Source organism: Hemitrygon akajei, chromosome 6 (genome assembly GCF_048418815.1).
Source record: "Hemitrygon akajei chromosome 6, sHemAka1.3, whole genome shotgun sequence".
Lineage (NCBI taxonomy): Eukaryota > Metazoa > Chordata > Chondrichthyes > Myliobatiformes > Dasyatidae > Hemitrygon > Hemitrygon akajei.
Genome location: NC_133129.1, coordinates 94,325,426 through 94,397,514, shown reverse-complemented (window position 1 = coordinate 94,397,514; position 72,089 = coordinate 94,325,426). Strand labels below are relative to the sequence as shown.

The 72,089-nt window shown below is 45.8% G+C and overlaps 1 protein-coding gene across 1 annotated transcript; it reads left to right on the top strand.

Annotated features, from left to right (window-relative positions):
- Window positions 1–16,534: 16,534 nt before the first annotated feature.
- pelp1 (proline, glutamate and leucine rich protein 1) lies at window positions 16,535–62,484 on the top strand. Its single transcript, XM_073048899.1, has 17 exons — window positions 16,535–16,738; window positions 17,340–17,404; window positions 21,547–21,652; window positions 21,782–21,931; window positions 26,233–26,304; window positions 27,378–27,437; window positions 30,417–30,567; window positions 36,333–36,462; window positions 39,309–39,396; window positions 42,838–42,926; window positions 46,459–46,575; window positions 49,824–49,974; window positions 50,954–51,119; window positions 51,632–51,687; window positions 57,053–57,256; window positions 58,785–60,230; window positions 62,083–62,484. Exons 1-17 carry the CDS (start codon window positions 16,535–16,537, stop codon window positions 62,176–62,178), a joined length of 3,351 nt encoding a protein of 1,116 aa, XP_072905000.1. The 3' UTR covers window positions 62,179–62,484.
- Window positions 62,485–72,089: the final 9,605 nt, after the last annotated feature.

The following is a 72,089-nucleotide window of genomic DNA, read 5'->3' as shown; positions in this document are numbered from 1 at the left end:
TAACTGTTTTGCAAGGCCTCTTAGTGCAAAGAAGTGCCTGAGAGCATTAATGCAGCTGGATGTATCCAAAGATTCAATGACTTCAATGTGTACCGCTCTTGAACTCATGCAGCTGAACATGATGGCCCACCGCTTGCTCTCTGCTTGTCCTCCTCTTGTACGTCTAGTGGTGATAGTCCACGGACCAAATACATCGAGCCCCACATACATAAAAGGAGGGCAGGCTTCAAGGCGTTCTGGTGGGAGGTCCGCCATATGTTGAGCTTCCATCTTCCCTCGCAGTTTCCTTCGTGGGATATGAAGCTGTTTTAGATCTTGAAGTGAATCTCTCCAAGCCTCCCGTCTGTTTAGCTTGTCTTCTGGTAGGGAAGTATCCCAGTCGGAGAGCTCAGAGGTAAGTTCCCTGAGAAGGGCTCTTCCTTGGATCCTAACTGGTGCCAGTAGACCCAAAGGATCAAAAACACTGTTGACAGTGGAGAGAACTCCACGGGGGTGAATGGCTTGATCATGGAGAATGTGAATGTGTCAGTTGTAATCTCCCAAAGGAGGCCCAAACTCCTTTGTGTGGGTATGGTTTCTCCATCTAAATCTAGGTCTTTGATTGCCAGAGCACAGTCATCGTGTGGAAAGGCCTCCATTACTGTTTGACAGTTTGATGCAAACTTTAGCAAGCGGAGGTTTGACTCAGCGAGCGAGCAGATCAATTGCTTCGTCTTCTTTCTGTAGCGATATCAAGCCGTCATCGACATAGAAGTGCCTTTCTACAAACTTAACGGTGTCATCGCCATGCTCCTGTGTGCCCTCTCTGATGGCTCTTCGCAGCCAATAGATGGCCACGGCAGGTGATGGACTATTGCCAAAAATTTGGACTTTCATCCGGTACTCAATGACTTCCTTGTTAATGTCATTGTCCTTGTACCATAAGAAACGGAGGAAATTGCGATGGTCTTCCTGTACTAAGAAGCAATGGAACATCTGCTGGATGTCTGCTAGGATTGTGACCTTCTCCTTCCGGAGGTGCAGCAGGACCCCGAGAAGGGTATTGTTGAGGTCGGGGCCTGTGAGGAGCACGTCATTAAGGGAGATACCAGCACACTGAGCACTGGAGTCGAAGACCACCCTGATCTGATTGGGCTTTTGTGGGTGGTAAACCCCAAACGTTGGGAGGTACCAGCACTCCTCACCTTCTCTCAGTGGTGGTGCTACTTCAGCATGTCCATTAGCGAAGATCTTCTCCATGAATGCTATGCATTGTTGCTGCATCTCAGGTTTCCTTTTCAGGGTTTTTTGCAAGGACGCGAACCGCTTGACTGCCTGCTCTTTTTTGTTTTGCAAGCGCTGACGTGGTTCTCTGAAAGGTAGTGGGTAGACCCAGTTATTTGCTTCGTCTCTGAAGACCTTGGTGTCCATTATTTTTAAGAAGATGGCGTCTTGTGCTGATGGAGCAAGTTTATTATCATGCTCAGTTTGAGCGAAGACTGACTGTCCCAGTGTCTTGTCAGTTACTTTACTACACTTGTTAAAGCCCTGTTGTGCTTCCTTGATATACATGTAGCTTGTTTAAAAATTGAATGGCGGCCACTCTCTAGCACATTGGTCTTGAGTGTGTTAACTGTCGGTTTGTGTACATTGCCAAGGCACACCTCTCCTATCACCACCCAGCCCAGATCCAGGCATTGGGCAAAGGGGGCGTCGTGTGGTCCATTGACCTGCTGCCTTGTGCACCTGGAGAACGTCTCTTCCTAGTAGCAGGAGTATTTCTGCTTTTGGGTCCAGTTCTGGGATGTGCTTGGCGATGTGGTGGAGATGCGGCTGGTGTCGCACAGCGCTTGGCGTCAGGATCTCGGTGCGGTTATTCAAAATTTCATTGCACTCTAAGAGTGGAGGGAGACAGATAACAACTGTACCATCCAGCGACTCAAGCTGGAAGCCTTCTGCCTTCCTCCCATATGTTTCTACGCTGCCTGAGCAAGTTCTAAGGTAGTATGGGAACTGATTACTCTCTACATTGAACAAATCAAAGAACTCTGGTCTGACTAGTGAGCGATTGCCCTGGTCGTCCAGAATTACATAGGCTTTGATGGCCTTGTCTTTGGCTCCCTTAGGGTACACCTTAGTGAGGCAGATCTTTGAACAAGAATGGCTTGACTCACCTTGACCGCAAACTTCTGTGCAGCTTGAGCTGACAACAGTTGTCTTGGAGTGATCCTCTCCCTCCCCGCCGTCCTGTTGTGAGGGTGAAGGAGCTTTGTCAGTTTGCGGTAACGGGCCGGAGTGCATGGCCCCATCGTGATTAGTGCTATTACATTCCGGGCACTTCATGGGGATTGTACACTCTCTAGCAAGGTGAGAGGTAGAGGAGCAGCATTTAAAACATATTATTTTCTCCTTGAGAAGGGCCATTCTCTCGTCAAAGGGATTTTCCTAAACGTTCTGTATTTTTTGAGGGGGTGGGGTTTGTTGTGCAATGGACAATTCTTGCTAGAGTCATTGTTAGTTGTAGAGACTTCAGTTTTACACACTGAGACAGGTTTATTGATGTTAAAATTATTTGAAGTGGATTTGACTGGCTTGGTCTGAATTGTACTGCTACCTTGACTCATGAAGCTAGGGTCGTTTCGATTCTTTGCCTCCTTGCACACAAACCTAGTGAAATACTTAAAGGGAGGAAATCGACCATCGTTCTCTTCCTTGTACTCTGAGCCAGCAGACACCCACCTTTCCTGCAGCACAAATGGAAATTTGTCCACGATTGGTCTCATTCCGTATGAAGTATCTAAATATGACAGGCCAGTTAAATAACCATCTTCTTTAGCGCCTTCAATCTCCATAAGTAGATCTCCGAGCTCTCTTAGCTTAGTGTGGTCTTTGGCTGACACCTTAGGAATATTTTCCAGGCGTCGAAATAGTGCCGTTTCAATAATTTCAGGGGCCGCATAGCACTCCCGAAGTCTCTCCCATGCTTTGTGTAAGGGGTTGTTGATGTACACTGAACGTATACGTCTCACCTGTTCGCATGATTCTTTTCCCAGCCATTTCGTCATAACATCCAACTCTTGGGTTGCTCCGAGCTGGACTCCGTGGATAGCTTATCATCAAACTGGTATAGACCTGAAGTGACAAGATCTCGTCGTGCTAAATACTGTGCCATGGGTTCAACTGCAAGTGGCATGCTGGCTGGGGGAATATGTCGGCGGGTATATGACTGAGGGTGTACATTTGTTATGGGATTTGCTGTTCTGAATTCAGCCTTTGCCTCTCCTCTCGCCAAATCCAGTAAGTTTGGTGTCGAGAAATATCAGCCCTTTCATTCTTGAATTCGTCGCGAAGTTGCAAGGGTAAATTGTCTTCCTCAGATGGATGTGATGCAATTGGACTTCTCTTTGACTCCTCGTGAAATGGGATGTTAGCGTATAAGTATGGAGAGGAAGAACGACTCTTCAAGTCCATTTGAGATCAGACGTAGTCGCTTGTGCGTTCCAATCTGGTCCTTTCTGAAGTAGATTTTACATCATCCAGACATGCATTTCTTCAGCATTTTCTAATATCTCTGCTTCCACCCTGGCAGCTTCGGCTTCTCGGTGTAGCATCAGCACTTCTAACTCTGCTTCTATCCTTACCCTTTCCAACTGGTTTTTGGCTTCTCTGGCAGCTGCTTCCTTTTGGTTTTCGGCTTCTCTAGCAGCCTTTTCCATTTGGTTTTTGGCTTCTCTGGCAGCCTTTTCCATTTTCAATTTTGCTTCCTGTTCAGCGTATGACGCTCGCACCTTAGCGGTTTCTGCTTTAGCTCTTGCGTGGGCAGTCTTATTTGTTGATGCCCTACTGCTCCTGGTGCTGGATGGCAACGACTTGATGCTGGATCGCGATGCCATCGTAGCACTTGAAACACCCGGTAATGCCGCCTTTACACTGTAGTGTTCTCGCACAGGTGTAAAAACTCTGAACTAAACACCAAGTATAAACCAGTCAATGAGGCGGTCCCAGTAAGATTAACCATTTACTGTTCACTCTTCCACATTAATGTATGGTGAAAACTGTTGATAAAACAATACAAAATATATACAGTATTTGTTTCCTTCTTGGCATCACATTTACATCATAAATACTTGCAAAAATAAAACGACAACAAACTATATTACATTAAAGTATAACATACAGTCAGAATCTACCTACGCCATCGACTGGCTTTAAGTACTTCAACACAAACTATCCACAACTCTTTAAATAACAAAGAACATAAACTTTATCAACCGTCATTACTTTTAACAGAATCAGCGTTAACATTTTTACTTCAACATATCGATTATCTTATGAACTTATGGTGTTGCTTCTATGATGTTTCTAGTGCGTAGAAAGAAAACTTTTCTCGCACTGATCCTGCACACACAAGCTCCCTCCTTCCCGTTTCTCCAAACTGGTATTTTCCCCACAGGACGCAGTGAAACTGGGTGTGATGTCATCGCATGCCGCGATATATCACAGACAACAAATTTACTTTCAACAACCTTAACTTTAACTAGAAAACGATTACAAACAAATTACTAAAGCGAAAATATAATAAACTAAACAAATGCCTTAAGGGCAACACACCCACAAAAGCTGTTGCTTAACCTCTACAGAAGCACAATTGAAACCATCCTGACCAACAGCGCCACAGTGTGGTATGCCAGCTGCACAGCCGCTGAGCAACAAGACCTGCATCGCATGGTGAAGGCTGCCCAGTGAATTGTCAGGATGGAGCTCCCAGGACTGGACACCATCTATTCCAGCAGACTCAGGAGGAAAGCAATCAGCATAACCAGAGACACCACACACCCCAGCCACTCCCTGTTTGACATGCGGCTGTCCAACAAAAGGTTCAGGACACTAAAAGCCAGAACAAATAGACTGAGGAACAGCTTCTACCCCAGAGCTGTGGCGTCCATCACACCACTCCCACAGAACAATGACTGAAACTGTGAGCACACACAAGGACTCAAATACTTGCACTAACGGCACTTTGTGCTTTACTGTGATATTCTGGTGCTGCTGCAACTTATTTTCTGCTACTTATCTATTTAATACTGTTTTTCTAATGCAGTCTTGTTTTTATCTACCACTTTGTTTGATTGTCTGAGAGGAAGACAAACAGAATTTTATTGTACCTATGTATAACGATGATAACGATCATTCAATTCAATCAATTCAATTAAGAGTCTTTCTCTCAGACCATTATCCAGAATGCCGCAAGCAATTCTGTCTTTAATGAGAGAGTCTGTCAGATCTGCAAACTCGCAAGTTTTACTGCAGTTTCTCAACTCGGTAACAAATTAATCAATCATTTGACCAGCTTTCTGCTTGCGTGTAAAGAATTCGTACCGTTCATATGTCACATTGCACTTCAGTATACAAAATGCTTCAAACTTGTTGATTATCGCTTTAGATTCAAACTATTTCCATTCTCTAAATGGTTATATACCTCAATTGCGTCCTCCCCTATTACATGGAGTAGGATCGCTGCTTTTATTTTTTCCCATTTACTTTCTGTTCTGATCGCTGATAAATAAAATTCAAAACGCTGTTTAAATTTTTTCCAATTTTCAGCTACGTTTCCAGTCAGCTGAAGTGTTTTCAGAGGTTGCAACCTTTCCATTTGTAAAGCTGTTAGCATACACTAAAAAAGTTTGCGCTCTCTTTTTTTCGAATATCTTTCCTTCTCCCATGTTTAGCGAACGTATTATTCTTCCAGACCTACTTCTGACACCATGTTGTGTTCTTTATACATGCCATGGGTTTCTAATAACGAAACATATTCTGGAACAACTACACGTGTGTCTTACAGCGCCATGCTTCTTGATGATTCTGTCATTTCTGTGCATGCTCCGAACTCTGTCCAATCACGTTCTTATGCATGACACGTGATATCACCACAGAATTAACAAATTTCACGACACATGCCGGTGATAATAAACCTGATTCTGATACTCATTGTGATTCAGAGAGACATACTATATTGATCAATAAACCAATTGTTTGGAATCGCCTGCTGTCTGAGGGTGTCGTGGTTACTTGAAATGACCAGGAGACGCAAACAATTCTTCGAGAAGTTTAAACCTTTATTTGCAAACAAAGGCTGAGGCAATCGATGAGCTTGTCACCGAAAGCCCCCCGAGCTCCGGTGTACAGCATTCTTTATAGTAATTTCTTATCTCAGTTACATTTTGGTTTTATCAGCATACCCAATCAATTTTTAATTGCATATCATCTATACATTAACTAATCAAATGCTCTTGCCCAGCTCTCGGTGCGCCACCATTATTTCTCTCCAGTTCACATCTTGGGCCTCATTCCTGGCCACGGTTGTTTCTCAGTCAGCCTCCCTTAACCTCCCTCACATTACAGTTCCTGTTCATACCATCCTGTCTGCCACCGTTATCTCTTCATAAGCCATTCTATTGTATAATATATGGAGTACATTTCAGCTAATTAGTGCTGCTAAGGATAAACAGATGTTCTTTAACTGCCATAGTATGTAGCTAAGAGAATACAAGGTATCTAGTAAAACAATACATAGCAAAATGTGTCTAGTAAAATAATACATAGTAATATTCAGTACATTACATAGTGATTACATAGTATAGTAAATAGCTAGTACATAGTGATTATATTTCAGGTACATATAGTGATTATGTCAGGTATATTTCTCAATATAATCCCACCTTTGAGACCCACAGGGTATCACACAGAAACAGAACACTCAGAGGCCATGCACCAAAGCCAAACTAAAGTCCAGTATTTAATCCCAAATCTGGGTCAACTACAATTTCCGTACTCGGAGCTCAAAATTATCTCTCTCTGTTACCCTAGGCTGCTGAGCCAAAAACCTGTCCCTCCGTAGCTGAGACAGGAAAAAGACTCAAACACCTTTACAGACTAGTGTCCGCATCATTAGCACCCTCTAGTCCACTTGATGCATCGCGCAGACTGTAGCAGTACATCATTGGTTTTTCTCCTTGTCCGGGGTCAGATTCGACAATTTCCAGGAGCATCGGGAATCATTTTGCTGTCGCACGCACTATCAAAGTCTTGGCACAACACCTGCAGCTATCGCCATTTTGGTCAGCCACACACCCCATCCCCCTAGTCTGCTTTCTAACCAGTCAAACCACTGATGCCCAAATCCTGCATTCTGTTTGACCTCCTTCCGCAAATTCTTTAACTTATTCATTGCTCTGGTGAAAGACCCTTCTGGGCTAGTATTGTTCAGTATGAAAGTGCAGCATTGTTCTCCAAACATTACACACACACACCCTTTTTCTGCCAAAAGCCAATCCAATACCTGTCTGTTTTGCCATGCCATTCTGCTAGTTGCATCCAGCTGTTGCCCTAAGGCCTCCAGTGCATCGTCGGTGTAGTTGATGAATCTCTGTTGATTGTAGTATATATAATTTATCCATTCAACATTTTTGCTTACCCCTATCACAGGTATGAGTGCTTCCCGGCCCGCAGCAATCTCATTCCGTGCCTTGAATTCGTTAGATATACCTCTCGGCTGTCCTATACTATCAATCCGGATTGTCGGGTCAGGTTCATATTTTCTCTTCTGCTGTAGCAGTGTCCGATGTCAACGTTGGACTGTACTTCAGGGGACATGATAACTTCCTGAAGCAGCATGACATGCGTGCATGTTCCCGCCCAATCGAGGGGGAGCGTAGATCTCAGACCTCTCTCCTGTCCACACAGCCACCAGGTGTCTGCTAATGGGATAGTCTGAGTGTCCAATGCACCCTCAGGAGGAGGGGTACCCGTTATGTGTTTTTTACCTGGGGTTACATCCCACGTCTGAGTGCAGTTGCCTTGGAAGTGGCCAACCGGGCGAGTGCCCACCCGCATGAAGCATTCATAACTCAGATGACCCTGCATCATAAATTGTTCCTGCATAGGTGTTTGGCTCCTTTTATTTATAGTCCAGGGTCTGCTATAATTACAGTGATAGGCAAGCTTGTTTTGGTCAAACTGCGAGGACGCCTGATATAGCATACACCAATATGGGCACATGGGTGCATTGTTCAGACAGTTTCGATAACAGGGATCAGTGTTAACACAAATCCTCATGCAACAACCCCTGGCACTGACTGGACCAGGACATCGTTGCCCACATCGCTCCCTGTGTTCCCTACGCCACTGCGCACAAGTGGAAGAATTATAAGGCATGGGGACTACATGCTGCGCAGGGTTTGCCCTTGAGCACAGGTAGCAATTCTGTCTTTCCATCGTGCTTGCTGTATACATTGCCCATTGGTACCATGTGTTCTCTTGTCGTGGCAAAACAGTGTGTGTGTTACTTCTCTTACTGCGTGCTCCCGAGCTTCCCAGGGTTATATCATTCCCATGCCATATCCTCCACGTTAATGGTTTCCAAATCTGCGCTAAAGTAGGCAGGTGTGTTATCCTGTGGGGCAGAACTGGTTGTACCCAAGCCGTCCCCACTATCTGAAGAAGTACTACTATCCACAACTTCATTCTCAGAGTCATCAGAATTACCAAAGACTTCCCTTAACACCTGGTCAAATTCCTGTGCTGCAGTGTCGGCTTCTTGTTTCTCCCAGCTGGCCTCTACAATCTGCTCCTCCTCACCACTTACCTCAGGTTCCGCCTCTGACTGTACCTGTGGAACTGCCCTAGTGCAGTGGTTGAGAAGATACCAAGTGGAGCGTCCTTCCACTTGAACCGCAGTGGGTGATGCCTTTATTACTGTGAAAGGCCCTTCCCTTCTTGGCTTGTTCCACTTCTTTCGAAACGCTCGCACGTAGACCTGATCTCCCGGTCGGATTGGTCCTTCCCCTTGGACGGTCTCCGGCTCTTTCTGTTTTTCCTGTGTATAGATAGACTTATGTATCATAGTTAGTTGCCGCATGTATTGTCTTAGTTCAAGTTCCAATTGCTCTAAACTGGGTCCCTTATATGGTCCTCTCCATTGGGGCACTGGCATGGGCCTTCCAGTTAGCATTTCACGTGGTGTCAAGCATGTTACTCGATTAGCCTGCATACGGTAACTCATTAATGCTAATGGTAATGCATCAACCCAATTCAGTCTAGTCTCTGCACAAATTTTGTTCAGCTTGGCCTTCAGAGTGCCATTGATTCTTTCCACCATGCCCTGTGATTGTGGGTGGTACACACATCCAAACCTTTTCTTTATTTTCAGTACCTGTAATACCAATTTGACCACCTTTTGGATGAAGGCCGAACCGTTGTCCGAGCTAATCTCCGTAGGTATTCCAAATCTAGGGATCACTTCGTTTGTCAGGAACTTTACCACTGTTCCTGCCCCTTGATCCTTCCAGGGCACTGCCTCTACCCACCTGCTGAACCTGTCAATTACCACCAGAATGTATCTTTTCCCTCTTACCGTCTTTATCATATCTACGTAGTCGATCACCAGATGTCGAAATGGTCCTTCAGGCATGGGTATGTGACCTATTGGGGTTGTAATCCCCTTTCGAACATTATTCTGTGCGCAAACCTCGCATTGTGCTAAAACATAGTCTACCGAAGCCTGTAAGTAAGGTGACCAGAAACCATCCTGTTTTATTTTCCTTACTACTTCCCCCCTTGCACAATGGTCCACTCCATGTGGTTCTGAGATTAAGGTAGTCAACAAAGGAGTAGGTGCTACCCACAAACCATCCTCCGTGCTCCACAGGCCTTCTGGGTTCTGCTTGGCCCCCCCTTCGCCTCCACATCGTCTGTTCTGCCAACGTTGCCCTACCTTGCATTTCAACCAGGTCCTCTATCATGGGTTCCGACTCTAGGCTTACCTGGGGGGCAATAACAGCCGATGTACACCCAGACGCTTTCCTGGCCGCTTCATCTGCAGCTTGATTTTCTTTGGTTATCACATCATTCCCTTTCTTATGTGCCTGGCATTTCACTATAGCCAGTGCTTGGGGTTTCATAAGCACTTTTATTAAGTCTGAAATTTGCTGACAATGTTGTATGGGGTCTCCATTACTCTTCCTAAAACCTCTCTGTTTCCACACTGCCCCAAACAGATGACATACCCCATGGGCATATGCCGAATCAGTGTAAATGTCTACTTTCTCACCTTCCATCATCTCACATGCTGCTGTCAAAGCCTTGAGTTCTGCTAATTGAGCGGAGCACGGTTGTGGACAAGCTTCCACTCTGATGGTCTTGATGCTTGACTGATCCTGCTGTACTACTGAGAATCCTGCATGATTTCCATCATAATCCTTATAGCAAGAACCATCTACAAACAAAACCTTTTTATCCGAATCCTCTAGTGGCTCTGACTGTAAATCTGCTCTCAGCTTGGCAAATGTCATTGGTTTCCCTACACAATCATGGGGTTCTCCTTCGCAGCTCAGAGGGACATAATTGGCTACGTTGCTGGTGGTACATCTTTGTATGGTTACATCCAGAAATGTCAACAGCATCTGATACGCTGCTATCCTGGCTGGTGTTAGCACAAACTTCCCTCTATCCAGCAATTCTGCTACCTTGTGGTGTGTGTACAGAATCACAGGATAACCCATAGTTAAAGATGATGCCTTCTCATACGCATAGTACAGGGCTGCCAATCCTTGATAACAGGGTGGATACCCCTGGGCCACCTCGTCCAGTTTTGCACTGTAGTACGCTATTGGCTGCTTCGCTTTCCCTGTACCTGTTTCTTGTGTCAGCACTGCTGCGACATAGCCTTCCAGTCGATTAAATACATACAGATGGAAAGCCTTTTCATAGTCAGCAAAGCTAATGCCGGGGCTGACTGCAATTCCTGTTTAATAGTGTTGAAGGCTATCTCCACCTCCTCATTCCACTGCAGGCTAGTTCTCAAATTGGTATGGTCTGCTTCCTTCATTATCTTCCTCAGTGGTGCTACAATCTCAGCATATTCTCCAATCCAGTCTGAGCTATATCCTGTCATTCCCAAGAACGTCATCATCTGCCCTACTGTCTGGGGCTTTGGAGCTTTAGTTATCACCTCAATCTGACTTGGCACTATTGCCGTCACACCTCTAGATACCATTCTCCCTAAGTATTCCACCTGCTGCTTGTAAAACTGCAGCTTTTTCTTAGACACGTTATGTCCTCCATACGCCAGTTTCTCTAAAAGTGTCATAGTATCCTGTTCACACTGCTCCTCACTTTCAGAGCAGATCAACAAATCATCCACATACTGTATCAGTGTACTTTCCAGTGGAATGCCATCCAAATCTGCCTTCAATACTTGGTTAAAAACATGTGGCGAATGCTTAAATCCTTGTGGCATTCTAGTGTAGGTGTACAGGTTGCCTCTGTATGTAACTGCAAACAAATACTGACACTGTTCGGCTAGGGGAATGCTGAAGAAAGCCGAACACAAATCAATCACTGAAAAGTAGCTCGCTTCTGGTGGAACATTAGTCAGCAGCGTGTGTGGATTTGGGACCACTGCTGCCAAATCCTCCACTACCTCATTCACTGCTTGTAAGTCATGCATTTTGGGACAGGCAACAGTGGAGTATTGCAGGGGCTGTTTACCCTCTTAAGTACTCCTGCCTCTAACAGTCCCTGTATTGTCAGCGCTATACCTTCTTCTGCTTCCGGTCTTAAGGGATATTGTGGTCTCCTAGGTGGAACTGCTCCTTTCCCCATGTCCGTGTCATGTTGCGACCACAGAATAGATGGCAACTTGTCCAACCTTTTATCTTTCTGTTGGCCCTCTACCTTCCCCAACAATGGCATGTGTGGTTGAGGAATTACTTCGACCTCCTTCATAGTTCCTGTCACATCTATGTTTACCCCTATCTTAATGTAGTTGTTGTCTCCGGATATCCATCCTCAGGCATAATCTTTCTCCAAACCACTACGGTGCTTACCTGCTTTACTAGGGGTCCTAGGTCTTTAGACTGGTATCCCTCATTTACCAGCAGTGTTATGTGGGGTACAGCTTCCGGTATCTTGTACCATTCCTTCAAAAAGGTATTCCACCTGACTTGCAGGGCCGCCCCCTGCTTCCAAATTACTATAGCTTCCCCTTTCAGGTGTTGTCGAATATCTGTCCTCATGTTCCATCTCTTTTCTATCTTCTTATTCTGAGTCTCATCGAAAATTATAATACAATGTAACTCAGATTTGGGCGCTACAGCCTCAGGCAATATGGTCTGCACGCCCTGTTTCCATTTTTCCCAGGTATCCCAGATCTGATCTTCTATGTCCCCTATCCAAAAAACATTGGCTCTCTTATCTTCTCGCACTATCAATTGAGCCCCTGCTCTTTCCACACTTAACCCATTTCTGGTGCATTCTAATTTTAATTCCAATTTCAATAGAGCATCTCTGCCTAACAAATTAATCGGAGTTCCTTTAGATACTAGTACTGGTAAAACAATTCCTTTATTTCCCATACTCAAATGCACTGGAGCCGTGCACTGTGTCAACTGTGTTTTCCCCGAGAACCCTACCGTCTTAATAAACTTTCCTGACGTGGGAAGGTGAAGGGCATACTGTGGCTGTACGCAAGTGTACGTGGCTCCAGTATCTATCATCATTGGTGTCAGTTGCCCTTCTAACATAACCTGAACCATAGGTTCCTCCTCTGCCTCCCTCATTATCATTGGGTAATGTCCCTTCCTACTTGAGTTCTTGGGGCACCCCTAATACTTTGTATAGGGGTTTACAGGTCCGCTCGGACCCCCAGGAGCTGGCATGTGGCCAAACTGTGGCTCCCTTGCCATTGGTTCCTGCCGGTACGAGACGGCCCTAGTTTAAATGGGCAGTCTCTCTTCATGTGCCCAGGCTGGCTGCATCCCCAGCACAATCTTTCTAGCTCTCTTTCCCCCTGTCTCCTCACTAATCCTCTCTGCCCATAACTCCTCTGCCCCCCTCCTTGGGAGTTCCAGTCCTGTCTGGGCTGTTGATTAAATCTACTCTGTCCCTGACAGGGCATCTGTGGAAATGTTCCTCCGAAGACATTCATTATTGGTATGGGGTTTTCTGGCCCCTGACTGACAGAATGACCGGTTCCTCCATCTAGCGGTGCTTCATTCACTTTAATGGCTGTACTCACACTGGTGGTGGCTGGCAGCATCTTTTTGCTTTTCTCTTTTTCAGTTCTTCAAGCTGCATTTGCAATAGCTTTCGTTGCACCTCTTCTTGCTGCTCAGCCAGCTTTCGTTTGTCTCTCCGATATTTCCCCACCACGTGGACTATATGATCGCTGAATGCTTGTGGGGTCAGCGACGACAGCCCAACCACTTCCTCCAATTTAGATTTGACTTGCGGAGGCATTGCATCCAGAATGCTTTGTCGGAACAGAGAGTTCAGAAACAAGCTATTTTCCACCTCTTGCTCAGTCTCCAGTCTCCACCTTTTCAACTGGTTTTCTACATAGGCTGCTGGGTTTTCAGTGTCTCCCAGTGGTTCCCCCTTTAAGGCTTTGGGGTCCACTCTGGGTGGATAAAGCTTCCTGAGGGCCTGCCATAGCCTCTGCCTCAGTGGATCAAAACTGACTCCGTTAGTCTTTGGGTTGTCCACATTCTGTAAGCCAGCCATTTCCATCAGTTCTTTTAGCTTGGAAGTTCCCATCAACCTCATCAGCAGTGCCTTCAAATCTCCCATAGCCAACAATCGTCCCGTTGTTTCCTCCTCGAAGGCCCTAATCCACTTTCCTGCCCCCTCGTGCAGACTAGGCAGAGTATTTTTCAGCCCTTCCAGGTCCTGGGATCCCCAAGGGATATACTGTACTTGTCCTGATCCTTTTACCAGCAGTGGCAGCATTTCCTTCTCCCCGTTCCATGTAATCAAGCTTCCTTCCTCACCTGATTCTTCATCTATTGCTGGCCCTATTTCTACTGGCTGCCACTCATACCTCCCTGGGGTATACCTTCTCCCTTGCTCCTTCTCTCCTCTGGTCCCCTCTTCCATCTCCAATATCTGCCTCTCCGTTCTCTCTCGAGCTTCTTCCAAACTCTTGTCTCCTACCTTCCTCCAACTTCCTCTCAACTCACTCTGTTCTTGCCTTCTAGATGATTCCCGTTCCCTTCTAGTCTGTCCATCTCTATAGTATAACCGATACTCCTCATAATCCCTCTTCTCTATCAGTTGCTGTAGCCTTTCCACTTCTCTTACCATCTCCCTTCTTTCCTGTTCCAACCTCATCTTTTCTTCCTCTATCTCGTTCCTCAGCACCTCTCTCACCCTCTCATATTTCCTTCTTTCCTCCTCATGGTCCCAGACCTCTACTTCCCCCTGCAGGCTTACTGTTCCTGATATCATGGGGCACTGCCTGGGTGTTCCCTGCTCATAATAGGGAGGGGGTCTTTCTACTTCTTCCAGATCTGGGTATGGAGCTGAAGCTGGGTTCCTGTCAGGCTTTTCCTCTCCCCCACCCGACTGTTTTTCCTGTTCCCTTGCGTCTTTTTCGTTTATTATCAATATCCTGCCTGTCTTTCTCAATCTCTCTCCCTCCATCCTAATAAGTTTCAATACTTCCATCTCCTGCTCTCTCCTTTCCTCCCTTGTCTTGGACTTATCATTTGGTTTATGGTTTTTAATTAGTGCTTCCATCTCTTCACACAAGCTTACATCGAATGTCCCTTCTTTTGGCCATTTCGTGCGCAGATTTTTGGTTCTTTTTCCCCATTTCTCTGAAATTGCAGTGATCTCACCTCTACTTACCGGAAATTTCTTGCACAGTATGTCTACTGCTGTTCCTTTTTCTTCCGCCATGTTATTTTCTTCTTCTCTTAGGTATTATTTCTTAAAAAGTCTCACAGTTCAAATACTTCCCTGATCCTATCTCTACGCCTAGCCCTACAGTTTATTCTACCAGTGTTCAAGCAATTTATCAAATTCTTCTTACCTTCTATTCCGTTCTGCCTGAGCAGCCCTCAACCTAGGGCGGTATTCACAGAACTTTCTCTTCACTTTTCCTGCCCGTTCAGCCCTTCATTTTGTATGAAGCGGTATCCACAGGGACTTACCAACACCACGTGGAATTTTCTCTACTCAACTATTTATTACCTTATTCGTACTTACCCCCACTGCAATGTTCTCGATCAATCTTCTGAGCCTCCTGTCAAACCCTCAATTCTGCCAGATTCTTTGGATCGGAGAGATCCTTTGGCAGTTGCTACACACTTCTGAGACCCCGAGACCCCCAAAACCAACAGAATTTTAGTCCAAATTGTCGCAAAAAGTGCTTACCTTTTTTCTGGGTGCACCCATAATTCTGTTAGCTCTGTGAGGGCTCCCAAGGGACCGGGAAGCGGCCTCAACCTGCCAAATCCTTTTCGCGGGTCTCTTTCCAATCCTGTTCATGACGCCAATTTTGTCATGGTTACTTGAAATGACCAGGAGACGCAAACAATTCTTCGAGAAGTTTAAACCTTTATTTGCAAACAAAGGCTGAGGCAATCGATGAACTTGTCACCGAAAGCCCACCAAGCTCCGGTGTACAGCATTCTTTATAGTAATTTCTTATCTTGATTATATTTCGGTTTTATCAGTATACCCAATCAATTTTTAGTTGCATATCATCTATACATTAACTAATCAAATGCTCTTGCCCAGCTCTCGGTGTGCCACCAGTATTTCTTTCCAGTTCACATCTTGGGCCTCATTCCTGGCCACGGTTGTTTCTCAGTCAGCCTCCCTTAACCTCCCTCACATTACAGTTCCTGTTCATACCATCCTGTCTGCCACCGTTATCTCTTCATAAGCCATTCTATTGTGTAATATATGGAGTACATTTCAGCTAATTAGTGCTGCTAAGGATAAACAGATGTTCTTTAACTGCCATAGTATGTAGCTAAGAGAATACAAGGTATCTAGTAAAACAATACATAGCAAAATGTGTCTAGTAAAATAATACATAGTAATATTCAGTACATAGGAGTGATTACATAGTATAGTAAATAGCTAGTACATAGTGATTACGTCAGGTATATTTCTCAATAAGGGCTGGGTGTGTCTGCACTCGTGCCACCCAACCCTGGCACAACTTCTCTGCCACCTGTCCCACATCCCTCCAGCGGTGCCCCACCCTCGCCATTCCCAACATCCTTTTCAGACAGCGGTGGGAATTGAATCCCCAGCGCTGGCGCTCTAATAGCATTATGATCATCGGTACTTGCCATCCACCAATTTTCCTGTCATCTGCAAACTGCATGGGGATCCAAATCATTAATCCATACTCCTGATGAAGGGTTTCGGCCCGTAACGTCGTCACTACCTCCTCCCATAGATGCTGTCTGGCCGGCTGAGTTCTGCCAGCATTGTGTCTTTTATGCATACTTATTTCTCGTGTTTTAATGTATTTAAGTGATGCCATTGAATTTAAAGAGCTCTGAGTCTATGAAGGGTGGCAGTCAATGGGAAGGCGAGCTCCTTGTCCGATCCAGTATACCTTTAATCTCTGTTGTATATGCAACTTGCATTTAATTATTGCCCGCACTCTGATTATTTTTGCTCGGCGCTAGGCCTCGTTGCCGTGGTGACGGTTCCGCGGTCGCGGAACTGATGACGCTGATGCTGGTGGCGCGGACAGATGAGGTGTGAAGCAGGGGGGCCCGTAGTGAGGGAGATGGCGGCGGCAGTAGCTCCCGGGCGAGGTTGGCGACTGTTGGACCGCGTGTGTGTGTTGCTGCGGCGCGGCAGCAGTTCGGAGAGCGGGGAAGAGGCGGTGCTCGAGGGGCAGCACTTGGCCGACATCGTCCGGCAGCTGAAGGGGCAGCGGCTGCTACAGACCGAGGTGTTGATATGCATGTGTCCCCTTCCCCCTTCCTCAAGCCGTGCTCGTTCCTCTCGGGGGCGCGCTTGACTTCCCCTGCCCAATGCGCGTTTGTACTTCTTATTCCACCTTTGTACTCCCCCTCCCGACACTCTCCCAAGGGTACGCTCACTGCCCCCGGGGAGGGACTTCCTCCCCCCCCCCCCCCACCGTGCCATTACCCCGGGCAGATGCACTCTTTCCCCTCGCCACTGCCCCTTAAGGTGTGTTCAATCACCCCTGTGCCATGTTTACCTCCTACTCAGGCTGTGCTTGCCCCCCTCAACCAATAAGTATACATCCTTCAGGGGAGGGGGTAAACTTGCTCAACTCCCCCTATCGCTGCGCCAGTGCCATGTTTGCCCCATGCTTGCCCCATGCTTTCCACTCTGAAACGATCTTTCTGATAGGCATACCCACACTTACTTGTGCTTCCACGTGACGCTGAACCTCCCCACAGTAGTGTACTCGTTCTGTCGACATGCCTGCATACCCCCCCCCCACCGTCCCGCAAACCCCAACCCAGCCCCGCACATGCATCCACCCCCGAACCCGTTTGTTTAACCTTTTTTTTAACCCGCAGAACCTGTCTGATGTGGGAGCTCTGATTGGCATCAGCAACACCCGGCTTGCCTCCATCAGGACCAGGTGAGAGGCAAGCTCGAAATCACTATCCTCGGGATCCTCAGCAAGCCAGGCAGTGCTTGAGAGGAGCAGGCTGGGCTGTTCCAGGGCTTTTAAATATGAGAATAAAAGACCATACCATAAGATATAGCAGCAGAATTGGGTCATTTGATCTATTGAGGCTGCTCCACCATTTCATCATGGCTGATCCATTTTTCCTCTCAGCCCCCATCTCCTGCCTTCTTCCCTTATTTCTTCATTCCCTGACTAATCAAAAATCTGTCAACCTCTGTCTTAAATATACACACAGACTTGGCCTCCACAGCCTCCTGTGGCAACAAATGCCAGTTTCACCACGCTCTGGCTAAAGAAATTCCTCATCTCTGTTCTGAAAGGGTGCCCCTCTATTCTGAAACTGTGTCCTCTGGTTCTGGACACCCCCACCATAGGAAACATTGTCTCCACATCCACTCTATCAAGGCCTCCTCACTGGTGACACATGGAAAGTGAACTCCTTTCGGACTCAGGCTGACCTACAGAGGATGGGGAGGAGGTCTGGCCCCTGCATGTGTAGCACACATGCCCACCAGTCTGTGTCCTGATGCTTGTGAACCAAAACCCCACCTAGGGTAAATAGCCCCACTGTCTTGTGGGCAGCCATGGGAGAGATGAAGGCTACGGGAGTAAATCCAGATAGAAAATCTGGAGTGGAGCCTCTTAGGCAGCTGGATGTCACTGAACACCCTGCTGGCAGCTCCTGCAGCCAAGCTGGTGCCAAACATTTTGCTTCGCTTTCCTTTGGACTACACTGGTGAGGCCAAGGGGGGTCATTCCATGTCCTTAATGACTGGGTAGCCCTAGATCTCCATACCTTCTGCCTAGGTGTGCCCTGGAGAGGTCACTCCACTGCTGCTATTTCCATTGTCCTTCGAAACAGTCGATGCTATCACTGCAAATGTTTGCAAGAAAATTTAACATTTTAACATCCTTGTAAATGTCCTCTGCACTCATTCCAGCGAAGTAATTCCATAACCCTAGAATTTGTTCCCTTTCAAGTGTTTATCCATCTCCCTTTTGATCACTCTGATTTTGTTTCCTTCTATTGAAAAGCAATTTCAGATGCTATTTCCAAACCCTCAGGAAAGAAATGGCTTCTCGTTTTATGTCCTCCTGTTTGATATTTCCATGGTATTCTCAGTGTACTGATCTGGTTCCTTATGGTTGTTATACCCCCGGGGGGGGTGGGGGGGGGGGGTTGTAATGGGAACAAGCTCCCACATGCTCCCAATGGTGTGCGTCTCAAATAGCCTCTGATAACCAAGTAGCTCCTGGCCTCCATGTGTGGCTTAGCTACAGAGCCTGGTAGAACCGTTTCTACTGACAGGAGAAGGGGAAACAACAGGTCACTGGCACCTTAAACCAGTCACTTTGGGTAGATCAGGGTGCTCAACTCGTGGTCTCCCAATTTACAGCAGGTCTCACCATTGTAGAGGAGGCTACATCAGGCGACGACCTCGGCAGATTTGCAGGTGAAATGTTGCTTAGAATTAAGGAACTGAGCTATGGAGAGAGGTTGAGCAGGTTCTTCATCATTACGTGCCGTGTTGTATACATAGGCGATCGTGGTCTTTCCATGACCTTGATTATTCTTGACAAATTGTTCTATGGAATCTGCCATTGCTGCCTTCTTGGCAGTGTCTACAAGATGGATGACCCCAGCCATTATCAATACACCTCAGAGGTTGTCTGTCTGGTGTCAGTGGTCACATAACCAGGACTTGGGATATACACCAGCTCCTCATACAACCATCCACCTCCTGCACCCATGGCTTCACGTGACCATGATCGGGTGGGAAGGGGCACTAAGCAGGTGCTACACCTTGCCCAAGGGTGACCTGCTGGCTAGTGGAGGGAAGGAGTGCTTTACACCTCCTTTGGTAGAGATGTATCTCCACCCTGCCACCCCAAGCAGGTTGGGACTTTATTTATTGGAGTCTAAGAGACTGAGCAGTGATGTTATAGAGACACGGTGGTGCTAGAAAGTTTGTGAACCTTGTAGAACCTTCTCTGTTTCTACATGAATATGACCTAAAATGTGATCAGAACTTCACAAAGTCCTAAAACTAGATAAAGAGAACCCAATTAAATAAATAACGCAAAAACATACCATTTATTCATTGAGGTAAAAGATCCAATTTTGCATGCATTTGTTGGAAAAAGTATGTGAATCTTTGGGGTAGTGCCTTCTGCAAAAGCTATTTTGGAGTCGGGTGTTCCAGTCATTGAGATGAGATTGGAGGTGTAGGTTGTCAGGTTACTGACAGAGCCTGTTCTTCTCGAGAAAGATCTATTTATGTGCATTATGCCTCGATCAAAACAACTTTCAGAGGACTTTAGAAGAAGAATTGTAGAGATACATGAAGCTGGAAAAGACTACAGAAGCATTTCTAAAGACCTGAGTGTGCATCAGTCCACAGTAAGAGTAATTGTCTACAAATGGAGGCAATTCAGTACAATCACACAGAAAGCACAACATGCAATGCTAAAGGAGGTGAAAAATAATCCAAGGGTAACAGCAAAAGACCTGCATAAATCTATAGAACTTGCTAAAATCTCTGTTTATGTGTCCGCTATAAGAAAAACGTTGAATAAGAATGGTGCTCATGGAGGGACACCACAGAGGAAACCACTATTCTCCAAAAACACATTGCTGCACATTGTAAGTTGGCAAAATGCCACTTGGATGTTCCACAGTGCTTCTGGGACAATGCTCTGTGGACAGATGAGATAAAAGTTGAACTTTTTGGCAGAAGTGCACACTGCTATGTTTGGAGGAAAAAGGGCACTGCACACCAGCACTAAAACCTCATCCCAATTGTGAAGCATGGTAGAAGGAGCATCATGATTTGAAGCTGTTTTACTGCCTCAAGGCCTGGACATCTTGCAATCGTTGAGGTAACAATGAATTCGAAATTGTATCGAGATATTTTACAAGAGAATGTCATGCTAGCAGTCTGACATCTGAAGCTTAATAGAAGTTGGATAATGCAAAATGACAATGATCCGAAAGATGAGTAAATCAACAACAGAATGGTTTAAAAAGAAGAAAATTTGTATTTTGGAATGGCCAAGTCAAAGTCCTGACCTTAATCTTATAGAAATGTTGTGGAAGGACCTGAAGCAAGCAGTTCATGCTATGAAGCCCACCAACATCCCAGAGCTGAAGCAGTTTTGTAAGGAGGAATGGCCTGAAATTCCTCCGAGCCGATGTGCAGGACTGATCAACGGTTACCGGAAATGTTTGGTTGAGGTTATTGCTGCACAAGGTCACACCAGTTACTGAGAGCATAGGTTCACTTACTTTTTCCAACAAATACATGTAATATTGGATCATTTTTCTCAATAAATAAATGAACAAGTATAATGTTTTATGTGTTACTTATTTAATTAGGTTCTCTTTATTTAGTTTTAGGACTTGCGTGAAGATCTGATCACATTTTAGGTCATGTTAATGCAGAAATAGAGAAAATTTTGCAGGTTTCACAAACTTTCTAGCATCACTGTACATAAATTCATGACTGGCTTAGGTAGAGTAATGTGCATTGTATTTTTCCCAGCATTCAGGGAAACCAGAAACTAGAGGTCATGGGTGTATGGTGAAAGCAAGAGACTGAGAACATGTTTAATAGGAACATGAGGGGTAAGTTTTACCCTCAGAGAGTCATCCATATAGAATGAGCCGTCAGAAGAAGTTGGTGAGGGAGGTACATTAAAAGACACTTGGACAGGTACAGATGAACAGGAAAGGTATGGTTAAATCAAGGCCCAACTTTATTCGCCATTTACATCTATTAAGATGGCAGTGGTGAATCTCAGCGACTTCTGGCTGGTGGCTGATGAAACAAGGAAAGCAACTGAATACTTTGTTTGATCATCGCAAACAATAATCTGTAACTCCCCTGAATTGGCTGATGGCAGTGTAGAATTGCATCAGTATGTTCTGGGGAAGGATGACATTTTACAAAGAAGCTGGAATAAATGTGGGCCAATGGGACTAGCTTAGATGCGCATCTTGGTTGGAGTGGACCTTTCCCTAGAGGCCAGTCCCACAAGACGTCCTGTTTTCAGTCGGTGCTGATTATTTCCTGTGTCTTTCATCCTCACAGATTTGAAGGTATTTGCCTGCTGGCACTGTTGGTGGCTGACAGCCCCACTGACGTATTCCAGGACCAATGCATCTCCTGGCTTCGGGCAGTGCAGCACATCATCCAGGTAAGCAGCGGACTGCATGCTACTCATTTGCATCTGCCTGCCTCCGGATGGGGTGGGGGGGGGGGGGGGGGAGAGCGCAAGAAGAAAGTCCAGTTACTAGCTTTCTATTAACCTCTGCTTCTCTTGCAGTCCCAGGATCCTCAGACAACAGTGGAGCTGGCGGTCTGGGTACTGCACGACCTGCTGAGGTATTCATCCCAGCTTCCCGAGCTGGCCCGGGAGGTGTCCATGAACCACATCCCCAGCCTGGTAACCTCACTGCTGGCGCTGAAGCCCGAGGTGAGTAACAGCGTCATTGCATCACACAACATGGAAACGGGCCTTTTGGCCCAACTTGTTGATGCCAGCCAAGGTGCCCACCAAAGTTGGTTTCGTGTTGGAATCAGATTTATTATCTATAAAGATTAGCATACATCAAAACATCCAGTGAAATATGTCATTTTGCGTCAAATGAAATCAGCAAAGATTTTGCTGGGTTGTCATGCTTTTGGTGCCAACATAGCATGCCCACAATTCACTAGCCCTAGCTATATGTCTGTGGAGTGTGTGAGGAAACCTACGTGATCATGGGGAGAATGTATAAACTCCTTGAAGAGGAGTTTGAGTCCGGAGCAGGAGTTGAATTCCGGACTGCTGTAAAATGTTGCTCTAACTGGTATACTGCCACGCCATAGGATGTGAAATTTGTTGTCCTGTGGCTGCAGTACGGTCCAAAGAAAACCATAGTTTATAGCAATGAAGTAGAACTCCTACATTCTGAACTGAACATTTATTTACTTAGATTTATTTATCGCATGTACATCAAAACCCACAGTGATATACACCGTTTGTGTTAATACCCAGCATGACCGAAGGATGTGCGAGGGCAGCCTGCAAAAGTCACTAGATATTCCGGTGCCACAGCATTCAGCAAAACAACATAAGCAGCAGCAACAAAAACAACATAAGCAAGTCAGTGACAGCACAACAAACACGAGGAAATCTGCAGATGCTGGAAATTCAAGCAACACACACACAAAATGCTGGTGGAACGCAGCAGGCCAGGCAGCATCTATAAGGAGAAGCACTGTTGACGTTTCGGGCTGAGACCCTTCATCAGGACTAACTGAAAGGAAAGATACTAAGAGATTTGAAAGTAGTTGGGGTAGGGGAAAATGCGAAATGATAGGAGAAGACCGGAGGGGGTGGGATGAAGCTAAGAGCTGGAAAGGATCCAACAGGATCCCACTACCCAGCATATCTTTCCCTCACCCCCTCTTTCTGCTTTCTGCAGGGATCTCTCCCTACACGACTCCCTTGTCCACTCGTCCCCCCCATCCCTTCCCACCAATCTCCCTCCTGGCACTTATCCTTGTAAACGGAACCAGTGCTACACCTGCCCTTACACTTACTCCCTCACCACCATTCAGGGCCCCAGACAGTCCTTCTAGGTGACACTTCACCTGTGAGTCGACTGGTGTGGTATACTGCGTCCGGTGCTCCTGGTGTGGTCTTTTATATATTGGTGAGACCCAACGCAGACTGGGAGACCGTTTCGCTGAACACCTATGCTTGGTCCGCCAGAGAAAGCAGGATCTCCCAGTGGCCACACATTTTAATTCCACGTCCCATTCCCATTCTGATATGTCTATCCATGGCCTCCTCTACTGTCAAAATGAATCCAAACGTAGGTTGGAGGAACAACACCTTATATACCGGCTGGGTAGCCTCCAACCTGATGGCATGAACGTTGACTTCTCTCATTTCCATTAATGCCGCTCCTCCCCTTGTTACCCCATCCCTGACATACTTAATTGTTTTTTTTTTCTCTCTCTGCCCATCACTCTGCCTGTTCTCCATCTCCCTCTGGTGCTTCCCCCCCCCCCCCCCTTCTTTCTCCCGAGGCCTCCTGTCCCATGATCCTTTCCCTTCTCCACCTCTGTATGACTTTCGCCAATCACCTTTCCAGCTCTTAGCTTCATCCCACCCCCTCCGGTCTTCTCCTATCATTTCGCATTTCCCCCTCCCCCCCACTACTTTCAAATCTCTTAGTATCTCTCCTTTCAGTTAGTCCTGATGAAGGGTCTCGGCCCGAAACATCGACAGTGCTTCTGCTTATAGATGCTGCCTGGCCTGCTGCGTTCCACCAGCATTTTGTGTGTGTTGACAGCACAACAAGTCCCTTTTCCAGCCCTCCTCTTCCCCCCACCTCCCAGACAGGCCTCCATTGCCCTGACCCCTTGGCTAGGCCACCTCCAGTCTGTGTCTTGGATTCTTAGACTTGCAGATATCAGCCTTCCAGCTTAATTCCAGGAAACCAATGATGGGTTTGACTTCTGAAATGCGTAAGTGCAGTACTGTCATTGCAAATTGGTCGGTGGGTGGGGGGGGGGGGGGTGGGTGGTGGTGGTCATACAACCAGAGGTGGCTTGGGTTGCAGAAACATAAGTTGCATCGGAAGCCATTCAGCCCATCAGAAAGTGCTCTTTGAAAGAACTGTATAAACGAATGCCACTCTTAAGGTCAGCCTGTTCCGAGCAGATTTTAAATGCACTGCGAGCTCCTTTCACCCCCGCTTTCAGGAAGTGTTCCAGAGTCCTGTTGTGACAGAACGAAGTCTCCAGAGAGACATTGAAGCTGGTGGAGATACAATCTTTATTCAGCAAAACAAGCAGGCATCGTCCTGGGGACACTCTTGGAAGAAGAGGCCTCCTAACAAAATATTACATTTTACATGCTAAAGATTAAGGATTGTGGCAGGACAATTCTATGGTTACAATGTATCCACAAAGTTTCCTTTCAATTACATATAATTTTCAATACATGAATGCAGCCAAAGGAGATAGCATTACTCTGGGACCAATGTGCAAAGCACACAGCACAAAGCATACATAGATGAAAGATACAGACACTCAAGAGTCCAAACTCAAGCCATCCATCCAATGGCACAGAAATCCACAGCCAACCACAAAACAGCTTGCCTTCTGCCGAGCGAACACTGGGGGTCAGCACTGACTCCAGCCTGCAGTGCTACTGTAGCTTAAGGCCCTGAATCCATTTCAAGTACCTAGATCTTCACACCAACAGTCCAGGCACCCAAAATGAATTTTAGGCTAAGTCCACACTACACCTGATAAATCCGCAACTGAAGCTTTTTCTCTTCGTTTTTACCCTCCGTCCACACTAAAACGGCGTTTTCGTCCCCCGAAAATGGAGCATTTCAGAAACGTCCTCCAGAGTGTGTAAATTTGAAAACACTGGATTGGCCAGAGCAGTGTGAACGGGGTAACCGGGGAAATCTAAAAACACTGTCCTGACCTGCCGGAACAGATGGTGATGGCAGCGCGCCATTTCATTGTTTTCTTGAATGCAACCTAACAATTTCAGAACAGACGGCAACGAGACTGAAGCCAGAAGAGTTAGAAATGTACTCACCAAAAACTTTGACCCATAACTTACTGAATGAATAAGTATACTCACTTTGCCCTGTTTTCTGTCCTTGCTCGTATGAAGGTGGTTTACCTATTTATGCAAGTACTTCTCTGACTATAGATGTGTAACAGCCTAATGTAACATTGTATGGAAATACAAGATAGTACTGATACGGACATGTTTTATACATTTAACAAGGTGCTTTATTAATACAACAGAGTTTGTCAGTTTTTCAATGTTCGTTGTCAGCTGGGTCATACTGTCTGTGAACTCCCTGTCGGTTGCCTCCACACGCTCCAGCATTTGTTTTTTTTTAGTTTCAAGTCCTCCTGCGCGAGAGCCACCATTTTCAAGTCCTCCTGCGCGAGAGCCAACAGTTGTTTGTCATTTAAGTTTTTCTAGTCTGTAACTGGACAAACGTGCACCCAACTTTTTCACGGCGAGATTCGGCACCAAACATGTCGCTTGTTTTCGGTAGATGTGTCCTGCGCATGCACAGGAGGAGATTCGCCGAAATATCCGTTTCAGAGTGGACAGAGATATTTTCAAAAATGCTTAGTGTGGACGCCTATCGTTTTTATGCGAAACCGGCATTTTCAAAATTATCCAGTCTACTGTGGATGTAGCCTTAATCTCCCCTGCCTCTGAGCTACATTCATGCATATGCAGACATCACGGGTTAATGGCATGATCCTGTTTTGCAGTCAACCCCAGCCTGCAGCTACATTGTTCTGAGCTGCATTTTAAATTAAATCTGCAGTCTGAGTTCAGATCTGAGGACTGGTTGCTGTTGAAATTACTATTTGTTATATTCCAAAACGGCAGAAGACGCTGTTTAACAAGTCCCACAGTTGAGCTGTCAAGTCATGAAGCGCACAAGCTTTCCATCACAGACTCATTTACATTCTCCTCGGGTTGTGGAAGATGTATTTGGAGCTGTGTTGGTGCATGGTAGTGTTCCAGATTCTGTGTTTTTTGGAAACGTTTTGTGAACTCCAGCTCCAGTTTTTGGACGTTACCCGCTCTGCCATCCAGTGGGAATTGTTTAACCACTCCATAAGTGTCCTGACCTTTTGTAAGTGGCCAGGATGCTGTAAGTGTGATATCTGTTTGTGCCTCTGTTAAGTGTAACTGTTCTGTTTGTGCCTAACCCTCTGTGTCCTCGCTAGTGCCATGTTGCTGCCATGGACGGGATAAAGACCTGCATGACCTTCTACTCCCGGGCCTGTGGATCGCTGAGGGTAAGGAACATCCTGATCTGTTGGTGCTGGAGTCGGTTGTCAGATGGTTTTGTTTGAAGGTGAAATGCATCTCTGTTTAGTTTTACAAGGTCTTCGCTGGGTCAGAATCTTTGAACTCTTCCCATCTAACGCTTTTTTCAGGTGTACCCACACCACAAAGACGGTAGCAGTTCAAGGTGGCAGCTTGCCACCAGCTTCTCAAAGGCAACTAAGAGTAGGCAATAAAACCTTGGCTCCGCCTGTAAAGTTTGAATGAATATTCAAAACAAAAAAAAATTAACAGCACATTTATAACTTCATTCCCTTGGGTAGTGTCTTTTGGGAGGTATTTGGGATTAAATCTCTGTACAAAGTTGAAATTTGCCCCACAGGCTGAATGGAGAAGTTTTGAGTAGTATGACGTATGGGTACAGGACACGTGATGTTTAAAATGGTCACAGTATGATACTGGGTTACAGAACTGGTGAGGATGCGCGTCACTGCATAACACCGGATACAGTAGTGGTAGCGATTGGCCTGTCAGTTAATAACACTGGTGCAGGACTGGTGGGAATGGGTCTGTCACTAATACCGGGGTACTGTACTGGTGGGGATGGGTCTGTTACTAATACTGGGGTACCTTACCGCTGGAGACAGATTTGTCAATGCGTAACACTGGGGTACAGTACTGGTGAGGATGGGTCTGTCACTGTATAACACTGGGGCACAGTACCAGTGGGGATGGGTTTATCACTGTTTAACACTGGGCTGGGGTAGAGTACTGCTGGTGTCTGGTCTATCACTGTAACTTGATGGTATAGTACTGGTGGGGACGGGTTTGTAACCAACGTCGGTACAGTACTGGTAGGGACAGGTCTATTATTATAATACTGGGGTATAGTACTACAGGATGCTGGTCTGACACTAACTTAAGTGCAGTACTAGTGGGGACGGGTTTGTGACTGTAATATGGGTACAGTACTGGTAGGGATGAGTCTGTCACTGTAACACTGGGGTACAGTACCGAGAGGGACAGGACTGTCACTAACACAATGATGTTCAGTCTGTAATCCTGTGCATCCCTTTTCTCACAGGGCAAGTTGGCTGCTTATTTTCTCAGTAAGCTGGATTCTGCAAGTCCACACGTACAAGAGGTGAGTGAGCACATCTCTGAGTGAGTTTTGGCCTGCATTTCACTGGAATGATGTACTAAACATTATTTATCTGGTTGGATGTGAGTGAATGATTTTCTCATGCTCTTTTCAGCCTGCCCCTGCATAACTTCTTCCCTTAAACTGCTGACCAGTTTAATTTAGTTTGGAAACAAGATTCTGCAGATGCTAGGAATCTTGAGCAGCACACATAAGATGCCGTAGGAACTCAGCAAGTCAGGCCTCATCCGTGGAGAGAAATATTCAGTTGACGTTTTGGGCTGAGACCCTTGATCAGGTCTGTGAAGGAGGGGGCAGAAGCCAGAATAAGAAACAAAGAGGAGGAGTGCAAGCCGGTAGTTGATGGGTGAGACCAGATGAGGGGGAAGGTAGATGGGTGGGAGAGGGCGGATGAAGCGAGAAACTATGAGGTGATAGGCTGAAAAGATAAAGGACTGAAGAAAAAGGAATCTGATAGCAGGGGAGAGTGGACCATGGACAAAAATTGAGGTGGGAAAGGGAAAAAAGCTGTTGGGCAGGTCATAAGGCCAGCAGGAGGAAAAGAGAAAGGATGAGAGATGGGGAATAGAGCGGGATGGGGGAGAGACTAAAAAGAGGAGCAATCACAGGAAGTTAGAAAAATCGCTGTTCATGCCATTAATTGGGAAGCTACCCTGATGGAATATGAGGTGTTGCTACTCCAACCTGAGACTGGCTTCATCATGGCAGTAGAGGAGACCACGAACAGGCACGTTGGTGTGGGAAAGGGATTGCAGCTCCGATCCCGCTGAGAAGAAGAGTAAAGTGGCTTGCGTTTATTCACGGTCCTGGATCAGCATTCACTGCCATTGAAGCATTAAGGTGTGGTCACTTGTCCTATAGGAAACGCAGCAGCTAACTTACAGGCAGAGAGTTCCCAGTGAAACCAGATGCAGTAGGACTTTGAGTATTGCATATGGTTTTGGAAGGATGTTATCAGACCAGAAAGAGTGCAGAAAAGGTTCACCCAGATGTTGCCTGGACTTAGGCGGCCAGAGTCACAGGAGGAGGTTGTGTGGACTTTTATTCCCTGGAACACGAGATTCAGAAGTGACCTGTTAGAGATGCAAAGGATCGTGAAGGGTGTTCTTCCCTTTCACATGTAGTGTTCTTCCCAGGGAGCAGTTGTAAAAACGAGAGCGTAGGTTTAAAATTGGCGGTGATGGATTTAAAAGAGACATCAGAGGCAGCTTCTTCATGCAAGGGGTGATGTGTGTTTGGAATGAGCTGCCAGAAATAGTGGTTGTAATTGGCATTTAAAAGCTATCAAGATCAATACCTGAACAGAGGAATGTTGTGTATATTTCAAGAATATTTGTGTAATCTTTTGTGTATTGGTTCATTAAGCATTCTTGTTCCTTTAAATGATTCATTACTTATTCATTGTTATTTATATACGTGTGTGTGTGTGTAATCAAAAATGCATATGGCCTATGTCATCACATTACCACGTGATATGTGAACACCTCTCTTAAAGTAAACTCAAAAGTTAGACCTGTATTACAGACCTCCCTGTCTTCCTTTGGATTAGTTTAATGTTTTGAAGGTACAAAACATAAGAGAGGTTTGCAGGCAGATAAGATAGCTTGCTGGGCAACACAGCATGGGCGATGTAGAACACAACACAGCCCACAATGTGCCAACCTTATGACCTTCAAGTCACAATCGATCTCGCCCTCTCCCTCCTATACAGCCCACAATCCTCCATTTTTCTTTCCATGTGCCTATCTAAGAGTCTCTTGAATGTCCCTAATGTACCAGCCTCTGCTTCCACCTCCGGCGGTGCATTCCGAACACTTGCCCTGGCTGTAAGGCCTGTTTCCATGCTGCATGACTTTAGTCCAGTGTCAAATCCCCATATTTCAATGTCTGACTCACTGGCTTGTATCCTCTGTGTGTTCTGTAAACTCCTTTTCATTGATCCCCAACTAGTCAGTACTTTGGCATGGGAGGGGTGCATGGCTGGGGGGACAGGTACGAAATTCCAGAGGTCCGATCACCTCTGTTTATCTGAGTTATTAATAACTCAGTATTGTTATTAAAGAGGTGCTGGCTGATAATCATCCTCAAGCAGCCTGCAGTCGACGTACAAGTATTAAAGGCTTCCCCTTCAAGCCCACCGTGGGGAAATTCTGTTGAGATGTATGCTCAGTGATCTTTCAGTGACCATGAAGTTGGGCGATCATGGTCTTTTGACCATGATTGTTTTGGCAAATTTTTCTGCAGAGGTGTTTGCCATTGCTGCCTTCTGGTCAGTGTCTTTACAATTCGCTTGATCCCAAACATTATCAATACTCTTCAGAGTTTGTCTACCTGGCCTCAGTGGTTGCATAACCAGGACTTGTGATACACATCAACTGCTCATACGACCATCCACCACCTGCTTCACGTGACCCTGATCGAGGGATGAGGAGGGGTATTGCGGCCACTAAGCAGGTGCTACACCTTGCCCAAGGGTGACCTCCTGCAGGCTAATGTAGGGAAGAAGCTCCTTACACCTCCTTTGGTAGAGACATATCTCCATTCTGTCACCCAGTTAGTTTGTCCCGTGGGTGTAATTGGGTGGTGCTGGCTTGTTAAAGCCAGAAGGTTCTGTTACTGTGCTGTATCTCTAAATAAATAAATGTCTTACTGGAGGAACTCACAGTGGGAGGGGAAAATAGGATTAGCTTTATCTGTCACATGTACATCTAAGTATTGAAACATGGTGAACTGCATTTTTTTTTTGCATCAGATCAATCGTCAGTGAGGGTTGTGCTGGACAGCCCACAAATGCCCCCATGCTTCCAGAGCCAGCGCTCAACCACTGTGGTTGGGTTGACTGTCAGTATTTCGCACCGCACAATTTGCTTAAACCCTGGTCCCTTTGGCAAAGCAAGTATTTCTGACTGGTCTCTCTCTCTCTCTCTTTCCCTCTTTTCCTCCTCCTCCTCCTCCCCCCAGCTGGCCTGCCAGTGTTACGTTTTGCTGCCGGGTCTTGGCACCGGTTTCGCTCAGGGCATGAAGTACACGGAGTCCTGGAGTCAGCAGTTGCACTGCCTTCTGGCCACGCTACATAGCCTGGTGGGGGAGATGTATGCGGAGATGGAAACAGGTAAGGACTGCGTCGTCACTTGCGTCTTTGAAAGCGAACCTAACATTTGCTGGTAAGGGGAATGATCTCTGCTGTCTTTGCAAGGGGTTAAGGTTATCATTATTGTCATATCTTATTACATCTCCTCCCCGGCGTGGCCCAGGGTTCTATTTGATCCTGTTGCTTTTGTGATTCTAAGGGTTCTTCGGAAGTTAAGAATGAGGCATAAAAGTTGTTGCTTACAATCATTTTATTGAGTGTTAAAGAGTGTCTGACCTGCTGAGTTCCTCCAGCTTTTTGTGTGTGTTGCTGATACAGATGGATGTTTGATAGTCGGTAAGGATTCCTTTCTGCTGTTTGTCTACAAGCGACAGCACAGTAGCATAGCAGTTAGTGCATTGCTTTGCAGCACCAGCGACTGGGGTTCAAGTCCTGCCGCTGTCTAGGAAGTTTGTACGCTTTCCCCATGACCGTGTGGGTTTCCTCCAGGTGCTCCCTCATTGTAAAGACATACCAGTTAGTAGGTTAATTGGTGACGGGTATAATTGAGCGGCATGGGCCTGTTACCGTGCTGCAAGTCTGATTTAAAATTAAATTAAGAAAAGTAACAATTCTACACCCAAATCCAAATGCTCCATTCCTGTACACTGTTTATAACCCAAACAGTCTGCAAATCAGAAATATCTGCCCGGCAATATATTTAAATAAAAAATTGAGTCCAGCCTAGGGCAGCATGTAGTACCGTGACATTTGATTCAACCACTCAGATATATCCACGACCTGAGTTCCCACAAGGCAGACAATTCTTGGGTTGGCCATCTCACTGGTCACCCAAATGCTTGTTCTATGCATATAGATCAGACCAATCAGGTGTTTTTAACCTGGGAAGGATTTGTGTTGGTGAGAAACTAGCATTGTAGACAAACAGCAATGTTGTTTTACAGATAATAGGAGAAGTAAATTAAATTTTCCCTCAGTGAAAATGAAGATACATATTTTCTCGCAGAGAGTGGTGGGCTTGTGAAATTAGCCGTAGAGCATTAGAGCGCAGAAAGGCTCTTCGGCCCATCTAGAAACACATATCTGTTTTTCTGCCTAGTCCCATCTACCCATACCCTTCAATCCACATACCTATTTTAAATGTTGCACTTGAACCTGCATCCACCACTTCCGCTGGCATCTCGTTCTGCACTCACGGCACACTCTGAGTGAAGTAGTTCCCCCTCAGATTCCCCTTAAATATTTCACCTTTCACCTCTGATCTCTAGTTCTAGTTGCACTCAACCTAGGGAGGATAAAGCCTGCATGCATTTATCCTATTTATACCCCTTATAATCGTTATGTCTCTGTAAGATCTCCTCTTATTCTCCCATGCTCTAGAGAATAAAGTTCCAACCAATGGTACTACCCAATGTCTTAGGCCCATTTATTTATTTTTTGCACAGTACTGTACTTGCCAATGTTGAGTGGAGAGTGAGTTTGTAAATCTGGCAGGAGCAAAGGTTGTTGGGAATGACGAGGGTGGAGTACCACGGGAGTGGTGTGGGACAGCTGGTAAAGAATGGGGTGGGGAGGGGGTAGTTAGGACCCACACCACCAGGTTCAGGAACAGTTACTACTATTCAACCATCAGGCTCTAGAACCAGTGGGGATAACTTCACTTGCCCCATCATTGAAATATTCCCACAAATAATGGACTAGCTTTCACAGCCTGTTCATCTCATATTCTCAATATTTATTGTTATTTCTTTTCTATATTAGCACAGTTTGTTCTCTTTTGCACACTGGTTGAATGCCCGAGTTGGTGTGGTCTTTCATTGATTTGATTATGGTGATTGGATTTATTGAGTATGCCCACAGGAAAATGAATCTCAGGGTTGTGTACTTTGATAATATATTTACTTTGAACATTAGCAATATTTAAAAGCTAGATATTATCCATCTAGATGCATAAATGAATTGAAGACATGTAGAGGCTGTGGATCAAACTCAAGTAGGTGGGGCTAGTTCCTTGAGCATCACATCCGGTGAGGTGAGCTGAAGGCCGGTTTGCACACTGTATGACTATGCATGAATTGATCAGTTGCTACAGCACGCTGATGATGCTGAGGGGAAGAAAGACAATGGCAGCAAAGGCTGAAAATGAAGCCTACCTTTAGGAAATGTATCAATGAGACTGAAAGAGTATACAAAAAAATTTACAAGGGCAGTGCCGGGACTTGAGAACCTGAATCATAGGGAAAGAATGAATGGGTTAGGACTTCATTCCCTGGAGCCTAAAAGAATGAGGGGAGATTTGATAAAAGTGTAAAGTTCAAGGCATATTTATTATCAAAGTACATCTACTTTACACAGCCTTGAGATTCGTCTCCTGACAGCCACAACACAAACCCCAAAAGAACCCATTAAGGAGACTAATACCCAGTGTACGGAGAGAGAAAAAACTGGGAGGAGTAGGTAGGGTAAATGCAAGCAGGCTTATTTTCATTGAGAACTAGAGATCATGGGTTAAGGATGAAAGGTGAAATTTTTGAGGGGAACCTGAGGGAAACATCTTCACTCAGAGGGTGGTGCACCTGTGTGGCAAGCTGCCAGTGGACGTGGTAGATGTGGGTTCAGTTTTAGCATTTTAGAGAACTCTGGATGGGGAGGATATGGAGGGCTATGGTTCAGGGGCAGATCGATGGGACGAGGTAGAATGATAGTTTTGCATGGACAATGGGCTGAAGAGCCTGTTTCTGCAATGTAGTGTTCTATGTACAGGTTTCCCCCACTATCCGAAGGTAGAGCATTCCTATGAAACCGCTTGTAAGCCGAAATGTCATAAGTCGAAGCAGCAATTACCATTAGTTTATATGGGAAAATTATTTGAGTGTTCCCAGACCCAAAAAAACCTACCAAATCAAACCAAATAACACATAAAACCTAAAATAGCACTAACATACAGTAAAAGCAGGAATGATATGATAAATATACAGCCTATATAAAGTAGAAATATTGTATGTACGGTGTGGTTTCACTTATCAAACTTGGGAAGACAGCGAGCCAAAATCGATTTGGAGGAAAAAATCGGCACATATACACATACATACGCACATGCATATGCAGGTACACACATGCGCAAACAACTGCCTGCACAATGCTTCATGGTCATGGTAGTCTTTCTCAGGGTAAACATACGTACAAACTTTGTATAAAGCGGGCGTCTTTTTATCGTAAAAGCGAAAATCCTCTTTGGTTTGCGAAAACAGGTACCATAGATTCCGGACTACAGAGCGCACCTGATTAAAAGCCGCTGGCTCTAATTTTAGAAAGAAAATCAATTTTGTACTTGTACAGGCCGCACCGGATTTTCGGCCGCAGGTGTCCCACGTTGTAATATGAGATATTTACACAGAAAGATATTACACGTGAGGATTTTTTAACTTTTAATTAAATCCATATGGTAACATAAACAAATACATATCGCAAATGCTTTTTTTCGAACCGTGCCTGTAACGCGGCTACTTTTAAATATACGTTGCGTATACTTTTTTACTGAACAACATTCCAATATCTCCTAACGACTGGTAAAAAATATATATACTGCAGCCTACCAGGAAAAGTTATTGATCGCCTTTAACTTAAAAGTAGCGTTCGCTCAGATCTAATGCCGCTCGCGTAATGTGCTCGCCCCCTCCTTCCCGTTTATCGCAAACGGCATTTTTCCCACAAGACGCGGCGAAACCGGGTGTGACGTCATAGCATCCCGCGATGTAGTACAGAAAACAAATATAGTTAAAACTCTTCTAACTTTAACTAACAAATGAATTACTAAGCGAAAATATTATAAACTAAATAACTGCCATAAAGGCAGCACAATGCTTTTCTTCGAGTGTTTTCCATGTTGATGAGGGTGAGTACAAATGACTGATTTACAATAATTGTGAAAGTGCGCTTGATTTATCGTACAATTTCATTGGACCTCTGTGAACTACTCATCAATTTTATTGGTCTACTGTTACGAGGCAAAATGTTTTTGGCGGCATGAAAAAAATCATGTATTAGCCGCACCGTAGTAAAGGCCGCAGTGTTCAAAGCTGTTCAAAATGTGGGAAAAAAGTAGCGGCTTATAATCCGACATCTACGGTACTAATGTAGGTCTTTCGTAACAACAAGCTGTCATAAAAGGAACGTTTGAAAAACGGGGGACACCTGTAATTCCAACTGTGGAAATAAAACTAGGACCAAGGGACTTGGGCTGTATTATTAAAATACTTTTTTTCTCTTTGCAACTATTTTGTAATGAAATTGTAACCATATGTGCTATATATTAGGTTCAGTCTTCTGTGTGCTTGTTGGTACTGTTGCTCCACCTTGATCCTGGAGGAATGCTGTTTCGTTTGGCTGTATTCATGTATGGTTGAATGATAATTAAACTTGAACTGGAAGCTAAAATTCTCGGCCTTGATGAGAGCAGGTTTTGCTAGAGGGATTGCTAAGAGATAAGTTTGACTTTCAGTCAAGCTTGGTTTGGGTGTAGTTGGTAAATATGTTCACCCAACCCAAGTCCCTTCACACAGTTACAGTTTAACTAGAAAGTTGTGCTCTGTGGAGGGGTGGTAGAACTGAATTTTTTTTCTTGTAAGAGCAGTATATGTAAGTGGACTTTTGCAAGACAATGTGAGCTTCTGTTGGTCATAGATGTTGCATCCTCGCTCTCTAGATACACAAGCGTGGGCAGTACAATATGGAGAGCAATCTGATGCCCATGTAGCAAACTAAACCCCTCTCTACACATCTGATGAACCCAAAGGAACAGCAGACACCGATACAGTTTGGTACTGGCAGCATTGCAGGAGTTGCCCGTCAACGCTGAACTCGATGTAGTCCTTGGGACTACTTTTCCCTCGGGATTTCTCTCTGCAAATGGAAAATTTAATTAAGCATAGTGGTTAGCGTAACACTATTATATCGCTAGCAACCCAGGTTCAATGTCCACCAGTCCTTTTAAGAAGTTTGTACGTTCTTCCTGTAACCTGTGAGTTTCCTCAGCGTGCTCTGGTTTCCTCCCACCTCCCAAAAACATGCAGGTTAGTAGTTTGATCCCATGGGTATAATTGGATAGTGTGGGCTCGTTGGGAGAGGGCTGTTATTGTGATGTATCTAAATAAAATAACAATACTCGGATTTAAGATCATATGAGCATTGAGATTAAGAGCAGGTTAGGGCATTTCAGCCCCTCAAGACTATGCACCTAATGACCTCACATCTCCTGAGATCCGGTTCAATTCTGATCTCTAATGCTGAGAAGTTTGCATGTCATTGTGTGGGTTTCCTCCCACATCCCAAAGATGTGCAGGTCCCTTTGTTAATTGTCTGCCAAAATTGCCCCTACTGTGAATGGGTGACCCAGGAATTGGAATTGAAGGGACATCGGAGAGATAATAGGTTACGGAGATATACGGGAGAATGGGATTGATCTGTGAGCCAACATTGACACATAGGGGTTGAGGTAAAAGAGAAAATCCTAAAAACATTCAGCAGGTCAAGCAGCATCTTTGGAGACAGAGCACTTAATATTTCAAGCAGCAACACACACAAAATGCTGGTGGAACACAATATTTCAGGTCAATTGAAGTTTTACTGAAGGTCTCTGGTCTGAGACTTGGTGTCTCACTTGGTGTCTCTCTCCACAAAGGCTGAATGTTCCTAGCTCTCTCTGACTTTCTGCATTTGCGGGTTTTGCTTTGATTTTTTAGTCACTGGGTGACACTGACCCTGGTGCATTCTCTCCTCTGCTGCAGACCCTGTTTGCTATGAGGGACCTGGAGTTGACCTGCCCCTGTCCCTGCTCTGTGACACTGACCCCTTCCACGTGCTGCGGGTGAGACAACGCTTCTCGGCCCTGAGCAAGTGCCTCTCTCTGTTTCTCTGGTAAGTCTCTGCGCTCCTTATGCCAGCGTGTGGTGGCGTAAGCAGGGTCTGTGTTTGGAATTGAACTGATAATTGGTTCATTATTGTCACATGCACTGGAATACATGCCTGATAAGTTTGGATGGCATGCAAAGCTAAGCTTTGCACTGGTAAGCGCATCAAGGAAGCTTAATACTATAAACTGCACCAGCTATCTAGGAAGTGGTATGTTCTCCCCGTGACCACGTGGCTTTCCTCCGGGTGCTCAAATTCCCTCCCACATTCCAAAGAAGCAGGGGTTAGTAGGTTAATTAATCACACAGGTGTATTTGGGTAGTGTGGGCTTGTTGGGCCAGAAGGGCATTTTATCATACTATATCGATAGATAGATAGAAGACTGACCGACAGAGGAAGGGAAGGGAAGAAAGATAACTAAAAATTAATGCAAATTTAAGTGTTACAGCTACAAAAAAGTGCAGTCCAGATGGACAAAAAAGAAGAGCTATAGTGAGGTAGATTGGCAATTCGTGAGTCTTCAGTAGGTTGGGAGTGTCCTAAGCCTTGCTAGGTGGGTGCATTTGTGTCAGGAAGTCACTTATCAGACTGTAAGCAGATTTGATAACCTTGTTAGTAACTGATACTTTGATCGCGATTTAAAAGAGTAGGAATTATAATAAGCACAATGAATAGATTGGCTGAGAGCAGCTTGCATAGAGTCACTGCACTCTGCCACCATCGTATGTATGCCAGTGTGCGGTGGCTTGCTCAAGCGTTAGGCACCCGTAAAGTGTTCACATCCAGTAACGGAAACAATCTGCGCACTGAATGATCTGCTGACAGTGATCTTATAACCAGGTACAGTAAAACGCTTGTGACTTGGTGTTGGATTATCTGATTGGATATTCTTAATAAGCCCAACATACTCTGAAAGCAAAACAAAAACTGCTGAAGGAACTTAGTAGGTTGAGCAGCATCTCTGTGTTGGTGGAGGATGGTCAATGTTTTGGGGTGAGGGTCCATATCAGGACTGAGAGTGGAGAGGGAGGTGGCGAGAAAGAGGTCAGCAAGTGATAGGTGGAATGGGGGGAGGGGGGAGAGGAGAAGGATGATGGGAAAATGGAGGCAGATGGGTGAGGTAAAGGTGGAGACGGAGACTGGAGGGCAATGAGTAGGAACATAAAGGTTAACAATGCTGGAGCAATGCATGCTGGAAGATCTTGGTAGGTCAAAGAGCATTTATGGGAGGAAATGGGCAGTGGAAGTTTCAGGTCTTGACTGAAATGTTGACTGCTCATTCTCCCTCAGTAGAAAAGTTGAAAGCAAATTTATTATCAGAGTACGTATGTGTTACCATATATTGAGATTCATTTCCTTGTGTGCATTTACAGAAAAGAAAGTAGTTATGATAAGAGAAGTTTGAATAAGAACATGGCCGTGAGGGGTATGGAGGTCTATGGTCCAGGTGGGGGTTGAAGGGACTAGGTGGAATAACAACTCAGCACAAACTAGATGGACCGTAGGGCCTATTGCTGTGCTGTCGTACTCTCTGACAATTCAACTCTCTATATATATAGACGAACAAGCAACCAAAGTTCAAAGTAAATTTTATTATCTAAGTACATATATGTCACCAAACACAACCCTGAGATTCATTTTCTTGTGGGCACACTCAACAAATCTATAGAATAATAACCATAACAGAATCAGTGAAAGACTGCACCAACCAGAGCGTTCAGAGTGTAGAAGACAGCGAACTGTACAAATAAAAAAAAGAAATGATAACAATAAATAATATCGAGAACATGAGATGAAGAGTCCTTGAAAATGCAAAAGAAGACAAACTATGCAAATACAAAATGATAATACTGACAACGTGAGTTGTAAAGAGGTGCTATTTGACCTTCTAAGTTCCTCCAGCATTTTGTGTCGCTCCAGCATTCCAACATCTGTATTCTCTCTTGCGTGTCCTGATGACTAGTACTGGAATCTCATTCACACAGAAGGTGATATTGGGGACCATTAGAGAAGAGGTGAGGGACAGATGGAGCCAGTTGCAGGAGGGGAGATCCAGTGAGTGAAATGTGTTGGATTCAGGAGGAGGAGGGGTTTGGAAATGGGCGATTGGGGTCTGAGAGAATGTATAGGAAAGACAACAAAACAGGAGGACCAGAGGTGGATCAGAAGAGCGGGGGTAACACAGGAGGTCAGGGTTATCTGAAATCAAAAATTTTTGTGAACTTACTGTTAGGTTGTACACAGCCCAGGCAGAATATCTTTTTATTTTATTGAGATACATTGCAGAATAGGCCCTTCTGGGCCTTCAAGCCAAGCCACTCAGCACCTCTCAATTAAATCTGAGCCTAATCACAGGACAATTTATACTGACCAACCAGTACTGTTTTTGGACTGTGGGAGGAAACCCACTCAATCATGTGGAGAACGTGCAAGCTCCTTACAAACAGTGGGAATTGAGCCTGGGAGACCTGCGCTGTAAAGCGTTGTGATAACCACTACGCGCCATACTTCAAAACTTGCTTGGTTTTTTTTTTGAAGGTTCCGTTCAGAGTTCTAAACCTATTAATTTTAGAGGAACTGTGAGAAATGTGTGTGGGAAAACCCAGTTAATAATGGATAGAGTGGAGTGTAGTTGAGGGGGTGGTGGGTTGTGTACAGATTCGAGGGTGAAAGTGGAAAAAGGCAGTGATTAATAGAACTGATCTCTGGAGTCTACAATCAGGTCTCTCTTAAAGAAGTAGCATCGCAGAAAGTTGTGTGCTTTGCTTTGTAAGTCATCTCTGCTCTCTGGGCGTTTTGCCCCAGCCTCTCTCCAAGATGCGACTGACTCTCCTTTCTCCCATCTGGCCTAGTTCGGATTTCCCAGTGCCAGTGAAGATTCCGGTCCAGGATGTGCTCAGCTTCATCTGCCGAGTCTTGAACATCTCCCCCAGGAGCATGGTAAGGAGACAGATACTCCAGTCTGGTCCAGGGTTGGTCTCATTTATTATTTATTAAGATACAGCATGGTAGAGGCCCTTTGAACCACGCCACCCTGCTATCCCCTGATATAACCCCAGCCTAACCACAGGACAATTTACAATGACCAATCAACCTGCCAGCCGATACGTCTTTGGACAGTGGGGGGAAACGGAGGAAATCCATACAGTCACAAGAAGAACATACAAACTCCTTAAGGCTGTGGCAGAAAGACAGCAGCTTGTATTGTAAAGCATTGTGCTAACCACTGTGCCACTGAGCTGGCCCAAAGTCGACCTGAGCTGGCGAATGACAGGTGATGCCTCTCATCCCTTCCTAACTCCTGATTACAGCACTAATGTTATTCCATCTGCTGTTGTACTCCACATAGTGAGTGCTCCTTCCATGGCATTTCCCATTCCTCCTTCAGCTGGTAGCTGGTTGAATCGCTAGACTCTGGGTTCATGGACTGCCACTGTTTCTGAATTGCCTGTCAATGAATTGGCCCAAGGAACAGTAGATAGAATTTAACTCGGACAAGTGCAAGGTGTTACATTTTGGTGAATGAAACTAGAGCAGGACTTGGGTACTATATATGAAGAGCAGAGACCTAGGGGTCCAAGCGTAGACGCTCATTGGCCACTTTATTAGGTACCTTCTGTGCCTAATAAAGTGACCACTGAGTGCATGTTCATGGTCTTCTGCTGTTGTGGCCCAGCCACTTCAAGATGTGACGTGTTGTGCATTTAGAGGTGCTGTTCTGCACACCACTGTAGTAACACATGGTTATTTGAGTTACTGACACCTTTCTGTCAGCTTGAACCAGTTTGACCATTCTCCTCTGACCCCTCTCATTAACAAGGAGCTTTTGTCCACAGAACTGCTGCTCACAGGATGTTTTTTGTTTTCGCATCATTTTCTGTAAAGTCTAGAGACTGTTGTGAGTAAAACTCGCAGGAGATCAGCAGTTTCTGAGGTACTCAAACCACCCTATCTGACAACAACAATGATTCCTTAGTCAACATCACTTAGATCATATGTCTTCCTTATTATGATGTTTTGTCTGACCAGCTGAACTTCTTGAGCATGTCTGCATGCTCAAGGCACAACTGCGCAAGCAAGTCAACGAGTTAGAGCAGCAGGAAGGATTTAAAAAGAAGATCTTTACAGATTGGGTGTTACAGTAGACGGAGTCAGAGTAGGAGGGCTTTGGCTCAACGGGGCTTCGGCAGTTACCGGTAGAGGCTAGGTGAAGAATAAGAAGTATGTCTGTGTTCTCTACTGGGTGTCAGATGTGGGAAGCCCAGAAAACTCCCAGCCTCCCGGATGGCCATATCTGTGTCGGGTGTGTTGAGCTGCAGCTCCTTAGGGACCGGGTTAGGGAACTGGAGATGCAGCTCAATGAATTTCGTCTGGTCAGGGAACGTGAGGAGATGATAGAGAGGAGCTATAGGCAAGTAGTCACCTTGGGAGTCACCTGGGGCCTTGGGAGACAGATAAGTGGAGAGGGAGAGGGAAGGGTGAGTCAGGTACTAGAGACTGTCCCCCTTAACAATAAGTACTCCTGTTTGAATACTGTCGGTGGGGGAGGGGGCATCAGCCTACTTGGGTGAAACAACAGTGGCTGTGCCTCTGGCACAGAGTCTGGTCCTGTGGCTCGGAAGGGTAGGGAAAGGAAGAGGATGGCAGCAGTGATAGGGGGACTCTATAGTTAGGAGGTCAGACAGGCTATTCTGTGGACACAGGAAAGAAGCACGGATAATAGTTTGCCTCTCAGGTGCCAGGGTCTGGAATTTTCTGATTGCACCATGATATCCTGAAGTGGGAAGGTGAACAGCCAGAGGTTGTGGTACATACTGGTACCAACAACATAGGTAGGAAAAGGGAGGAGGTCCTGAAAACAGACTACAGGGAGTTAGGAAAGAAGCTGAGAATCAGGACCTCAAAGGTAGTAATCTCGGAACTACTGCCTGTGCCATGCGACAGTGAGAATAGGAATAGAGTGAGGTGGAGGATAAATGAGTGGCTGAGGGATTGGAGAGGGGGCAGGGATTCAGATGTCTGGATCATTGGGACCTTTTTTGGGGGAGGTGTGACCTGTAAAAAAGCACTGGTTGCCCGTGAAACCCAGGGCGAACCAATATCCTGGCAGGGAGGTTTGCTAAGGCTATTGGGGAGAGTTTAAACTAGAATTGCTGGGGGCAGTGGGCAACATCATTTTTTGAGAGCTAGTATTGAGTTGATGGGCCACATGTCTTACAAGGAAGCAGGAGAACTAATTTTCCCTTGTATGCACCAGTAATGTTCACCACATCTAGCCCTTCTTCTAAAGAGTTTCATATTCTTAACCAATATGGGCAAAGAATATTAGAATGTTGTGCGTTGCTCCCTAAGTGGTAACACTGTAGACAGGTAATGAAAGCATGTGGTGGTATGTTTGTTCTGTATTTTACACAAAGAGTGTAGATGACTGGGGATGGTGGTGGAAGCAGATGTAGTGTTGTAGAGTCATAGACAGGTGGCAGAGGAGGAATGCCAGGAGCCAAGGGGGTGGTGTGGGTGAAGACACTCACAACGCTGACACACCAGGCAAGATCATTTGATACCAAACAATTGGTTTAATGTCTCAAAAGTGCTTCTCGCTCCCTCCCCTCTTCCTTACCCATTTCCCAACTGTGATCCCCCTCTCCCTGCCCCCTTCCCACTCTCAGTCCACAATAGAGACCCATATCAGAATCAGGTTTATCATAACTGGTGTAATGTTTTCTGTTTTGCGACAGCAGTACAGTACGAAACTTAAAATTACTACAATATTATGCAAAAGTCTTAGGTGCCCTAGCTTTATATATTAAATCTCCCATCAATCTTTTACATCCCAAGGAATAGTTATAACCTATTTTTCCTTATAACTCAGGCCCCCAGTCTTGGCAACAACCTTGTAAATTTTCTCTGTTCTTTCAACCTTGTTTACATCTTTCCTGTGAGTGGGTGCGCAAAACTGCACACAGTTCTCCAAAGATAATAACAGTGTTTAAGAGGCATTGGGACAGGCATCTATACAAGACAGGAAATGGAGGGACAGTACAGATTGATAAGATTAGTTTAGGTTGGCACCAAGATTGTTACAGACATCATAGTCCAAAGGATCTGCTCCAGTGCTATACTTTCCTGTCCTATATAATTTACTCCCCATTTTGTTAAATATTGGAGAAGTGCCCAATGTCAAGCAAAGTATCTGTGTCGTGATAATTAGTTAAATATATCCATCTTGGGAACAAGCTACCAGCTATATTTAGATATTTTGAACGTGGGGAATAAAGATACCAACTGCAAAGGTTGAAGTATTGCTGAGCTTGACGCCGTCTTTGGGTTTGTCCTCATTTGTCCTCTCAGACCTCTTGCTTTTGACATCTTCCTTGGCAGAGCTGGATAGGCGAGGGACCACTGAAGCTGCTAGTCCTGCCGACAGTCCACTGCGACGCCCTTGAGATCCTCTCTGCTCTCATCTCTGTGTAAGTGTGCTTGATAATGTTACCTGTCCAGTTAGTCGATTGTGTATCAACTCCCTCTCCCTCAAACCCATCCCCACCCCTGCCTCCGCCATTGACTATGCACAATTGTTAAGACTGGTCCCTTAGCATCCCACAAGGTAGCTGAAGGCTATTTGGCCATTGTATCAGTGCTAGCACTTGCTGAGCACTTCTTCCCTCCCAATAATCCTGCAAGTACTTCTCCTTTATAATCTAATTTGCTTATAACTGAAAATTTAAAAAAAGCATACACCATGCTGGAAATATGAAATTTTTAAAAATTGGAAAGGTTTAGCAGCCTCCATGGTGAGAGAAACAGATAAAACTAAACAAGAGAATTTTGTAAAAAAAAAAGTAGGAAATTGGAAATGTTTAGCAGGCTGCACAGCGTCTGTGAAGAGAGAAACAGCTTGCATCACAGGTTGTCAAAACCAAAGTCTGGTTCTGATGACTTAAAATATTAACTCTGTGTGTGCCTCTCTCAAGTGTGGTCTGACCAATTCCTTATAAAGCCTCAGCATTATGACCTTGTATTTATAGTCCAGTTCTCTTGAATGCTAACATGGCATTTGCCTTCCTTATCACCAGCTCAACCTGCAGGGAATCCTGTACGAGGACTCCCAAGTCTTTCTGCACCTCTGATATCTGAATTTTCTCCACATTTGGAAAATAGACTATGCGTTTATTTTTTTCTATCGAAGTGCATGACTGTACACTTCCTAACACTGTATTCCATCTGCTAATTCTTAGTTTAGGTTCTCCCAATCTAAGTCCTTCTGCAGACTCCCTGCTTCTTCCACACCACCTTCCCCTCCACCTATCTTTGTATCATCCTTAAACTTGGCCACAAAGCCATCAATTCCGTCTTCCAAATCATTGGCATACAAGGTGAAAAGAAGTGGTCCCAACACCAACCCCTGTGGAACGCCATTAATCACCCGCAGACCACCTTAAAAAGCCCCCTCTATTCCCACTCTTTGCCTCCTGCCAATCAGCCATAGGCTAGTATCTTTCCTTTAATACCACGGGCTCTTGTTAGGAAGCCTAATGTGTGTCACCTTGTCAAATCGTCGTCATCGCTATGTGCCATGTCATATGACGTAGGCGATCATGGTCTCCATGACCACATTTGTTCTTGGCAAATTTCTCTACAGAAGTGGTTTGCCGTTGCCTTCTTCTGGGTAGAGTCTCTACAAGACGGGTGAACCCAGACATTATTAATACTCCTCAGAGATTGCCTGGTGTCAATGGTCACATAACCAAGACTTGTGATATGCACCAGTTGCTCATGTGACCATCCACCACCTGCTCCCATGGCTTCATGTGACCCTGATCCAGTGGGGGGGGGGGGGGGGGGAAGAGGGGGGAGGTGTGGCTAATCAAGTGTTACAGCTTGCCCAAGGGTCACTTGTACGCTAGCAGAGGGAAGGAGTGCCTTGCATCTCCTTTGGAAGAGATGCATGTTTGTACTGCTACGCAGCCTTATCAAAGGCCTTCTAAAAATCCGAGTAAACAATGCCCACTGACTCTCCTTCGTCTATTTTGCCTGTAAGACTGGTCTTGGCACACCTTTGGACCATTGTAAGTCCATCACTGGGCCCCTTGCAGTTTGCTTTCCAACCACACATTGGAGCTAAGGACACCATTATCGTCCTGCTTCAGTGGGCTTACATCCATCTGGATGAGCCAGGCACACTGTGAGAACCATGTTTTCTGATTTCTCCAGAGCTTTTAACACCGTGCGACCTGCTTTACTAGGGAGTAAGCTCACAGAGATGCATTTGGAGGCTCCATTAGTGTCCTGGATTACAGATTACTTGTCCAGACAGCTACAGTATGTGAGATTGCAGAGCTGTGTATCAGATACTGCGGTTAGCAACACAGGGGTAGCTCAAAGGAGAGGACTGTCCCGTCCCCCTTCCTGTTCACTGTCTACACCTCGGACTTCAGATACAAGTGGAAGTCATGCCACCTGCGAGGTTTTTGGACGATTCGGCAGTTGTGAGCTAGAATAGGTGAGCTCAAGAGTGAGTACAGAAGAGTGGTGGACAATTTTGTTGAATGGTGTGGGCTGAATCACCTGCAGCTCAACATCACTAAGACAAAGGAGTTGGTGGTGGACTTCATGAAGGTGGAAACACCTTACATTCCCATCTCCGTCAAGCGAACGGATGTGGAAGTTGTCCGGGGCTCCAAATATCTGGAAGCTCACCTGGACAATAAACTGTACTTGACTAAAATTACAGGGGCTCTGTACAAGAAGGGACGGAGCCGACTGTACTTCCTGAGGAGGCTCCGGTCATTCAACGTCTGCAGTACTATGCTGCAGATGTTCTACGACTCCGTGGGCATGACGCCAAGAAGATCGATTAGCTCATCAGGAAGGCTGGTTCTGTTCTGGGGGTGGAACTGGATTCCCTAGCGGTTGTGTCTGAGGAGGATACTGCAGAAGCTGCAGAGCATTATGGACAATCCCTCTCACCCCCTCCATGACATACCGGACAAACAGAGGAGCACTCTGTTTGCAGACTGATTCCACCAAGGTGTACCTCTGAACGCCACAGGAGATCCTTTCTCCATGTGGCTACAAGACTCTACAACTCCTCCTCCTGAAGTACGTAAGTGTATGGTTTCATTGCACATCTGTATTTTGCACTATTATTTTTTAATGCACAGTTTGTGTTCTTTTTCGTGCCTCAATGCTTAATTTTGTATTTTAACGTATATATTTCTGACTGAGCAGCCTTGCAACAATATTTTCCTTTGGGATAAATAAAGTTTTATCTTATTTTCTCAATGAATTCCAACAGATTAGTCTTTTGTTTCCCATCTCTTTTCTTGAGACAAGATACCCGACACTTAAATCATTTTGACGTGCCCAATTTATCACAAGGCAAGGGGAAGAGTTTAAGATGAACTACATTCATTTATTTAATAAATTACGTACATAATAACGCTCACAGAACGCTGGAGAAACTCAGCAGGTCATTCAGCATCGATGGAAAAGAGTAAACAGTTGTTTTGGGCGGACACTTGCCCTTGACCTTTCCCACTCATCTGGCTTCACCTATCACCGCCAAGCCTTCCTCCCCCGCATCCCTCCCGCCTTTTTATTCTGATGTCTTCCCCCTTCCTTTTCAATCCTGAAGAAGGGTCTCGGTCCATAGAAGTTGCCTGACATGCTGAGTTCCTCCAGCGTTCTGTGTGTGTTGCTTTGGATTTCCAGCATCTCCAGACTTTCTCGGTTTGTGTTGTTATGCACATAATAGAAAATGAAACAGCGCCATCACCTGTTCACTTCTTCTACATCTCCCCCTCCCCAACCCCAGCTCTGCAGTGGCACTTTTATTTCAGTACAACACTAAACATCAAATACCATGTTTCCCATTTGACGAGTTGGTTATTGCTCTCATAGTAGATAACACCCCGGGTATACTTAGTGCTCTTCGGTCTTTCTCCCTCCCCTCCTCCTGCGACGTACCAGAATGTGAATCTGTTGTTTTCTGTCCATCAGGTGCAAGAAGCGTCTGCTGCGTTTTGCTGATGTCATCTGTAGGCTCTTCCCTCAAGTCCTGACGGCATGGGGGTCTCCCCGCGACACGGCCGTGCCCGGCCAGGAGAAAGCGTACAGGTTAGGTTCCATGCTGAGAGACTGGTTTGTGGGAGTTGGGGAGAGGGGTTGTTGGTGTTGATGGGCAACGCTCAACATGGTTTTATTTATGATTGAGATACCACATGGAACAGGCCCTTCGAGCCATGCAGCCCTGCAACTCCCGATTTAAATCTAGCCTAATCATGAGGCAATTTACAATGACCAATTAACCTAACTGGTACGTCTTTGGGCTGTGAGAGGAAGCCGGAGCACCCGGACTAGGTCCCGGTACTAGGTCCTTACAGGCATTGGCGGGAATTGAACCGGGGTAACCTGTACTGTAAGGCGTGTGCTAATCACTACACTACTATACTGCCCCGAAGGTCAGCTTTGGACAACTTAGACTGCTCCCCTGCGTAACAGTGCACACAGCATGATCACATTCTCCCCATGTCCGCAAGGTTTTCCTCTGGGTGCCCCCGTTTCCTCCACCTTCCAAAGATGTACGGGTTAGTAGGCTAATTGGTCACACGGGTGTAATTAGATGGTGCGGGCTCGTTGGATCAGAAGGGCCTGTTATAGCATGCTGCGTCTCCAAATGAATAAACAAATATCCATGTTCAGTGGGAGGGATTGTGAAAAATGAGCCATAGAGGTTGACAAACGGCAAGAAACTGAAGAGTGGCAATCAGTCTGTGGGGAAAAAAGAACTTGCGTTTCTCCCGTAACTTTTGTCAATCATCATCTCTTATGATGTGGGTGATCATAACCATGACTGTTCTTGGCAAATTTTTCTATAGAAGTGGTTTGCCATAGCCTGCTTCCGGGCAGAGTCTTTACAAGACGGGTGACCCCCAGCCATCATCAATACTCTACAGAGATTGTCTGCCTGGTGTCAGTGGGCATACACCAGCTGTTCATACAACCATCCACCACCTGCTGCCATGGCTTCATGTGACCCTCATCCGGTGGTGGGGAGGGGAGGTGTTGCGGGGTCTGGGGCTAAGCAGTTTCTACATCTTGACCAAGGGTGACCTGCAGGCTAGCAAAGGGAAGGAGCTCTTTGCACTTCCTTTGGTAGAGGCATATCTTTTGTGGATATTACTCTAAAAGTGCTACAATACATGTCCTCCCCAGATGCTGTGTGTATAGTTCATATACACAAGCACTGGGGAGCCTGGTAGGTTGGACTTTTCAGCCAATGTGGGGCTACAAGTATTGTCTGCTGCCCAAGAACTCAGTTAATGACTGTAATTCCAGCTTGAGAATTTTCCAGGAACAGAACCATACCTGGTGAAAACTGCAGGGTCATAGATACTACCAAAGAAGACTATTCAGCTCACTGAGTCAGTGCTGATGTAACTGCTATGCTCCGAATTTCACTCACCACAAGGTTCTGCAGAGCCTTCTCATGTTCGGTTTTTCTGCCAGTGAGGCCATTTAGAGTTCAGAGCACTACAGCACAGTACAGACCCATTGGTCCACGATGTTGAGCCAAACTTTAAACGTTACTTTAAGGTCAATCTAACCCTTCCCTCTTACATAACTTACATTTTCTTTCATCCAATAGCCTACTTATATGAGTCTCTAATGAATTAAAGTACATTCATGATAAAAAAAAAGATGTATAAATTACACTTGTGCAAACAAGCTGGAGGAACTCAGCAGGTCAGGCAGCATCCGTGGAAACGAGCAGTCAATGTTTCGGGCCAAGACCCTTTGTCAGGGCTGAAGGAGGGGGCAGGGGCCCTATAAAGAAGGTGGGGGGAGGGTGGAAGGTGCCAGGTGAAAAATCAATCAGAGGAAAGATCAAGGGGTGGGGAGGGGATGGGCAGGAAAGGTGAAGAAGGAATGTAAGGGGAAAGCAGTATGGGTGGTAGAAGAAGGCAGAATAATGAGAGGTGATAGGCAGCTGGAGGAGGAGGCAGAGTGAAAGTGGGATGGTGGAAGGGAGAGGGAGGGAATTACTAGAAGTTGGAGAATTCAATGTTCATGCCAAGGGGCTGGAGACTACCCAGACGGTATATGAGGTGTTGCTCCTCCAACCTGAATTTAGCCTCATCATTGCAGTAGAGGAGGCCATGTATGGACATATCTGAAACCTTCAGATTTGTCTGCTTACAGGCAACCGCAAAGCAAGAAACCTGAAAGAACCCAATTTTAAAAAATAAAGACCAACCCCCAATGAGTAGAGAAAGAGGGGAAAAAAACACAAATCTGGCAAACAATAGCAGTGAGCAGCAACAACAGCATTCTGAACAAAATTGATCCAAATAGCAGGAGCAGCCCAGAGGCTCGGTATTCAGTCCCTACTGTCTGACAGTGGATTCTGTGCACTTAACACTCTATTTAAAAATAAAGCATACCTATGAAATCCCCCTTATATCTTCCTCCAATTACCTTATAAATAAGTCTTTTCATATTAGCCATTTCTGTCCTGGGATAAAGGCCCTGGCTGTTCTTTAATCTATGCCTTTTGTCCCCTCAGTATGGCCTCTCCTCTAGTCCACAGAATGAGAATACAACATTGTGGACTAGGAATCTTTCCTGGACACACTTAATAAATTCTGCCCCAAATTTCACCCATCAAGTGGTCAGAGCTATCCTATCTGTCCCATTAGCCTATCTCTCTTCCACGCCCATTAACTGCCTCCTCTTCCTGACTGATTCCTCACTCGAGTCCGTACTATCAACAAGACATTTACGTTGATTCTGTTTTATTCTTTGCACTTTCCTACAAGCTACCCCCCAGAATCAACCTCTCACACGCTAGGGGGCAATTTGCAGTGGCCAGTTATAAACCCATGCACTATTGGGATGTTGGAGGGAAGACAAACGCCTGGTGAAAATCCCAAGTCATCATGGGGAATGTGCAAACTCCAGACACGCACAGACAGATACAAGCACGTACATAGCGCCAAAGGGGATCGAACTAGGGTCTCTGGAGTTGTGACCTCCTCATTGATCCTAGTTTACTGACAGTGTTCACTTCAGTCCCATACTGCGAAACCAGCTTAGAGCTTGGTGCTCAGATCTGGTTGGGATTTGACCAAATCTGAGTCAAACCTGGAATATTTATTTAACTTGAACATTCGTGTTCTTGGAAAGGATTGTATTTGATCAAAGCTGCTCCTACATGATTGCAATGTTAAAGCATAGTTGGGGGGGGGAGGGAAGATTGCAATCTTCCTCCGTTAACTGCAGATGAGTACTAAGTGCTGGTTTGGTTTGGGTCCTGAGGGTGAACAGGACGAGGGAAAACTAACACCACTCAATTGTTCTTGCAGCTCTGTGAGAGTGAAGGTGTACGAGGTGCTGGAAACATGGGTGAAGGTCTGTGGGGCTTCCTCAGGTGTTCTCCAGGGCACGTTCCACCATTCTGATGTCCTGTTGGCTAACCTGCTTAGCGATATCACTCCCGTGGTGGACACACTGAAGGTGAGGAGATCCACAGAGCGAGGGTAGGAGAGGTGGCGGGAGTCACTTTGCTCAGCATGGTAAACCAACAACTTGTATTGTGAATGGGGGAGAGGCTCCAGACAGCATAGAATAAGGAAGTACAGAAACAGGCCCATCAGCCCAACTGGTCCGTGCCTGTGGTTATATAAAAAAAAAGTTGCCCCTTCAAGTTCCTATCAAATCTTTCCACTCTGAACCCAAACCTATACCCTTGATTTCCCCAGTTTTGGGGGGAGAAAAGACATTCACCTTTTGTATGCTCCTCATGATTCTATACTCCTACAAAATGGTAGAGCACCCTGAGGAGTGTAGTGTTGACTTGAAATCAAACTAAAACCTCTCAGAGAATGTGTGTGGTGCATTTCCTCTCCAACACCCACCCACCATCTGAATGCCATTGAGCCCTTCAAGTACATGCTACTTTGGGGAGCATTTCCATCAGTCCCACTCCCCTCTCCCCGCATTCCAATGAACTCACCCCCAAATTCTTGCCCTCACTCACACACTAAGGGTAATTCACAGAGGCCAATTAATCTACCAACCCGCATGATCTTGGGATGAGGGAGGGGACTAGAGCACCCAAGGGGAAACCCATGTGGCTAGAGGGAGAATGTGCAAACTTCACACACAGGGAGGTGGGCACAGAGAGGGCAGGGAGGGGGAAGGGGAAGAGTTAGAGGGGTTGATTGAAAGATATGAGAGAGACGGATAGCAGGATGGAGTGGGGGAGGAGGGACTGGGTCAGAGGGGTGGGGAAGGAACTGGAGGTAGGGGGTGGGGGAGACACGGTGATGGTGGGCTGGGCAAAAAAGAGACGAGGCATAGGGGAGGTGTGGGAGAGATGGGGATTGAACCTAGATCTCTGGAGCTGAAAGTTTGAACTCCCCCAAATTCTGGCTGTAACTCCAGCTGCCCTGACTGGTGTTGTGCTGATGGCTTTTGACCTTTGCCCTTCCAGCTTCAGGGGGAGAGACCGGCGGGCGACGGGACCCAGTCACAGAGCTACGGCAAGCACGCCCACAAGAAGCAGAAGCTGATGGACCTGAGCGAAGGGTCCACCATGCAAGGGCAGAAGAAGAGGGACCTGAGCGCCAATAGTGATGTCTGCTTGGCGGCACTGAGAGGTACCTGAGAGGTTAACCCTCACCTCACCGTGGTGAAGGACTGTCTGACGAGTCTGCATTGAGGCTTGCTGAGTTTTACCTGTTCCCCACCCGCTTTGTTGCCCTTACTTGATGAGGTCAAAGTGTACGGGAGTGTGTGCAGAGTTCAGGGCTGCATGGCGTCATTCTCATCAGACGCAGCCCCTCAGTCACTCCCAATGGAGTGAGGGTGATTGTCACTCCTGGTCACTGGACTGGGGAAGGTCCACTCTTAGCTCCTGGCTCATTTTGTTGCTTTGCTGAGACTATGTTGCAATCCCAGTGACCACAACGTCTGTGTCCCTGGCTCCCAGTGGCCACGCTGGGCAGCGTGTAGCCTTGCACTAGCGACTGTGCAGGTAGACCCCACCTGGAGTTTGGCAGAAGCCAGTGGGGTCTGACTCTGCACCACACCCACCCTCCCACGCTGCCGGCTTGGCGACAGAATTATGTCACCCCGTGGTTCATCACTGTGTTTCCACCCTCTCCCACAGTCTGCAGCAGTGTGATCCTGTCCAGCGGAAGTTTCCTGAAGGAGGAGACCCATAAGGTGCGTGAAGGTGGCCACTCCTTTTCTCATTTACATTCTTAAGAGGTAGGGTATGAGACTGTGCTGGGCGGTGGGGGGTGCATTGCAATTCCCTTCTGCCTCCGGTGGCATGCAGGAACTGGAGAACGGGAAACAACAAACCTTTTTTTGTGACATCCCATTAGACACACTTCACACTCCTGCAGACAAGGTTAGTGCACTGGGGTTAATTCTGATCTCTAGCTGACTGGAGTTCCTTCAAATGGGGCTACTAATGAATCAAGTTTAATATAACTGGCATATATTTAATGTAAATAAATAGTGCAGAAATAGAGAAAAATAGTGAGGTAGTGGCAATGTTTCTCTGGTAAATAGATAATTGGCATGGAAAAGAAAGTGGGTGCAAAGGAGGAAGGACCAAATGACCTTCATCAGCATCACACAGTTCATTAAATTGAATCCTTGGAAGGAATCACTCTTTTGGTCTTTTCCTTTTGCTGGGTTTGATTCAGCCAGGCATGTGTTCTACTTTCCGTTTTTGTTTCCAGTTCCTTCAGCAACTTGTGACAACAAATAAAAGAGCAGTTTTAGTTCCTTCAGGGTTCTGACCTTGGCTGAGTTGGTTGAGATATTGAAAAGGAGTTTACTTTAGAGAAGTTATTGGAGAGGGTGACCAGACACTTGGTCAAAGGGGCTGAAGGTGGGGTGGGTGGCAGGGAAATCCCATTAGACCAACTTCACACTCCTTGAGATAAGCGCCTGATCAGGTTAGTGTACTGGGCTGATCCAGTTGTAGCATTCGAGGAGCCTTTTAATGGAAACGACAGGTCCCGGCGAGCTCTTTTCATCTGTCAGTTCAGATTCATTTATTTATCACCCATACAGTGAAATGTGTTGTTTGTGTTAACAACCAACAGAACCCAAGGATGGGCTGGGAGCAGCTGGTAAGCATCACCACATATCTGGGCAGGCAGAAAGACTTGGACAGATTAGGAGAGTGGGCAAAGATGTGGCAAAAGGAATATAGTGTATGGTCATGCATTTCGGTCGATAGAATAAAGACATCGACTATTTTCTAAACGGGGAGAAAGTTCAGAAATCAGTGCAAAGAGACATTGGACTCTTAGTGCAGAATTCCCTAAAGGTTAACTTGCAGGTTGAATCATTGGTAACAAAGGAAAATTTGCTGTTAAGGATGCATTTTGAGAGGACTAGAATATAAGAACATGGATGTATTGCTGATGCTTTGAAGGCATTGGTCAGACTGCACTTGGAGTATTGTGAGTAGTTTTGGGACCATATCTAAATAAGGATGGGTTGGCATTGGAGACCCCCCCCCCCTCCCACCCAAGAGGAGGTTTTCAAGAATGATCCCGGGAATGAAACTGGGGAGCTTATGGCTCTGGGTCTGTACGATTGGAGTTTAGTAGAATGAGGGGGATCTCATTGTAAGCCTAGATAGAGTAGACGTAGAGAGGATGACTCATAGTTGCAGAGCCCAGGACCAAATGACACAGCCACAGAATAGAAGGAATCCTTTTAGAACAGAAATGAGTAGGAATTTCTTTAGTCAGATGGTGGTGAATTTATCGAATATATTGCACAGATGGCTATGGAGGTCAATTCACGAGATGTATTTAAAGAGGAGGTTGATAGGTTCTTGATTAGTAAGGGAGTCAAAGGTTATGGGAAGGAGGCAGAAGAATGGTGTTGAGAAGGGAAATAAATAAGCCATGATTGAATTGTGGCAAAGAATAAATGGGCTGAATGGCCTAATTCTGCTCCTGTGACTTAAGGACATCAGCATAGCATGCCCACGTTGTGCAGTAGAACAATAGCACTAAACCATGCCCTCCCCTTCTCCCCCACCCCATTTCACTCACCCACCTACTGATATCCACGAATGGTCCTCCACCCTCCAACTAAGCAGTGCCCAGGGCTGCAGGTCTCTTTGTGAGGATCCTGGGACATTCTCCACTCCTTTGAGAGGCAAGTAGGCTGTCAGTTGACTTGTCTAGTAGCCAGGAATGTTTGTTCCATTAACTTGAGAGGGACTTGAGCATGATCTTTCTGATGGGCATGCTTTGCCTAGTCTAGAAAGCATGCCATGGAGTCCTAGAACACCACAATACAGAAACAGGCATTCAGCCAACCCGTCACAAAGAAGAAAATCTGCAGGTGCTGGAAATCTGAGCAACACACACAAAATGTTGGAGCAACTCAGCAGGCCAGGCAGCATCTATAGAAAAGAGTACAATCAACATTTCGGGCTGAGACCCTTCCACGTTCTAGGGAATAAAGTGCTAACCTATTTAAACTTTCCCTATATTCAGGTCCTCAAGTCCCAGCAATATCCTTGTAAATTTTCTTTGCACTCTTTCAATCTTATGGTTTTCTTGTAGGTAAGTGACCAATGTTGAACACAATACTCCAAATCAGACCTCACCAGCATCTTTTATAACTTCAATATAACATCCCAACTCCTGCACTCAGTACATCGATTTATGAAGTCCAGTGTGCCAATAGCTTTCTTTGCAACCCTGTATACCTGTGATGCCATAGGAATTATGGATCTATATTCCCAGATCCCTCTGTTCTACCTCACTCCTCAGTGCCCTAATGCTCACTGTTAGACCTGCCCTGGTTGTCCCTCCTAAAGTGCAACACCTCACAATTGTCTCCGTCTGCCATTTTTCAGCTTTTTCCAGTTGGTCCAGATCCCGCAGCAAGCTTTGATAGTCTTCCCCGTGGTCCACTGCACCCATAGTCTTGGTGTCAGCCACAAATTTGCTGATCGAGTTTGCCACTTTATTATCCAGATCATTGATCATATAGATGACAAACAACAATGGACCCAGCACTGATCCCTGCAGTACTCCACTAGTCTCAGGCCTCCAGTCAGAGGCAACCATCTACTACCAATCTCTAGCTTCTTCCATGAATCTGATGTCTAATCCAATTTACTACCTCATCTTGAATGCCCAGCGACTGAAGCTTCTTGACCACCCTCCCATGCAGACCTTGTCAAAAACCTTGTTAAAGTCCATATGGACAATATTCACTGCCTTGCCTTTATCAACTTTAATGGTAACTTCCCCTCCTGCAACCAAGCCTCAGTAATGGCTACAATGTCATAATTCCCTAAGCTTGTCTGCAGTGAAATATGCACAGCTCAGAACATTAGTTCCACCATCCTGACTTTGTATGTAGGCTTTACAACATCTTTCTCCACAGCCACTCTACTGTCTATTCTGGCACTCTTGTTCCCATCCCCCTGTAACTCTAGTTTAAGCCCCCCCAGTGCACCACTAACAAACTTCTAATAAAAGATGTTATTCTCCCTCCAGTTCAGGTGTGACTTGTCTAATGAGGAAAGGTTGAGCAAGCTAGGCCTTTTCTCTTTGGAACATACGAGGATGGGAGGTGACTTGATGATGAGGCATAGATCGAGTGGACAGCCAGAGACTTTCCAGGGTGGAAATACTAATACCAGGGAGTGTAAATTTAAAGTGATTTAGGAAAGCATGGTGGGGAATGTCAGAGGTAATTTTTTTTTAACACAGAGACTGGTGGGTGCATGGAATGCACTGCCAGGTGTGGTTGTAGAGGCATTAGGGGCATTTAAGAGGCTCTGAGATGGATGGTAGGGGAATGGAGACGGAAGGGTTAGATTGATCCAAGAGATCAGCACAATGTCATGGGTCAGAGGGCCTGTACTGTAATGTTCTAAGTTCAAAACAGTAAATAAATAACAGCTGATAATGTACTGTTGGGGGTTTATAAAACAATGAGGAACCTGGCGACTGGGGATAGGGAATCTGGAGTGCACTGCCGGTGGAGGAGGCATGGGCAGTCACAGCATTTAAGAACTACCTGGACTCTCCATTTCTAAGAAGCTATAGCGGGTGGTAGGGTGGAGATATGTCTCTGCTAAAGGAGTGTAAGGCCCTCTTTTATGGAAAGACCGTGATCATCCATGTCATACGACATGACACATAATGCTCTAAGGTAAGAGGGCAAAAGATTAAAGGAGATGTGTAGGTCAAGAAATGGATTCTGTACAGACTGAAGAGATTTGATTTAATTTGGCATCATGTTCATCACAGGCAGTGGGCTGAAGGGCTTCATTCTGTGCTGTACCACTCTGTGTTCAATGTTCTAGCCAAGTACTTACATTGTTGACGCATGGGAAGTTACTGGTCAAGTACCACAGAGTCTCACAGCTTAGGAACGGGCCTTTTGCCTCACACAACAATGCTGATCTTTATGCTCATCCTCATTATCATCATCATCATCATGTGGCATAACGTGGACAGTCATGGTCTACAGAAATGGTTTGCCATTGCCGCCTTCTGGGCAGTGTCTTTACAAGTAGATGACCCCAGCCATTATCAGTATTCTTCCAAATGCACAGGAAAGTAATAAGTTGCAGAGGGTAGTGGAGATAGCCTGGTCTGTCACAGTAACAGCCCTCCCTACTGCTGACAGCATCCATAGGAGGCATTGCTTCAAAAGGCAGCATCTATCATGTATCCAGGCAAGCCTTCTCATTGCTACTGTCAAGCAGGAGGTGCAGAAGCCTGAGGTTTCACACCACCATGTCCAGGAACAGTTACTTTCCTACAGCCGTCAAGTTCTTGAACCAACCTGCACAACTCTAACTCTACCTTGGCAACAGAACATACTGACCACCTCGTGCACTACCATGAACATCTCTGATTGTGTCTGGAAAGGAAGGGGAGAAGAAGCCAGAAGCTAATGAGGGGGTATCTATATTGAAATCTATTGAATGTTGGAAGGTCTCGATAGAATGGATGTGGAGAGGATGTCTCTTGTGGCGGGTAAGTCTAAGACCGGAGGACACAGCCTCAGAATAGAGGAGCATCCTTTGGAACAGAGTGGTGGAATTTGTTGTTGCAGGTGGCTTTGGAGGCTAAGTCATTGGGTATATTTATGGCATTCTTGATTAGTCAGGGCATGAATAGATACAGGGAGAAGGCCGGAGATTAGGGCTGAGATGGAAAATGGATCAGTCATAATGAAATGGTGGAGCAGACTCAAGAGGCCAAATAGCCTAATGCTGCTCCTGGATCTTGTGATCTTTTCAGTCCCAGTGAAGAGTCTTAGCCCCCGCTCAATACCTGACCTGCTGAGTCCCTCCGGCAGTTTGTGAGTTTTGCTCTGGATTTCCAGCATCTACAGAATCTCTTGTTTCTGATTGAGTCTTGTCTTTCTTTCTTTGATTCTCTCACTTCGTTGTTCATGTATAACTTAACAGAGCATTGTGTGCCTGTGATGCTGAGGCAAGTAAGTTTTACATTGTACCTGTGCAAGTGACATTAACCTTGATGACTTGATTTAACGTATTTCCTCTCTCCCGCTGCAGAAATTCCACGAGCTGGTGCTGCCCCTGCTCCTCCGCATGCATCAGGGCTCGACCTCCCCCAGCCCCTACCTGCGGGCAGACTGCCGCAAGGAACTCTACCGGCTGCTGCTCTTCCTGCTCCTGGTGCCCAGCCCCAGGTGGCCACCCCCCTTGCACTGCGCTGTTCGAGCCTTCAGCCAGGGACAGAACGACGGGAACACTGAGGTAAAAATGGGGCTGGACGTTCCCTTACCCGTGTGTTTTACATCTCTAGTTTGTGTTTGCTTCTCTCCGTCCATCGCCTTTGCCTCAATTGATTCCATGGCGTAGGGTGTAGAGCTGCTGTTTCACAACTCTGGAGACCCAGGTTCAACCCTGACTTCTGCCACTGTGTCTCAGGCTGTGCAGAGTACGCACAATCTCTCTGTGACCATGTAGGGCTACCCCATGTGCTCCAGTTCTTTTGCACATCCCAACAACCTGTGGGGTTAACTGGCCACTGTATTTTGACCTCCTAGTGCAAGGGTTCCAAAAATTTTTTATGCCGTGGACCAGTACCATTAAGCAAGGGGTCCAGTGGACCCCGTGTTGGGAGCCCCTGCCCTAGTGTGTGGGTGAGGGTTAGAATCTAGGAGGAATTGATGAGATTGTGGAGAGATTAAAGACAGACGGATTGGTGTAAAAAGCTGCCTGATGGTCAACAAGGATTTGATGGACCCAATAGCCTATTGCCCCCACCACTGCTGAGTTCCTCAGTAGTTCGCCCATTGCCTCAGATACCGGCACGTCTACAGTCTCCTGTGACAGGCATGTAACAATGAGTAGGTGGGTGGGTCGTGTGCACCCATTTACAGAAATGACATTTTACTCACCCACTGACCCTCCCTGTTCTGCATTCCCATCAGCTCTTCCCGGACTTTTCCACTGAAACCCACACTCATCAAAGTGGGGAGGGCTGCAGCAAGTTTAATTCTTTTGCTACCACCCACCTGAATTTTCCACCGAAACCCACTTGCGTTCACTGTGGCCATTTTAACACTTCCCCACCCTTCCCTGTCCCTCTGCATTCCTGTCAGCTCTCCCCAGATTCAGATTTATTTATCACATGTACATAAAAACCGTGAAATGGGGCATTTACATCAGCAGACAGAACACCCGAGGGTGTGCCAAGGGCGGCCCGCAAGCAGCAAAACAACAGAGGCAAAGCAGGCCCCTGTTCCTCCTTCCCTCCTAATGCACGCACACAATCCTCTAACCCCAGGACAAATCTCTAGCCTTCCTCAACTTAAAAAGCTGATATAATCCCCGCATCTCTGTCGGCTCTCCCTGGAATCTTCCACCAAAACCAACGTGCATCGAAAAGTCGGGGTTGGGGTGATGCAGGTGTTTACTGTGGTTAATTTAAACTCTCCCCACCCCACTCCTGCATTCCTGTCAGCTGCCAGAATTCTTCTGTTGAAACTCATTTGAGTTGATGGTGGGGTGGGGGGGTTCATTATGGCCAACTTAATCATTCCTGTTAGTTCTCCCCAGATTTTCCACTGAGACCCACTATGTCAAGGGGGAAAGAGTTCAGTATGACTGATTTAACCCTTCCTCTTATCCCTGCCCATCCCACAGTCCTGTCAACTCTCCCTGGATTTTTCCAACAAAATCCATGTTCTTCAAGCGAAGTGGGGACATAGTCACCGAAGCCAATAGAATCCTTCCAGTGGCCCCCCAACTAAAATTGTCGTTCCGTTTGTGTCTGTAGGTGGCGGCTTTCTGCGCTGAAGCCCTGGTGATCTGCAACTGCGTCATCCACCCGAGGGTGCCCCCGCTTAGGGTGTCTCTTGCCGGGACAGGGCCGGGGGCAGTGGCGGGAGTAGGGACCCCTTTCAAGCCACAGCCAACGGACACACAGCCCCTCATCGAGCAGCCCCCACCACCCTCCTTCTCGGCTGCCCGCCTCCAGCCTTCTGGGCTCCCCTCCCTGCAGCCCCGCTTCTCTGGCCCCCCTGCCACTGCCCCACCAGTCCTGGGCTTCCCCCCACAGCTTAGCCTGGGCCCAACCCCGGTCCCTGCGGCTGAGGGCGAGGCCGAAGCAGGGGTCCCTGGGGACGAAGACGCCCTCCTGGGGGACGGCGGTCGACGGCCGGTTTTCATCCGCTACGACAAGGAGGAAGAGTCCGATGTTGAGATCTCACTGGAGAGCGACTCTGATGACAGTGTGGTCATTGTGCCCGGCGGCCTCACTCTTGAGCGGGCGTCTCCTGAGGCCAAGAAGGAGGAGGCGGAGGAAGTGGAAAAGATAGTTGTGGCCTCGCCACCCCCCAATCAGCCCCAGGCACCTGCCCCACCGCAGGCTGCCCCCCCTGCTCAGCCTCCCATGACGGAAGAACCCAGGCCAGAGGCCCAACCTCTGGATGAGGACCTGACTGTCATCAACATTAACAGCAGTGAGGACGAGGAAGGGGAATACCCTGAGGATGAGGAGGATTACTATGAGGAGGAAGAGGACGAGGAGGACTATGAGGATGAGGAGGACTTTGAGGAGGGGGAGCTGGAGGAGGAGGAAGAAGAGGAGGAAGAGGAAGGGGAGGATGAGGAGGAGGAGGATGATGAGATGGACTACAAGGGGTTCGAGGAGCTAGAGGAAGAGGAAGAGGAGATATTCAGTCGGGGCCAAGGTCCGGTGTCTGAGGACGAGGGGCTCCTAACGGGAATGAGCATGCAGCTCTCAGAGGCGGGCCAGCCAGAGCCTGGAACCACTCCACCAGCCGAGAATGGGACACAAGAGGCCACTTCCCAGAGGGATGGCGGGCAGGAGGAACCGGTGGCAGAGGTGGTGGCACCCCCGGAGCCAGGGACTGAGGAGCAAAGTCCTACGGGGAAGACTGACGCCCTACCAGAGCAGAGCTCCCAGCCCACAGAGGAGGTGACAGCTGAGGCCCAGACTACCCCGGATGATACAGCAGAGTCGAAGGAGGAGCCCGTGCCAGATGAGGAGAGCAAGCAGACGCCAGTTACTGAGAGCAGAGAGGAGGGAGGGCCGGAGGAAGCCGACGTAGAGGATGGAGGACCCATCCAGGAGCCCGAGGGGAAACCAGAGGGTGGGTCCCCAGCAGAAGTCCCAGAAGTTACAACAGCAGCTGTGGAGGGGAGCACCAGCGACCAGCCAGAGGAGATGGAGATGTCTGAAGAACCTGCTGAAGTCAAGGTGAGACCTAGTCTTTGATACAATCACTTGTACTGTTACAGGAAGGAGTCATTAAAAAGTACAGCACTGAAACAGGCCCTTTTAAACTGCCTATTCTCATCAGCCTGCACCAGGACTATAACTCTCCATACCCCTACGCTCCATGTAGCTATCCAAACTTCTCTGCAACATAGAAGTTGAGCTTACATGCACCACTTGAGCTGGCAACTTGTTCCAAACTCTCATGACCCTCGAGTAAAGAAGTTTCTTCTCATGTTCCTCTTAAACTTTTCATAGATCACCCTTAACCCATGATCTCTACATGTAGCCTCACTCATCCTTAGTGGAAAAATGCCTGCTTGCATTTACCCTAGGTAAAGATTGATCTATTCTCAATCTTCCAATGATTAAAGTCCTAACCTATCCAATCTTTCCTTATAACTCGGGTCCTCCAGACCTGGCAACATCCTTGTAAATTTTTTCTGTACTCTTTTAACCTTATTTACATCTTTCCTGTAGGTAGATGATGCATTAGGCCTCACCAGTGTCTTATACAGCTTCAACTAACATCCCAACTCCTGTACGCAGTACTTTGATTTATGAAGGCCAATGTGCCAGAAGTTTTCTTTATGTAATGACCCTATCAACCTGTGATGATGCCACTTTCAGTGAATTATGGACCTGTATTCCCAGGTGGATGTTTTGGAGAGGATGCAGAAGAGGTTCACCAGGATGCTTCCTGGATTAGAGAGCATGTGCTACAGCAACTGTAGGTAGAGTGGAAACTGAGATGCGCAACATCCTTGTCTTCATGGCTAGGTACATAGAACGTAACTCAGTGGCCACTTTATTAGGTCACCTGCTCATTAATGCAAATATTTAATCAATCATGAGGCAGCAACTCAATGCATAAAAGCATGCAGACATGGTCAGAAGGTTCAGTTCTTCAGTTGTCACTTAGACGTCAGAATGTGATCTAAGTGACTTAGACTGTGGTGCCAGGTGGGGTGGTTTGAGGATCTCAGAATCTGCTGATCTCCTGGGATTTTCACACACAACAGTCTCTAGAGTTTACAGAGAATGGTACAAAAAAAATCCAGTGTGCAACAGTTCCAAGGGTAAAAGCACCTTGTTAATGAGAGAGGTCAAGGGAGAATGGCCAGACTGGTGCAAACTGACAGGAAGGAGACAGCAATTCAAACAACCACACGTTCCAACAGTGGTGTGCAGAAGAACGTCTCTGAATGCACAGCATGTTGAACCTTGAAGTAGATGAGCTACAACAGCTGACAACTTGGAATCACACATTTCTAAGTTGTACCTAATAAAGTGGCCAATGGATTTATAACTGCTTAGTGGGAAGAACCAGGATGGCTTCAAAGCTTATATGGTAGGGCACTGAGGTGTTTGGTAGAACAGAGGAATCTGGGAACGAAGATCCATAATTCCTTGAAAGTGGTGTGACAGATAGATAGTATTGTACAGGGAGCTTTTGGCATATTTGCCTTCATAAATCAGAGTATTTAAGTATCACCTTCAGGCTCATTGTTTCGACTTGAAATGTCAGCAAGTGCATTCCTCCCTACAGTTGCTGCCCAACTCGCTGAATTCCTCCAGCAGATTGTGTGTTGTTCCAAACTTCAGCATCTGACATCCCTTGTGTCTCTTACTGAATTAGCCCAGGTTTTCTGTAACTCCCAGGCCTGATCAGGCTGTGTCAGTGCATACAAAGAGCATTCTGCAAGGTGCTGAGGCAGTTCTGCTCTGCTCAGGCGCTGTTGCAGACTATCGTCTCTGCACAGCTCCCCAGCGCGACCCTCCTCCACTGGTTCACTTACTCAGTGTGTTTTCCCTTGCTGCTTCTATCTGTCAGGCCCCCAAGGACGAGACGGCAGCCATGTTAGCTGACTTCATAGACTGTCCACCGGATGAAGAGGACGTGGCTGAGGTCCCAGGATCAAGCAGCTGATCGCGTCCTGGTGTGCAGAGGACCAGAGACGACCGCAGCAAACAGACTTGGAGCCCAGGTTGGCCGTGTTGATGTGGGAACACTGCTTGTTATAGGCTGGGGTGGGTTAGCTGGCTGTCTAGTTATACTCCGGACTGCTACCATGATGCCTGGCTCTGGATACAAGGGATTAAGGCTAAGGTAACTCAAAAATACGTGTGTATGTGTATGTCTGTGTTTTCTATGACTTTTTTAAATATAAATTGTTAACGTGCCTGAACTTGAGTCTAGTGCATGCATTAATAAAGAATGTACAATTCATTACCACTTTCTGCCCAGCCTGTGTTTCACAGTAGAACTGTTACTAAACCAAGGTTCTTTATTTTGGGAAGGCACCACCAGGCAATGAGTGAGTGTGAAGGTCTTTTGAAGTGAAAACCATGTTGGTCTGAACTCTGCGCTCTGCCCGTAGTACTGGCTTCCCCCGCTATCTGACAGTAGAGTGTTCCTATGAAACTGTTTGTAAGCCGAAATGTCGTAAAACGAAAAAGCAATTACCATTAATTTATAAGGGAAAAATTTTTGAGTGTTCCCAGACCCAAAAAATAACCTACCAAATCAAACCAAACAGCATGTAAAACCTAAAATAACACGAACATATAGTAAAAGCAGGATTGACATGATTAATATACAGCCTATATTAAGTAGAAATATTGTATGTACGGTGTAGTTTTACTTATCAGAATCAGGAAGAGCGAGCCAGTTTGGAGGGAAAAAATCGGCACGTACACGCATGCGCACACAACTGCCCGCACAAGGCTTCACGGTCACGGTAGTCTTTCTCAGGGTAAACACACATATAAAGCGGGTGTCTTTTTCTTTGTAAAAATTTTTGTTCAAAAAATGGGGGCCACCTGTAGTTGGATCTGACGCTGTCTCTCTCGCCAGGTCTGAAGTTGAGTCTACATTTAATTTCAAATTAAAGTAGGGAGTGGGGTAGGAGGGGAAGAGGAATATACCCATCGTTGTCCTTATCAAAGTGCTGCACCTGGCCATTCACCTCCTCCCCCACTTCCATTCAGGGCCTCAAACAGTCCTTCCAGGTGAGGCAACACTTCATCTGTGAGTCTGCTGGGGTTGTCTATTGTGTCCGGTACTCCTGATGCAGCCTCCTCTACCTTGGTAAGACCTGTCATAAATTGGGGGACCACTTTGTCGAACACTTCCGCAACATCCAACAAAAGTGGAACTTCCTGGGGCCAAATGTTTTAATTCCCATTACAACATTGCGCCAAGATGAAGCCACCCTCAGGGTGAAGGAGCAGCACCTCGTATTCCATCTAGGTGGCCTCCAAACTGATGGCATGACTATCAATTTCCCACCCCTCCCCTCTTCTTCTATTTCGCCATTCTGGCCTTTTACCTCTTCTCAACTGCCTGTCACCTCCCCTGGGTCCCCTCCTTCCATTTCTCCTATGCTCCACTGTACTCTCCTATCAGATTGTACTCCTTCTGCCCACCCACCCCTAACCACCTTATTCTTCCCCCTTCTTTAACAGTCCTGATGAAGGGTCTTGGCCCGAAATGTCAACTTCATTCATTTCCATAGATGCCGCCTGACCTGCTGAGTTCCTGGAGCATTTAGTGTGACGTTGCTCTGAATTTCGAGCGTCTGCAGACTTTCACGTGTTTATGATTTGCCCATATCCTGTTGCCCACCACTGTATCTTGCAGAACCAAAATGTACTGGCACTCAGGGTCATGATGTGCAGAGAGTAGAATTGGTTTATTATTGTCAAATAGAACATAGTTCAAGGTAAAGTAAATTTTATTATCATAGTACATTTGTGTCATGATATACAACCTTGAGATTCATTTTCCTTTGGGCATACTGTGCAAATCTATAGGATAATAACTACAGAGTCAATGATCGACCACCCAGATAAGGTGTTCAACCAGAGTGCAGAAGGCAACAAGCTGTGCAACTGCAAAAGGAAGAAATAATAATAAATTAGCAATAAATATCAAGAACACGAGATGAAGAATCCTTGGAAGAATGGGACAGCACGGGTACAGGACCTTCGGCCCACAATTATGCCGAACCAAATTAGTAATCAAATGGCCAACTAAATTAATCCCTTCTGCCTTCACCATGTCCATATTTTTCCAATTTCCCTCACATTGCTTTGCCTATCAAAACATCTCTTAGAAAGTCCCTAATGTATCTGCTACAACCACCTCCCCAGGCAGATCATTCCAGACAACTGCCACTCTCTGTGTATCCGGATGCTGCAAAAAGTTTCTGCATTCTAACCAGATAGATTGTTCTAAAACATAAGTACTTCAAGGGAAAAATGATCAAAATGCAGAACAAAGAAGCACAGTGCAGGCAGACAATACGATGAAAGAGTCGCGACAAGGTAGACTGAAAGATCAGTCTTTATCTTGCAGGAGGTGAGTTGAAGAATCTGAAACTGGGGTGGAAGCTGTCCTTGAGCCTGTTGGAATGTGTTTTCAAATGTTTGCATCTTCTACTCAAAGGGAGAGGACAGAAGGGAGTGTGGATGGATGGGTCTGGTCTCATTTATGAGTAATGTTACATTATCTTGGATTTTCCTGTGCTATCTGTCCTTTTGGCAAAGTTTCTGCAGAGAAATACCTTGGGCTGCAAATCAGTCAGCACGAAAAAACTTCCTAGCCCTGCTAGAGGAGGACACGTCAGTCAGCGTCTCGTGTCTCTCACACCCAGAGGTATGAGGGCTCCCTCCCCAGCCCTACATCTAGAACCCCTATTCCAACCCCGGTGGAGATAGGCACAGTGCAGAGTGGCAGGAATGTGGGCCCTTCAGAGGCCAGTCAGGCTGCACAGAGGGTGGGGAGACAAGCCACCTCACTGAGGCTCTTCCCTAGGTTTGGCAAGGTGGCAGAGGGCAGATTTTGATTGGTTGGTTGGCTTTATATGATGGCACTCGCTTGCCCCGTTCCCAGTGTATCCCAGCAGCTATGCCACCTCTTGCCAGCAGATGTCACTGCTGCTCCACCCAGCATCAATAGCAGGCAAAACTGAATTAAAAATAGAGAACTTGGTAACGTTTAAAGAAGGTAAGTGATGTGTTGACCTTTAATTACAAGATCGGTAATTAGTTTATTCTTATCACATGTACCGGGGTACTGTGGGGGGGAAGTAGAGAGAGTACAGAGAAGATTTACTAGAATGTTACCTGGGTTTCAGCACTCAAGTTACAGAGAAAGGTTGAACGAGTTAGGTCTTTCTTCTTTGGAGCATAGAAGGTTGAGGGGGGACTTGATAGAGGTATTTAAAATTATAAGGGGGATAGATAGTGTTGACATGGATAGGCTTTTTCCATTGAGAGTAGGGGAGATTCAAACGACATGAGTTAAGAGTTAGGGGGCAAAAGTTTAGGAGTAACACGAGGGGGAACTTCTTTACTCAGAGAGTGGTTGCTGTGTGGAACGAGCTTCCAGTAGAAGTGGTAGAGGCAGGTTCGATATTGTCATTTAAGGTAAAATTGGATAGGTATATGGAGAGGAAAGGAATGGAGGGTTATGGGCTGAGTGCAGGTTGGTGGGACTAGGTGAGAGTAAGCGTTTGGCACGGACTAGAAGGGCCAAGATGGCCTGTTTCCATGCTGTAATTGTTAAATGGTAAAACTAAACACGAGATTCTACCAAATAGTTTGTGAGGGATGATAGGGATAATTGGTCATGATGGAATGTTGGAGAAGACTGGATGGGCCGAGTGGTCAAATTCTGCTCCTATATCGAAGGGCTTATGCTGCAGATGCTGGAAATCTGGACCCATAACATTGGCTACTTATTCCCCTCCACAGATGCTGCCTGACTTACTGAGTTCCACCAGCATGGAGTTCATGCATGGAAAAACTTGTCAGCGTGGACAGGGTGGGCCAGAGTGCCAGTTTCTGTACCAATTAGTCCTAAAAAGAAGCAGTCATTGAAATTAAACTTCAGTAGATTTTATAACGACTCTTGTCATTGGAAGGCAGCAAATGTAAGCTTGCTATTTGGGAAAGAAGGAAACTAACTGGTTAACCACAGACCAATTGGCCTGAAATTCGTGGTTGGGAGGAAAATCAAAGTTTGAAGTAAAAAATTTTCAAAGTACATCTATGTCACCATATACAACCCTGGAATTCTTTTCCTTGCAGGCATACTCAATAAATCCATAGAATAAATAACAATAACAGAATCAATGAAAGACTTCAGCCATTGCATTCTGTTTTAAGGAAACTGGTAATAGGATACTTAGTGGCAACACAGATTAACGGAGAGGGACTTGGATTTGACAAATCTATCAGAGCTTTGAGTTGTAACTACTAAAATGGACGGGAACATAAACACGAGATATTCCGCAGATGCTGAAAATCCAGAGCAAGACACAATACTGGAGGGACTCAGCACGTCAGGCAGCGTCAACTGTTTTGGGCCAAGACCCTTCATCAGGACTAAATAAATGGTGGATCCAGTGGAGGTGATGTAGGGGCAGTCCCCAGATTATGTTGGAACTGATTGCCTTGTCAATTGTCCATTTTCAGTAGCTACTGAAGTATCGCTGTCACATGTGTGCTATAAAGCAGGGGTTCCCAATCTGGGGTGCACAGGCCTCTTAGTTTATGGTAGGGGGCTATGGCATGTAAAAGTTGGGAACTCCTTGCTATAAAGCTTTCATTTATGCAATATGTATATTTTCACGTGCACCATTATGGTGAAAACGTCAAGGTTAAACCAAAGTGGGGGAGAAAAACCAATGCAGAATATTGAGTTAGAGTTGCAGAGAGACTATAATGCAAAAATTTATTGGTTTTATTATCATCACATGTACTATAATTCTTACGTCAGTCTGCTGTTTATTACCACAGCTAAGGGTTTAACAATCATTCCGACAGTTCTGATCAAAAAAGCTCCAAACCCTGGACCTCTGTACCTCTCTCTGCCACTGCACACTGGAAGACCACAGTTCTTTGTGGATTGGAAATAACATCTCACTGATAATCAAGGATGTGTACTTCTTTAAATATATATATAAATATACGTATGCGTGAATGTGTGTATGAATGCGGTATGTTTCCCTGTTCATTGTTGTAAGAGCAGCTGGTGCATATCACAAGTCCTGGTTATATGCCAGGCAGACAATATCTGAAGAGTATTGATGATGGTTGCGGTCACCGATCTTGTAAGGACACTGGCCACAAGAAAACAATGGCGGTAAACCACTTCTGTAGAAAAATTTGCCAAGAATAATCATGGTCATGGAAAGACCGTGACCGCCCACATCATACAACACGGCACATAACGTACGATATTTATACTCTTATGTAAATTTCATGACATATACCAGTGATATTAAACCTGATTCTGATTCTTGCATGTACTTAGATAATTGAGAAACTTGTCTTGCATATTGTTCATACAGATCAAATCATTACACAGTGAATTGAAGTAGAACAAAGTAAAACAATAGGCAGTGCAGGTGAATAATAAAATGTAAAACCATCATGTAAGGCCAACAATCAATAGTCAAGTAGGCAGTAATGTGCAGGGGCCATGACGAGGTACATTGAGATTTCTAACATTACCCATTGATATGGTAGTTCATAGAGTCATAGAAAAGTACAGGACATCTGGTTCATGCTGAACCATTTAAACTCTCATCGACCTGCTATACCCCTACCAACCATGTACCTATCCAAATTTAAACGTTGAAATTGAGATTGCATGCACCACCTGTGCTGGCAGCTCATTCAACACACTCACAACCCCTTTGAAGAAGTTTCCCCTCATGTTCCCCTTAAACTTTTCACCTTTCACCCTTAACCCATGACCTCTAGTTTTAGTCCCACCCAACCTCGGTACAAAACGCCGGCTTGCATTTATCCTATTTATACCCCTCATAATTTTGTGTACCTCCATCAAATCTCTCAATCTTCTACGTTCCAAGGAATAAAGTCCTGACCTCTCTAATCTTTCCATATACATAACTCGGATCTTCCAACCTGGCAACATCCTTGTAAATTTTCTCCGTATTCTTCCAATCATATTTACATCTTTCCTGCACACCAAAACTACACACAATACTCACCATTCTTATACTACTTTTACATAACATCACTCCAAAGTACTCAATACTTTAATTTATGAAGGCCAATGGGCCAAAAGCTTTCTTTGCGACCCTATCTACCTGTGGTGTCACTTTCAATGAATTATGGACCTGTATTCCCAGATCATTTTGTTCTACCGCATTCTTACCTTTCTCTGTGTAAAACTTAGTCTGGATGGCCCTACTGAAGTGTAACACCTCACACTTGTCTGCATTGAATTCCAATTGCCATTTTGCAGCCCATTTTTCCAGCTGGTCCAGTTGTAATAACTTTATTTTCATACGGTGCTATAATTGCTCAGCTACATAACCAACAGATCAAGAAATTGTGCCTCAGTGTTGTCCTCACATTAAACTACTCAAAGTTTTGCATAAAGTTGGATTTTCTTGCATCAGGTCATTTGTAATCAAGGAAGCCCCTGAATCTGGGCTTCTGGAAGACTTTTGTTCAGACCATCAGATATAGAAGGAGAACTAGGCCTTTCAGCTCATCAAATCTGTCATATTAAGGTGTAACACATACAGTTATTCAGAAAAGAATTGGAATGAATGACTTTGAGAGGAATGCATCAATGTGGTTGGAGGTTAGTTAACAAAACTGAGTTGGAATAAGTGTGTGATCTGTGTGTTAGAAGGCTCTGAGTAGCTGGGCACCACAGGAATTAATGCTGTGGTTCCAGGTGTTTAGAGCGATGGTTTACATGATACAGTAAGTGTAATATGTTTGCGTTTGCTGTTGACCTGGAGTGAGTTGCTGGCCATCGTGGTCTAAGCCCCGAGCTCTTTGCAGTAGCTGGGTCCTAGTATGAGGCATGATTCGCTGTTTGGACAATTTAAAGGCCAGCCCAAATTAGAGGCAGAGCTGATCTTTGCTCGTTCTCAGCCATGTTCACTCCTCTCTCCAGGGTGCTGGAGCCTGTGCCATTTGATAACTTAAACACTGACGCAGATGGACTAGAAAGACAGGGTGTCAGGATCCGAGGCAATGGCCGATTTTGCTCGCTCTCCTGTGATGGTCTCTCCTCTCTCCGTGGCGCTGACACTATGAAGACTGCCCTTGGCTGCCATACTTGGTGCCCACTAATACGATGAACTGATTAGTGAGGCTTTGGGCCTACTCCAGGCTGCTCCGGGATTCAGATCTGAGGACTCATTTTGGTTCAGAATGTTGTTGTTCACTTCTATTGTTTTCATGATTTTGTGTTTTTCTCCCCTTTCTCTGTTGGTCTTTTATTTTTTGCTTTAATTGGATTCTTTCAGCTTTCTTGCTTGTGGTTCCCTGTAAGCAAACAAATCTCAAGGTTTGATCATTTATCCATTGTTTGATACTAAATGTACTTTGAAGCTTTGAATCTTTCATCTACGGCTGAGTGGTGGTGCGGATTGTTGACAAGGATACACTCATGCATGCCATCCCTACAGGTGATTACATTGAGGTAGTACAGGGGAAAACAACAACGGAATGCCAGATAGAGCATTGCAGTTACAGAGGAAAGACAACTAAGCATTAAGGTTCATGATGAGGCAGATTGTGAGTTCAAGAGTCCATGTTCAATAACATGGGACAGAAGCTGTCCTTGAGCCTGCTGGTAGTTTTCAGGTTTTTGTATCTCCTGCCCATCAGGAGAGGGGAGAAGAGAGAAAGCCTTTAGAGATACAGCACAGAACGGGCCCTTCCAGCCCAGTGAGGCAGACCGCCCAGCAACCCACCAATTTATCCTAGCCTAATCACAGGACAATTTTTACAATGACCAATTCGACCATTCATTATGTGCCGTGTCGTATGACGTGGACGATCATGGCCTTTTGACCATGATTTTTCTTGACAATTTTTTCTACCAGAGTGATTTGCCATTGCCACCTTCTGTCCAAGACAGATGACCCCAGCCATTATCAATACCCTTCAGGGTTTCTCTCTGACTAACTAACCTACTAACTGCTACACATTTAGACTGGGAGGAAACTGGAGCACCGTGGGGAAACCCAACACATTCACGGGGAGGACATACAATCCCCTTACATAGGACACTGGAATTGAACTTTGAACTCTGAACTCTGAGGGCCTGAGCTATAATGGCATCCCACATTATGTTGGTTGCTTTACCAAGGCAGTGAGACACATAGAGTCCATGGAGAATCAGCCTTCACCCATGCACACAGAACTTCTCGCAATAACAATGTTTTGCTGAGATTATTTTGGGCTCTGGTAAGACCACACCTCAATTATTATGTTCAGATGCACGGACACCCCCCATCCCCACTTCGCCCACCAACATTCTGCGTTAGGATACCCTAATGCAGGGATTGCTAACCTGTGATCCATTGACCGTTTGGTTAATGGTAGGGTCCGTGGCATAAAAAAGGTTGGAACCCTTGCCCTTCTGCATCGCCCTCCTCCATCTGCCCATTATGCACAACACTGGATCCCCTCTCCCCACGGTACTCTGCATGCCCCACCTCATTCACTTCTTCCTCTCCTATCTGATCCCGCCATCTGCAACCTTTTGTCACCTCCACCTCCCACTATCTATCATTATACCCACTCCCCCCACCTGGATCCACCCATCACCTGCCGGATCTTGCTCCACACTTCCCCCTCACCTCATTAGACTGGCCATCTCCCTTCCAGATGAGCGGTCTCAACCCAAAGCATCGATTGTCCATTTCCCTCCATAGTTGCTGCCTGACTCACGGAATTCATCCAACAGTTCATTTCTTTGTAGCGTACGTACACATCTGATTTTCCAATTTGCCGTAGAGGGAGTGTAACAAAATTTGAGAGGAGGGATTTTGCCCATTGCAAGGAGCAACTAAACAGGCTATAACTTCTTTATAAAGTAAAGTTAATAACTCATCTCCTTCTACCTTAGGCCATGAACTTATCAATCACCCCTGATGAGTTATTAACTTCAAACTTTCTGCATGATCACTCAGAGTTGACCTGCACGTGCGTGTAACGAGAGCTATATAACTCATCTCCTTCGACCTTAGGCCACAAACTTATCAATCACCCCTCAAAAATATGCTTACTATAATTCAGTTTTTTTCCTCAATTATCATTGTACTGCTGTTGCAAAGGTAACAAATTTCATGGCACATGTTGGTGATATTAAACTTGGTTGAGATTCTGATTCTGAAGACAATCTACAAATAACAAAATAAAAGACACCTAATAAGTAAAAAAAAATTAAATTATATTGAGAACATGAATTGTAGAATCCTTCAAAATGAATTTGTAGGTTGTGGAACCAGTTCAGTGTTGAGGTAAGTGAAGTTACCCACACTTCTTCCCTTCTCCGCCATCCAATTTCTGAATGGACATTGAACTCATGAACACTACCTCCTACTGTTTTGCACTTTGTTCAAGGGGCCTGATGGTTGAGGAGAAATAACTGTTCTTGAATCTGGAGTATCAACACAAAGAAAGACTGACAAACAACCAATGTGGAAAAGAAGACAAACTACAAAAAAAAGACACCAAATAATTATAAATGAGTACTTTTATTTGTTGTAGTATACTTCCTGTAGTATACTTCCTCTTCCTGTAGTATACTTTTGAGAAATGAAAGATGATCTTAATCTAACAGGGCTTTGGAGGATGTGTGCTGGGAAAATGTGTCTGGTTATGCTTACAGTCGACATGGATTTGCGTGGAAGGTCATGTTTAACAAATATTATTGAATTTTATGAAGAGGTTATGAGGAAAGTTGACGAGGGTAAAGCAGTGGATGTTGTCTATATGGACTTCAGTAAGGCCTTTGACAAGGATCCGCATGGAAGGTTAGTTAGGAAGGTT

What these genes read in the sequence shown, in the direction of transcription:
- pelp1 (XM_073048899.1), top strand. Translation starts at nt 16,535, where the DNA reads ATGAGGTGTGAAGCAGGGGGGCCCGTAGTGAGGGAGATGGCGGCGGCA. An exon ending in TGCCTCTCTCTGTTTCTCTG is followed by an intron (nt 36,463 to 39,308) that starts GTAAGTCTCTGC and finishes CATCTGGCCTAG; the next exon opens with TTCGGATTTCCCAGTGCCAG. An exon ending in CTCTCTGCTCTCATCTCTGT is followed by an intron (nt 42,927 to 46,458) that starts GTAAGTGTGCTT and finishes TCTGTCCATCAG; the next exon opens with GTGCAAGAAGCGTCTGCTGC.